General features: G+C 35.2%; 3 protein-coding genes across 3 annotated transcripts; all 3 read left to right on the top strand.

Annotated features, from left to right (window-relative positions):
• The first annotated feature begins 49,308 nt into the window (after window positions 1-49,308).
• LOC127092617 (actin-depolymerizing factor) lies at window positions 49,309-52,329 on the top strand. Its single transcript, XM_051031503.1, has 3 exons — window positions 49,309-49,474; window positions 50,078-50,343; window positions 51,466-52,329. Exons 1-3 carry the CDS (start codon window positions 49,448-49,450, stop codon window positions 51,614-51,616), a joined length of 444 nt encoding a protein of 147 aa, XP_050887460.1. The 5' UTR covers window positions 49,309-49,447; the 3' UTR covers window positions 51,617-52,329.
• A 7,291-nt stretch (window positions 52,330-59,620) lies between these two features.
• Window positions 59,621-63,233, top strand: LOC127097469 (cryptochrome-1). The gene is made up of 5 exons (XM_051035970.1): window positions 59,621-60,592; window positions 60,670-60,891; window positions 61,295-62,001; window positions 62,260-62,899; window positions 63,011-63,233. The coding sequence occupies exons 1-5, from the start codon at window positions 60,283-60,285 to the stop codon at window positions 63,019-63,021; spliced, it is 1,890 nt and encodes a 629-aa protein (XP_050891927.1). The 5' UTR covers window positions 59,621-60,282; the 3' UTR covers window positions 63,022-63,233.
• A 548-nt stretch (window positions 63,234-63,781) lies between these two features.
• Window positions 63,782-65,328, top strand: LOC127097470 (probable aspartic proteinase GIP2). Its single transcript, XM_051035971.1, has one exon. The coding sequence runs from the start codon at window positions 63,877-63,879 to the stop codon at window positions 65,209-65,211; it is 1,335 nt and encodes a 444-aa protein (XP_050891928.1). The 5' UTR covers window positions 63,782-63,876; the 3' UTR covers window positions 65,212-65,328.
• The last annotated feature ends 6,761 nt before the right edge of the window (window positions 65,329-72,089 follow it).

Here is a 72,089-nt window from a genome sequence, read left to right as displayed (position 1 = left end):
TGTGTGACACCCTTAATTGCATATTTACTCTGATTGATATATGTTGTTATTTAAATTAAATATTTGGGGTATTTTAGAAGGGTGTTACATCTCCAACTTTTATTCTTTTATAAATGTCAAATTCAAGTTGCAATGGCATGTTCCAAGAGGAAACATTATAGGTCATTTTGGGCCATTACCATTGAACAAGCAATTTTCCTCAACTCCTAAAATGCATAACTCCCTCATGCCAAATCCAAATGATATCCAATTTTTTACCAAATTTAAGAGGGGTGAAAGAGCTACAACTTTGATAGAGGAACTTTTTCCATTTGAAGCTCATAGCAAAAGTTATTCGAGGTGGAAGAAGTGGTCATTTGACTTAGTACTTAGAAAAGTTTCAAATATGTTTGATTTCTCAAACTTCCACCTCAAAATTCATCCTGATCCAAGCTCCAAATAGAAAAGTGTTAAACATGAAAGTTGTTCCCCTTGACTCCACCTTTCCAAAAAGTCTAATATCACCTTATTTGGACCAAGATTAGGGGACTTGCACATGGTTCCTTTAATATGTTTATTTTGGCAAGATTTGAATTCAATTGTCCATTTCCTTTTGCATGTTTACATGTTATTGTTTCAGGACCCATTCACACAAATTGGAGTGAGATTACATCATTATTTAGGCCCAAATCATTTCCCATGCATCCATACACCATTGTTACTAATTTTGGAAAATTTTCAAAGGGTGAAAAAATGAATTCAATTGCCTATATAAAAAAGTCCTTTGCTTCATAAATAACACACACTTCTTGCCCAAGCTTTGCCAAGAGATCTCAAGAACCTCACACCATATAATACCTTGAAGATTTCTTAGAAATTGAGTTTGAATTTTACCTTCTGTTTTGAAGTTCAAACTCCAAGGATTCATTGCCTTTTCCATCTCAATTGGTCACTGCAAGCAAGAGGAGGAAGAACCAAGCAAATTCAAAGTAAGATCAAGCTGAATCGAAGCTACCCAAAGGTGAAATTTCATAAACTTCTCTTCTTCGATTCTCCCTCATTTCTCAACTATTTTTATTGATTTTTGGTTTGTTGAAGTCCTACCAATGTAAGAAATAAGATTGAGTTGCTTTGAGGTCAAATAGAAGCAACTTAGATCATGTATCTTTCAATATACTTGGAATTGGAAGAAATGGAGGTCAGATTCATGCTCCTGAGCATTTTTCCTTTAAAACCATGTTCTCACTTTTCATTTTTATGGTGGACCAGTCCGGTGAGGTCCACCGTAGAAGAAGACCAGAGTTAGGGCTTCGGTGGTGCGTTGACGTCTTCCCAACCACTTGATCATGTTTAAATGTTATAATCAGCGCCTTTGATTTATTTGACTCTGTTTGCAGCGCCTTGACCTTGGTGTATCATGTTCCCCATACGCGTGGCCACCATATCTGCCACCTCAATTAATGAGGGAGATCTGATGGCCCTTGTTTTTTCATATTTTCATATTTTTCATTTAATTACCTTATTTTTTTTAATTCATAATGAATCCATTTTTAATCCGAAATATATGGGACTTTCACCAAAAATCTTAAAATATTTTTCTCTTCCATATTATGAATTAAAATTATTTTTTGGATTGATTTTGGTATTTTTCATGAATTAAATGTTTTTATGCATATTTTTAATTGTTTAAAACTACTCCTGACTTTTTAAAAATTGTGAAATTTTTTGTCTAAGGTCCTTTGATCTTGTTTGACCTAGGATAAATCCCTTGCCCATTTGTTTGGTGTTTTGAAAGGATTTGAGGTTTTATCCAAATTAAAATGCATTTTTAATTCATTTTTAATGTGATTTTTAATTGATTAAATGTTTAAAAATTGTGTTGAGCCATTTTTATGGTCTTGTGATGTTTGACTTTCTGTTTGGGCCTTGGTCATGGTTGATTTGACTTTTGTTGGATCAAAACCATTGGATTTAGGGGATTGATGAAATGTACATTTCATCTCTCAAAATGAATGGATGGTTTTGATCATATGAAATTCCTCTCATGATCAATTTGTGTGTTTATTTCCCCCTCCCTCTTCATCTTCATCCCTATTATTCCCCATTCCCTCATTTGACCGATTAAATCTCTAATGTATAAATGCTAATTGATTTATCAATAACCTTGTGTCAGATGAATCAATACAAGTATGACTGAGATAGATCCCTCCCGTTTTCTTTTAGTGTGTGGTATGTTTTAGGATTTTGATTCTTTGAATTAAATCTCTAACATGCATTAACACCTATATTTTTATTGCCCGACCTCAGATAGTTGTGACTTCTACATAAATCCAATTACGATTGCTTAACATAGAGCTAAATTTTACCCTTAAGGCATAACATTCTAGTAATTGAGATTGTAAGTCTTCCATTCTTCATAGCATTGTGTGGAGACTTGAACTTTTTTCCTTTCATGAGAGCTAGTGGCATACTTGTTCCAAGTTGGAGCCCTTCTCATGGAAGATGTTTTGGTTTAAGGATTCATACTTGTGAATGAATGGTTGAGTGTTCTCTAAGGAATGACTTAATCAATTAAAACTCAACACTAACCTTTGACTAACATTTGGCTAACCATTGAATAACTCTTATTCATTATTGCTTTACTTTCAAGTCATTTACTTTATGCAATTTAAATTTCAGTCATTTATCATCCATTGCCATTTATATTTCATGCAACTTGTTTAAGTTTCAAGTCATTTTCACTTTTCTCATTTGAGCCATATCTTGTGATTGTATATATTTGTTTTTTTTTGTTTTTTTTGTGGTCTTAGGACCTTAAAAAACATAATAAGAACAAAAACCCTAAAAAAAGCATTTGGTGGACTGTTGGGACGTGATTTGGGCATTTTGGACTTAGAATTAGGAAATATTCTTTGGGCTAAAGGACTTGGACAATACCAACATTTGAGACTGGGCTATCTTAAAGTGTGCCTTCATCTGATGCAAGACCTTTGGGTGCCATTGATTCATCTACTACCCTGTCCTTGTGCTTAATTGTTATTTTGTTTTGATCTATGTCTGATGATTAGCTCTAAGTTGATCAAGGAATATTTCATCTGATACATTGGAAGACTGCTAGTATTGGAATGCTTGCTTGTATGTGGCTATCTTTATTTGATGCCTTGATCTTTATGATGTCTGCTATTGCTTATTGCTTGGTCAAAGTCCAAAGGAAAATGGGTTTCTATATGACATTCTTGTCAGTTGGATTGCATCCCATTGGTCAGATCTTTTCAACTCTTAAACTTTTAAATTTGTGCTTAGGATAGCCTCTTCATCTCCTCCCACTTCTAAAATTTCAAAACTTCTCCCTCTTTTCAAAAATCTTCTTTGCTTGTTTTCTAACTTAGATATGTTTTAATGATTAGAAACTTTGGCCTTATGCCAATGAATTTTCAAAACTTTTCTTAATCAAACATGTAAATAAACTTAATCATATTGACTTAACTTTCAAAATGATAAAAAAACTAACAACCCCTTTTAAAACTTTGGCCTTTTGTGCCCTTTTACTTAAACTTTTTGTTAAAATCCATTCATAAACTCATTTGAAATTTTTACCACGAACTACGAGGTTTTGATCCTTCATTTTATGTTGGTATGTAGGCATAAAAGCAAAGGTCTTGTCAAACACAAAAATATAATCAATGAATTCTTTCTCATCCCCACACTCTATTTTATCAAACATCTTTTATACCAAAAACATATGCACACAAAAAAAGGGCTCCCTAGGAGTATCTAGGACACTTTGGGTGCTAACACCTTCCCTCTGTGTAACCAACCCCCTTACCTATAATCTCTGGAATTTTGTTAGTTTTGATTTGAAAACTTCTTATCTTTGGGTTTTTTTCGTACTTTTTTCTTTTCCTTTGGAAACAATAAAAGTGCAGTGGCGACTCTGGTTTTATTGACGTTAAGCTTACCCATAGCTTAATGGTCATGAATTTACCGCTACAGAAATTAAGTGGCGACTCTGTTGGGGAGTAGTCCTCAGTGGGTTTAGCCTACTTTTTTATGTGTATATATTTGTATATTTGATGTTTGTATATTGTTTATGTGATATAATCTGTTTGTTGTGCTTGGTGATCTCTGAGTGGTGAGACAAGTTCTAACCCAAACTTGAGTGCAATTAAGATAAGAGGATGATATAGTCATGTTCAACTTGTGTGGAGTAGTCCTTAACAAGTTAGATTGAAACCAATCTACTCAGTGGAGACCTCTTTGGAGTTACTGATATCACACAAGTTATTTGTGGGTAGGCATTACTTTCTCTAAATCCGGGGTCTGAGAAGCTGAGGACCGTAGAACATTTAACCCAACTTGGCCTATTTAGGACGTAATGCAGAGACTGTTCAAGTGTAGACTTGATAACAGTTGTTACACGATACTACACTCAGACGAGTTTCTCTTGAGAATATTATGGGTTTATGATTCAGTCATCCTAACCTATAATATCTGATAGATGGGATTAAGACTCTAGGCACTTTTATAGAACATGATCTATAGGTTTTACCCTTAGTACACTCCTTTGGGGTGGTTCTTAACCCGAATCCATGCTCGTGACTCACAATAAAACCTTTGATTCTTGGTTGATCCGATCAAGTCTTGTCAATATCAAAGGAACTTGGGTGTTGATAAGGTGAAAACTATAATCCACCAAAATGGATGATTGATCTTGATGATGACTTGATCCATCCCTTGAAATTTCTTTATAATTTCCTTGTGTGTGATCCCTTGTTTGTGATTGTTGCATTCATGCATACATGCACATCATGACATTCATCACAGAAAATAAATTTTAAGGAAACTAAGGTCTTATTTGCAAATATTTTCAGACCATGGATTGTGGACGAAGGAACACTAAGAAGTATAGTTTAAGATGTCATGATTTGAAAGAGCTAAGGAAGTTGTCATCTTTTATATTAGATCCCTTTGACTACAAGCAACTTCATGGGAAACTCTTGACTTGTTATCTTCGGATGTGGTTGAAGAACTTCTGAGTGTTTTGGTTCAGTTCTATGACCCTCTCTATCGGTGCTTCACTTTTCCAGACTATCAGTTGATGCCTACGTTGGAGGAGTTCCTATCTCTTGGGTATACCCGTATCTAACAAAGTACCTTTCAGTGGATTAGAGGAAACTCCCAGATATCATGTCATAGTTGAAGCTCTTCATCTGAAGAAATTTGAGATTGATGCTCATTTGGTAAAAAAAGGAGGAATTCTTGGGTTGACTTCTAAGTTTCTCATTGGTAGGTCTATTGTTTTTTCTCAAGCCGGTAGCATGGATGCTTATGAGGCTATCTTGGTATTGATAATCTATGGATTGGCTTTGTTCCCTAATATTGACGGTTTTGTTGATGTTAACGCCATTAGAATTTTCTTGATTGGAAATCCTATCCCGACTTTATTGGGTGACCTGTATTTATCCTTGCATTTGAGGAATTCTAGAGGTGGTGGGACTATTGTGTGATATGTTCCTCTTCTGTACAAGTGGTTTATTTTGCACTTGCCTCAGACGCCTGCTTTCATGGAGAACCGATAATGTCTACAGTGGTCTCAGAGGCTTATGTCTCTCACTGATGATGATATTGTTTGGTATGATTCTGCATTGGGTAGCTTGGACATTATTGACAGTTGTAGTGAGTTCTCTAATGTGCCTCTCATTGGTACACAAGGAGGAATCAACTACAACCCAATATTGGACTATCATCAACTTGGGCTCCCCTTGAGAGATAAACCTGATAACACTATGTTAGAAGGTCTATTTTATCAAAAGGGTAAGTATCCCCAACATTTGAAGAAAAGGATGATACATGCTTGGCATAATGCGCATAGGAAGGGAAGATCCGAGCTTGGTCCATGCAATTGTGTAGCTTAAGAAGCTTACACCATTTGGGTGAAGAAGAGAGCTTTGACGCTCAAGATGTTGTACGCTTGTGAAAGACCTATGTCTATTGTTGTGGATGAGCCATCAACTCTTCCTAACCAAGATGTAAAGGAGTTGGAAGACGCACTCGCCGAGATGAAGCAAGAGAGAGATATCTAGGAAGAGTGGTTCCATTCTTTGAGCCGAAAACACAAAGAACTGAAACTTGAGTCTAAGGACAAGGATGCATTTATTGAGATTCTTGAAAACCGTGTAGTGAAGAGCCAGAGAGAGCCAGAGGGTTTATCTTCCTCTAGATTGCCTCAACCTTCCGGTGCTTGGAATAAGATTGTTGATCAACTAGTTCTTGAGAAGGCTCAGATGAAGACATCCTTTGAGTCCGAGATTCGACGCATCTGAAGGAAGTATGCACCCATATCCAGATCATTTGATGCAGTTTCTAAGGATACTTAGGATGATAGTTTCCTTTTCTTTTGTATTTGTATTTTGGTTTCTGAAATTGTACTCAGTGTAATCCTTCTAATTTTTTTATGAATAAAAAGAGATTTTATGGTCAAATGAATTGTTATTATTAATTGTTATTATTTGAATATATATATTTACAAATGAGACTTCATATATTCCTTGAAATAAAAAACAATCAAAACATTGCATTACATGCATCATTTTCATGACAGGTTTCTTCCTCCAGATGTCTTATCAATTCTTCTTCTGTGCATCAGTCAAGCTGACTCACCGCTATAACACTCGTGCTAATCAACCAAAGAGAATGGAACATCTAGAGCATGAGAACAGAGAGCTGAAAGATGAGATCACCAGACTTACGGTGCTAATGGAATCCGTGATTGTTGCTCAGAATCAACCGTCACCATATCCTACAACTCCTCCTCCTCAGAGGACTGTCATTTCTGAGATTGTTTCATCAACTGTTCCTGTTGCTGCTGCCATCCAATCCGTTGCCTGCTCATGGTAACACTTATGTCAACATGCTGGACAGATGTCCAGGGAATTTTAGAGTTTTTTATGTGAGGCGTATCCGAAGGTATCTGGTGGAAATGCATAGAACTCTGTGTTTAATCAGTGACTGTGAACATGACCATGATGGTTGTGTCATTTGCAGTATGAACCCTCGTGGGTGTTGTTGGTGTAAGCCCTAGAGGCCAATACTTTTGGTACTTGTATCGAATTCTTTATTAATGCTAAAAAGATTTTTCTTTATTATGTTTGTTTAATGAAGTCCCTAGAATAGATAGTTTGTTTAATGTATCAAGTGTAACTTAATCATGAGATCCCATTAAACATAAGGACATTATTCTTAAAGTATCTGTAATCGAGCTTTGTTATGAAGTGGGATAACACTAAAGCATTAAGACTATTATGTATATAGACTGATGATCACATCTCATGGATCATGGATAAGGAGTTATCAAGTCTTAAACATAGGTATGAATATTAGGAGTAATATTTATACTGGATTGACCTGCTATGATAATACCATATAGAATGTTATGCAAAGTGTCATAAGTTATTCTCATGGTGATAGTGGTGTATACCACCCTTCAACCTGAAACCACTATGGACCCTAGATGTAGAGTCGGGTGCTTTATTGCTGATCAAACATTATCCGTAAATGGATGACCATAAAGACATTGGATGGGTACTCAACGAAACATGTTGAGGGACATGAGTGACCTAGATGGAATTTGCCCATCCTGCGTAACAGGATAAATGTCTACCGGCCCAATATTGAAATAGACAAGGATGATATAGTCTATGCCTTGTCTTCAATATAGACATATGGGCAAAAGGGTAATTGTACACATAAGTATTATCACAAAAGGATTTGTCAGATCACATGACATTTTTGTGTCTTGGGTAGCAGTGATGTGTTGCTAGATACCGCTCACTATTTATTATGTTAAATATGTGATTTAATATAATTGCTAATGTCACAAAAACCTACAGGCTCACACACAAAAGGATGGATTGATGAGAGATAAAGTAAATAAGGAACACCGTAAGGTACGATGCACTTAAGTGAATTATAGAACATCATAAGGTATGATGTACTTAAGTAGAATACGAAATATGGTAAGGTACCACAGCTTAAGTGATTTTGGCATATCATAAGATATGGGCCACACACACGCACAAAAAAAGCCTTCATTCATAGCAGCTAGCACTGAGATTGAAGGAATTCGTTCGTGTGGACTGAGTAAAGGCGTTGTCACCATTCAAAGTTCGTGATTACTTAGATCTGCTTCAAAGGTTTCAATCACCACAAGAGGTAACGATTCTATCAATGATCATGCCCATTTGTAAGGATCACTAAAGGAGAAATTTTTTAATTTCCGATGCATTTTGGATCGCTATTCTCCTTCAGTGGTATCAGAGCCACTTACGAAACCATGCATCTGATAGCTGTTTATTTTCTTGTATTTTCTGTATTAATATGATTAAAAGATAGAATGAATTTAATAATAAACGAGTAATTAAATTTGGCATCATGTGTGTACGATTTGGATGATTGATGTTGACTATGCTTCGGAATCCGACCTTAGTATGGTGAAGTAGCGATACATCGACCGTCTATAGGTTACACAATTGAGATCGATTAGGTTATATATATATATATATATATATGATATAAGTAATTCTGATGCAAAATATAGTATATATGATATATTGTTTCTGTTTCGTTTATTCAAACACTTAATGGTTGATTTCCTTTGAGCGATCAGTGGTCATTTGCTTCTTGATCCGACATTAGTATGGTGAAACAATGACGTGTTGATCAATCATACTGAATTAATAATCGAGGTGTGTTTGATAGTATGAAATTGTTGCATTAGTGTTCATGACGGTACAAGGGTTGTATTGTCAAAGAGTTATGCGATTAGGGTTGTGACTGCGCAAGAGTTGTGCTTTAAAGTATTAAGTGTTGATGCGAAAAACGACGTAGATTTCAAAGGAATTGTTCATTAAAATTTTGCGTCGGCGCGCTGCCCATACAACCCACAGGGGGCGATGCCCCCTTGACCCCGTCTGCTGACCGGGCATGGGAACCCCCAGCTAACTCTGCATAGTGTGATCAATCACCGAAATTTAATTTGGTTTATTTAATTAACAAAATTTAAATTAATAATAATAATGTGTTTATTATTATTGTCTTGTGGTGATCGGTTATGGCCTTAGTTTTCCTTTATTTTATTTTGGGATTTTAAAATACGACTTGCGTGTCGTGCCTCTCTTTTAATCTCTTAATGTAACTTCTTTTCTCATCTCACTCCCTCGTATGTAAAAAGAGTTTCTTTTATGTAATGTAATATTATGACGAAAGACAAGAATACAATATCAAAGGAGGACAACCTTGAAGATCTTGCTTAGAGAAGCTTATATCGTTATTAGGTTAGCTCAGGTTCTCTCATTGGCTTGGGAGAACAATTGCGCTAGGGGCCATAACTGTTTCATTTTGTATGTATGTTGATACATGTGAATGTATGTTGATGCATGTGAGAGACGATTTATATGATAAATAAGCCAGTGAGATCAGAATAATTGCAAATTCCCTCAAATTAAATATTAAGTTTATGATTTCCAAGTTTTAGCACTCATCAAGACTAATATCGAATAATGTAGGTTTCACCTACGCGAGGTGCATATTCTATATTAGTAAGATACGATGGGATAATTTTAATATCCAATTGCTAAAATAATGGGTCAAACTTAACTAAACAAATTATAATAAGATTATATACGTTTAGAATCAAGAGTTGGAAATGGTCCATGTGATGGATTGGAATAAGGAGTTATTCACCCAACTAAAATATTTGAGAGTTGTATTAGATACAGTTGGAAGGAGTTCCTACCTAAATAACCTAGTTTTGTGTAATCCGCCTACGCAGACTTAAAACAAAGTGAAATGTGGATCTCGACCCACTAGAAAATCTTCCAACGGGATTTTCTGAATCAAATGGTGAGGGTCATTTATTTTGAGTAAAATAGTGGGAGCATATTTAATTAAGGGCCTAATTATATTGATACTTATATTTTCATTATTTTTCATGTAGATTACCATGACAACAAACACCTCTAACAACATTTTGCGATCAATCCTTGATAAGGAAAAATTGTCTGGGACAAATTTTCTAAATTGGCACCGAAATCTGAGGATTATCCTCAAACATTATAGAAAGCTATATGTCTTGGAGAAACCTGTTACTGAAGAGGAACCTCCTAGTTCTGCACCTAAGGTAGAAAAATATGCTTATAAGAAGCACGTCGATGATGCCAATGAAACTGCTCGCCTTATGCTAGCTACCATGAAGTCAAAGTTACAAAAGCAACATGAGAACATGGCAGCGTTTGATATGGTCGAACACCTGAAGATGCTCTATCAAGAGCAGGCAAGGCATGAAAGGTTTGAAGTTTCAAAAGCCCATTTTCAAAGAAAGTTAGCTGAGGGAGCCCCTGTAGGTCCCCATGTGCTCAAGATGATTGGGTATGTGGAGAACCTTGAGAGGTTGGGTTTTCCCTTGGAAAGGAACTTGCGACTGATTTGATCTTGCAATCGTTTCCAGATAGATTCGGTCAATTTGTCCTTAATTTCAATATGAATGATATGGACAAATCTCTTCTTGAACTGCTAGCCATGTTAAGAACTGTTGAGCAGACTCTGAAGTCAAAAGGGAAGTCCATTCTGATGATCGGAAATGGAAAGAGACAGAACAAAAGACCCACTGTAAGACCCTAATTTTGACCCTAAGATCCCTCATGGCATCATATCATTGCACATTGCATTTGCCTCAAGGATCATAGCATCTTGGCTCCTTAACCCTAGGGTGGGACTTGTGTGAGTTAGTTTGAGACCACCAAGAATGTTTGAATTGTATATTATTTCTTTTATTATTTTGTTTACTAACCAAAAGCACAAAAATATGTCACTAACATCTTTTGTTTTGCAGCTTGAGCAATCATAAGATCCAAGCCTCCTAGGAGGCCCCATACCTATTGAAGTGGCCAGATGAAGTTGAAAGCAAGCATGACAATGGTTCATAAAGCTCTCAATCATCACATATGTCTCCCAAGCATCTCATTTTTTTCAATTTGATCAAGATAAACCAAAGGGTTTGAGGATTGTTTCCCAAGGAAACCCTAATTCAACTGTGCATCAACTATGTCTTGCTCATGAAGCAACCTCAACCCATGATCAAATAAAATAAATGGAAGTTCTTCCATTAATCATTTAATTCATATATGAGCCTATGTGAGTGTCCTCAATCATCAATTCATCAAGATTTGAAGTTTGGACTTGAGAAGTTGATCAGTCAATTCATCTGACTATTTTGAAATACACTGAGACCTAACTTTTCATGTGTTTGTCAAATGGATATAACCCCAAGAGAAAAACTGTTCTTAAGAACCATACAAACAACTTTCATGTTCATCAAAAATTTATTTGAAGCTTAGAAGGTCATCATCCATTTCAAAACATTATAGGTCATTTTGACTAAAACCCTAATTTTGGGTCAACTTCCCAAGGACCTAACTCCTTCATTTTTCATGATTTTGAGGTGGGATCAAATTCATTGTAAAGCTTAAGATGTCTAACTAATTTGTTATGTTGAACAAAATTTCATAATCCTAAAAGAAACACATGTGATAATGCAAAACATTATAGGTCACTTTGGACCAAAGTCATTGAAATGTGAAAAAGTCTAACTTCAAGTGCCCATAACTTTCTCATAAAAAATCCAAATGATGCAACATTTGAGTCCAAATTTATTGTATTGAAAATATCATCAACTTTTATGCTTAAGCTTTTGTCATTTGGAGCTTTCATAATTGAAACAGAAGGGCTTGAAGTTGGTCCATTTTGGCAAAATTCTCATGCACATGTTTTGCACCCTGAACTTTATGACTAGTTTTCATCAATTTCCCAACTCCAAATGGATTTTTGTTCAACGTAACAATTGTTCCTCATGTCAAGACCTTTCCAACCATTACCCACAAGGTCATGTTTCATTTTGGTAAGAGGTATTTTCGAAGAAGGGAAGATTTATGTGCATTTTTGGAAACTTTGTTGAAACTTCATACACAAGCCAATTCATTCCATTTTGCACGTCCAAATTCACTTGGCTGATGATTAGATTGCATTCCCAATTGCACTTGGGCCTCCCATGCGCCTGTACAGACCCATGCATGGAGGCCCTCACTTCATGCACACACGAATTTCACCTTGCTTCCATCATGTTTTGCTATAAATAGAGATGCTCATCTTCATTCTAAACCAACCTTAAGGCGTCTTACATGCTGCAAAACTGAATCCTCACCTCACTCAAAAGGAATTTTTGCATTTCACTTCAATTTTTCAGATTCAACTTTCAACTTCCTTGGTTGATTATTGGACTCTAATTCCTTAGCCTCACTTTCTTTCCATCTCAAGAACACACTGCTATCAAGAACTGGGAGAGATCGTGCTTCATAGAGTTGCACTTCAAAGGTTATTGTTCAACCTTTTTTCATTTGAATCTCACTGGATCTTGATCATTTCTTGTGTTTGTTGGCTCCTCTGAAGTCCTCTCATAAGAGGCAATTGAATTGTGTATTTAATTTCACGAATCCATCAAGTTCAGATTGAACACCATAAACTTCCATCTCAGATTTCTCTCAATGTAGGGATCTTGAGTGGAAGCCAATGGCACAGGGGTGATGTACATCACCCCAACTTTCCAATGATATGAGGATCGTCCATTTTGGTTAAGACTTCATGACCTGCAACTTCCACCAGAGCTAGCATGCTTGCCGGAGAAGACGGTGGTGTACACCACCGTCCCCTTTGCCAGATTTAATTTGGGCCGTTGATGATGATTTCCAGATTGAATCATGGCCTTCCAAAGTTATGGCCATTTTAAATGATTTGTCTTTCTCAGTTGACTCTGATCCATGGTGCGCGCGCGTCTCTCCTACTTAGGATGTGCCACCTCATTTAATGAAATGAGATCCAACGCACCATGGTTTTCCTAATTTCTAATTTTCTATTTTATTTTCTTTTATTTCCTTTTATTTCAAAAATTCATATCTCTTTCATTTTAAATCCAAAAAATATGGGACAAATTGCATTATTTCCCTTTTAAATTCTGGTTTCTGAAAATGATTTTTAATATCTTTTATTTTGTCATTTGATATTTTTTGTGAATTTTCTCTTTTTTGGTTATTTTTAATTAATTTTAAATAGTTTCCAATATTCAAAAAATGCAAAAATATTTTCTTAACATTTTTGAATGATGATGAATCTATGAAAAATATTCTCATCAATTTCTTAATTGATTTGAGATTTATTTGAGATTTTAGTTCAATTATATTATTTTTATTCATTTTTTATTGTTTAAAAATAGTTTATGGTTTCCAAAAATGCTGAAAATTTTTGTCAAACTTTGTTTGACCTTGTTGAACTTAGGATGATCCATTTGGACTTTTCCAAGTTGATTTTGTTGGTTTTAAGTGTTGGCAGCAATCTTGGTAAAACAAAGAGTGTTCACAAGATGTTATGTGTGATGTCTTAACATGAGATATCTTATGTACCTGCTGGAGCTTAAGGAACATAATCATGCAGGATTGTTTCAGAATGTCATACACAAGGTCATGGCATCGGATATGTTTGTACCTGCTGAAGTTTAAATGAAAGACATGTTCATGCAGGATTGTTTCAAGATGTCATACACAAGGTCATGGCATCTGATATGGTTGTACCTGCTGGATGTTATAAAAGGAGTTATGGAATTATGCAGGATTTTTCCAGGATGTCAGACTCGATGTCATGACATCCTGTACACAGAATATTCAGTATGAATGTCTGGTGTTTTGTGATTGCACAATTAATGGCAATCTATGTATGATTGAAGATCTGATTTGCAGGCGCATTCAATCATTAATTACAACCTGATTTACTTATTTTCCAAAGAGATCTAACCAGCTGTCATAAGAAGATTTGATTGGAAAATAGATTTAGGGTTTTCAAGATGTCCAAGCCCAGCTGAAAGCTTCTATAAAAAGGGACTTAGAAAACCTGTTTTACAACACAACCAATATTGAGCGAAATATAGATAGAGAGCTAGGGTTTGTGTCTGTTTAGTCGTAAGACTTGTAAGCCATTCAAGTCATCTTTTGATGATTGAATTGGACTGATTTGTGGTTGTAATTTGTCACTCTAAAAGCTGTTAAGCAAGAGTGTGTGTCTACTTGATCAAAGCTGTGAAGCAAGATCAAGTGTGTGTCTTCTTGATCAAAGCTGTGAAGCAAGATCAAGAGTGTGTCTTCTTGATTGAAACTGTGAAGTAAAATCAAGAGTGTGTTATTGAAAAGTGTTTTCTTTTCTCAAGGGATTGTTGTTTAAGATCACATGTGTGATTGTAGGGAAGTGAGTGGGTTCTCATATCTAAGAGTGCTTAGGTAGAAATTGCACGGGTAGAGATTAGGTGAGAAAGACTGTAACTTGTTGAAGTGTACGGAGAGTCTTTAAACTGATTCTATTTTAGTGAATTTCCTTCTTGGCTTGGTAGCCCCCAGATGTAGGTGAGTTGGACCGAACTGGGTTAACAATTGCTTGTGTATCTTGCATTACTATTCTCTATCTTTATTCTATTTGGATTACTCAGATATTAGTGTCGTGACATTACCTTCGACATCTCATATCTGATACCAGAATTTCAATTGGTATCAGAGCAGGCATCCTGCTCTGGTTCTGGGTGAGATCTAGGGGCAATACTTTCTGGTACAATGGAGAGAGATAAAGGATCTGTTCACAGGCCACCAATTTTGGATGGATCTAACTATGACTATTGGAAACCTCGAATGGTAGCCTTCTTAAAATCTCTGGATAATAAGGCTTGGAAGGTTGTGTTAACAGGATGGGTTCATCCAATAATTACTAAGGAAGGAGCAGCCACAACTGACAAGAAGCCTGAAGAACAATGGTTCAAGGAGGAGGATGATCTAGCCCTTGGAAATTCTAAAGCATTGAATGCAATATTCAATGGGGTAGACAAGAATATTTTCAGGTTAGTAAACAACTGTGAAGTGGCCAAAGATGCTTAGGACATTCTCAAGACCACTCATGAAGGCACCTCTAGGGTAAAGATGTCTAGGCTTCAGCTGCTCACCTCCAAGTTTGAAAACTTAAGGATGAAAGAAGATGAAAACATTCATGAATTTCACATGAATATCCTTGAAATTGCTAATGCCTCATGAGCCCTGGGAGAGAAGATGACAGATGAAAAACTGGTAAGGAAAATACTCAGGTCACTCCCTAAGAGATTTGCAGTGAAGGTGACTGCCATAGAAGAGTCTCAAGACATTTCCAACATGAGAGTTGATGAGCTGGTTGGTTCTCTCCAAACCTTTGAAATGGGATTGAATGATGGTTCTGAAAAGAAAACCAAAAGCATTGCCTTCATATCAAACATAGAAGAGGAAAATAGTCAGGATGTTGATGAAGATTTGGCCAATGAAGTTGCAATGATGGGGAGACAGTTCAACAGATTGTTAAAAAAGATGGATGTAAGAGCCAAGGAAAATGTCAAGAACATCTCATCTGACATCAACAATGAAAGAAGAGCAAGGTCAGATGAAAAGCCCAAAGAAGGAAAAGAAGTAAAGTGCTATGAATGTGATGGGTATGGACACATTAGAACTGAATGTGGAACCTACCTCAAGAAGCAGAAGATGAGTCTTGCTGCCACCTGGTCTGATGAGAGTGATACAGAGGAGGCTGCAAATCTGGTGACTGCATTGACAAGAAAATGGGGTTCTGATGAAGACTCAAGTGATGAAGAAGTGACCTTTGAAGAGTTGGCCTCTACCTACAGAAACCTGTGTCACAAAAGTGTAGAGTTGTGTAAACAGGTTGAAAGCCAGAAGAAGGGGATAACTCAACTTGAGAATGAGAAGGTAGAACAATTGAAAACCATCTCCAAATTAAAAACAGAAGCAGTGGCTCTAAAGGTCAAGCTAGATGAAAGTCAACAAGTTGAAAGACAGAAGATAGTACAGATGGAGAATGAAAAGGCAGAACATGTGGAAACCATCTCCAAGTTAAAAACAGAAGCTATGTTCTTAAACTCAAAACTAGAAGAGATGACCAACTATGTAAGGATGTTAAATAATGGATCTGACTCCTTAGACAAGATTCTCCAAACTGGACAAATAACAGGAGACAAATCTGGCATTGGGTATAATGACTCAAAGCCTGAGAGCAGTTACCCTGGTGCCAAACCTCAAGCCAAACCTAAGTGCATCCATAATAAAAGTAAACCTGTGATGTCACATCATATGTCACAACACCAGAGGAGAAAACAGCAGAAGGGGAAACACCAAAGATGGAGATGCCATTACTGTGGGAAATTTGGTCATCTGAAGCCTTTCTGCTATAAACTGTATGGTTATCCTATGCCTGCTCATCATCAAAATCACTATCAACCCAGACCCAAACAGCACAGGCCTATCATCAAGAAGCAATGGGTTCCTAAGACTAATGTTACAAGTCTAATAACTCACATTCCCCTCAGAGTCTCGGCCAAAGAAGAGTGGTATTTTGATAGTGGATGTTCCAGACACATGACTGGAAACCAAGACCTGCTAACTAACCTACATCATCATACCATAAGCCATGTAACCTTTGGAGATGGAGCAAAAGGTGAAATCAAGGGAACAGGTAAGCTTGATTCTCTTGGAGTTCCTAAACTTGACAAGGTTCTACTTGTTAAGGGCTTGACTGCAAATCTAATAAGCATCAGTCAACTATGTGATCAAGGTCTGAATGTTAACTTCACCAAAACTGAATGTCTAATTTTTAGCAAAGATAGTGAAGTGATCATGAAAGGAATCAGGACCAAAGATAACTGCTACATGTGAAGCTCTCAAATAGATTATTCCTTAAAGTGTTCCTATGTCAAAGAGGAAGGGATGAAAATGAGTATAAATGCTAGAAGAACCCTCAAGAGTGATGAAAGACAAGTCTGTGGGAAATGTCAGATTAGGATGTCACACCAGAAGCTCAGACTTAACCTCACTTTCATAGGAGAAAAAGTTATGATGGCTCAAATAACTGAGAAGTTAGATCAAATAGGTGGACATGTGAGCAGATAGGCAGTCTGGAACTGGAGAGAGCATTGTTGGAACTAGGCTACAAGGGACTATGTGTTTATCTCAAAACAAAAATGCCAAGAACAATGTGGAGAAGATTGGGATGACACCTGCTCCTACACATGTGAAAAGTGAAAATGGTGTTCATAATGAATTTATAGAAGATGGAAGCAGTTGGTCTCAACAGGGTTGGATGAAACTACTGATTGTATACAATGTCACACATGATGTCATAACATTGTATGCTGCAACTAGGTCCAAAAATCATATTCAGCACAGGTGGACCAAGTACAGTTTTTGCTATCATCACTCCGTTAGAAAATTCGTGGAAAACAAATTCATAGGTCTAAAGCACGAAATGGAACTAGCTGACAAGGTTGCAAGAAATTTGGGTGATATTCAATTTGAATATGAAAGAGGGAAATCAGGGATTTGGACTCTTGTGAAATTATGGCAATTAAAGTGGAAAAGAAAAGGAAATAAAAATAGTGTCTACCCTCTTAAAAGAAAGAGCCACATTAATGATAAATCATTCCCTAGCATTGAAAATAGTATCTATGCCATTAGCACACACTACCTAAACACAGCAATTTCTATCTCCATTCAACTTCTCAGAAAAACTCAACTAGGGCAAATAAAATTCTCTCAAAAGTTCTACAACATATCTCAACATCCATCATCATCTGGTTCAAAACCCTCTCACCATGCAAAGACTCCCTCCATGGAGTTTCTAGATGAAGACGTGTTGGACGTTACTCCTATTTGTGTGATACCAGGTGACACCCCGGGTCCCTCTTTCATGGATGGAAACAAGCAAGGTAATATCCCTGATAAATCTCCTCTTCCAAATGACATGCATTATGCTGATCGTGCCATTAGGAACCTAGTTACTAGGATTCTAAGTGAAGGGCATGAAGTAAAGGGGGTTTCTACCCCTCTGTCCAGAAGGGACCCCTCTCCTGAGGAGGAACCCCAAGCTGAGAATGATGATGACTCATCTAGATCAGAAAAGGAAGTGGCTGCTAAGGGGCTATGTTCTCTAGGTAAAACCCTACCTAGCAAGAAACCATCAAGTATGTCTCAGGAGAATGTTATTGACCTAGAGGAAGAAAGCTCTGAAGAAGAGGATGACTCTTTGGTCCATCTTGTAAAACCTAATGTAGCTGAGAAACTGAGAACCAGAAAAGGGAAAAGTGTGGCTAAAATGAGAATAGCAAGAAGAGTGAAAAAGGCTGCTGGTGTAGGACCCTCAAAATCCTAGAGTAAAGTTGAGGTTAGGAAAAGGAAAGAAAGAGACAATTCTGACTCTGATGAGGATGTCAAAGACGATATCCCAGACATCTCCGCTGCGAAAAGGCAGGCTGTTAAGAAGTCTCCTGGTAAAGCTGCTACTGTGCACCTAGATAATATCTCCTTTCATTTAGAAGATGGTGCTGCAAAATGGAAATTTGTCATTCAGAGAAGGATAGCTGTTGAAAGAGAGCTTGGAAAAGAGGCTGTAGAAGTAAAGGAAGTAATTGATTTGATCAAAAATGATGGACTAATGAAGACTGTGGTTGCTCTACCCCAATGTTATGAGGGGTTGGTAAAAGAGTTTATTGTGAATATCCCAGAGGATATATATGAAAAGAGCAGCAGGGAGTTCTGCAAGGTGTTTGTAAGGGGGAAATGTGTGAAATTCTCACCAAGCATTATCAACAAGTTCCTAGGAAGAGGAACTGATGGAGGAGTGGATCTAGAGACTACAGACAATGAGGTCTGTAGGATTATTACAGCTGGCCAAGTTAAGGAATGGCCTAGTAGGAATCACCTATCAGCTGGCAAGTTCACTGTCAAATATGCCATCTTACACAAGATTGGTTCAGCCAACTGGGTGCCTACTAATCATATCTCTACCATCTCCATTGGTCTTGGAAGAATCATTCATGCAATTGGAACCAAGATAAACTATGACTTTGGAAAGTTTATATTTGATCAAACTACCAGACATGCCTCCACAAATGCTGTGAAGTTGCCCATTGCCTTCCCATCCATTATTTGTGGTTTATCTTGAGTCAACAACCAGGAATACTCAATACAATGACATTCCAAGCAGAAGAAAGCCCCCACTACCCATTCATTATAAGCTGTTTGAGGGAAGTCATGTAAATGATGTTGTCATGACATCTGCCAGAAGGGAGCCTGCATCTCAAGGGAGCTTAATTGATCAACTAAACGATACCTGCAAGGAATTGGATAATGGTATAAGGGTGGCCGAGGCAAGAAAAGAAGCTTTGGAGGTTCTTATTTGTAGCCTGGAAAAGGAAGAAATGGAGAAGACTGGTAAGGATTCAGATGCAAATACCTCAAGAGAGAGGTCAAAATCCCAATCCAGTGGCAGCTCTGAAAGCTCTGAAGGCTCTGAAGGTGAAGGTAATAATTCTTCCTCTGATTGATGGTCCCCCCCTTCTGTGTTGAAGACTGGAGTTGAAGACTATGTGAGGTGTGAAGACTGAAGTGTTGTTTTGGAAGCTGTTTTGGTGCTGCTGTTTGGATGCTGAAGTTTTTTTTGTTTTTTTAAAATGTGTAATTTGTGGCAGTCCTCATTGATGCCTGTTTATAATATTTTGGGTTCTTGATGAGTTCCATGGATTTGTTCATTATCTCAGCTATCACAGGTGTGTTGATGATGGTTTATACTGCCTAACTATTACGTTTTAACATTTTTAATGTTATAACATCTGTGCTGACATTCTCTGCTAGGCTAATTGACATTTATTTTGTCTAATTGGTCACCTTTGGTCAATTTTGACTAAAAAGGGGGAGAAGTGTTTATGTGGAGTTGGAGCTGTGAGGAGATGTATGTGGCTGGACAGATGGATAGCTATTGTTAAACAGAATATTGTTCTGTTTACAGATGTCAAAAGGGATGTCTGATGTGGTGGTGCACAGGTGGTGATGTTGAAATAGATGTCAGAATGACATTCTGATTGTTACAACTATTGTTATTTTCATGGAGATGAATGCACAGATTTAGGGGGAGAAGTAGTACCCTTGTGTGTTTGTGTGTCTTACTAGTTGCATCCATAAACTAGTAATTCTGTTTGTGTTGCATAGATTTAGGGGGAGGAGAAGTACCCTTGTGCATGTGTGTATTACTAGTAGCTATAGCTAGTCATTGTGTTGCTTCTACTGCTGTTTAAACTGTTGTTTAACTGCTGATAGTTTTCTTGTGAACAAAAAGGACAGACATATGTTTTAGCCAAAATTTGCCAAAGGGGGAGTTTGTTGGTTATAAGTGTTGACAACAATCTTGGTAAAACAAAGAGTGTTCACAAGAGGTTATGTGTGATGTCTTAACATGAGATATCCTATGTACCTGCTGGAGCTTAAGGAACATAATCATGCAGGATTGTTTCAGAATGTCATACACAAGGTCACGGCATCTGATATGTTTGTACCTGCTGAAGTTTAAATAAAAGACATGTTCATGCAGGATTGTTTCAAGATGTCATACACAAGGTCATGGCGTCTGATATGGTTGTACCTGCTGGAAGTTATAAAAGGAGTTATGGAATTATGCAGGATTTTTCCAGGATGTCAGACCCGATGTCATGACATCCTGTACACATAACATTCAGTATGAATGTCTGGTGTTTTGTGATTGCACAATTAATGGTAATCTATGTATGATTGAATATCTGATTTGTAGGCGCATTCAATCATTAATTATAACCTGATTTACTTATTTTCCAAAGAGATCTAACCAGCTGTCATAAGAATATTTGATTGGAAAATAGATTTAGGGTTTTCAAGATGTCCAAGCCCAGCTGAAAGCTTCTATAAAAAGGGACTTAGAAAACCCGTTTTACAACACAACCAATACTGAGCGAAATATAGAGAGAGAGCTAGGGTTTGTGTTTGTTTAGTCGTAAGACTTGTAAGCCATTCAAGTCATCTTTTGATGATTGAATTGGACTGATTTGTGGTTGTAATTTGTCACTCTAAAAGTTGTTAAGCAAGAGTGTGTGTCTACTTGATCAAAGTTGTGAAGCAAGATCAAGTGTGTGTCTTCTTGATCAAAGTTGTGAAGCAAGATCAAGAGTGTGTCTTCTTTATTGAAACTGTGAAGTAAAATCAAGAGTGTGTTATTGAAAAGTGTTTTCTTTTCTCAAGGGATTGTTGTTTAAGATCACAGGTGTGATTGTAGGGAAGTGAGTGGGTTCTAATATCTAAGAGTGCTTAGGTAGAAATTGCACGGGTAGAGATTAGGTGAGAAAGACTGTAGCTTGTTGAAGTGTACGGAGAGTCTTTAAACTGATTCTATTTTAGTGAATTTCCTTCCTGGCTTGGTAGCCCCCAAATGTAGGTGAGTTGGACTGAACTGGGTTAACAATTGCTTGTGTATCTTGCATTACTATTCTCTATCTTTATTCTTTTTGGATTACTCAGATATTAGTGCCGTGACATTACCTTCGACATCTCATATCTGATACCAGAATTTCAGATTTGAAATGGATTTGAAGTTTGACCTTTGTTTGATTATTTTGATTCAAGTATTATTTTAATTTTCAAAAAAATATCAAAAATATTTTATTTGTCTCTTGGCTTCTAAACTTAATCTTGCTTCTGTTTACCATTGATTGACCTTGATTCCATTCATCTTTGGTCAATGTACTTTGCTTATTTCATTTGAATTTCAATTCATGTACATTCTTATTCTTCTTCTTCTTCATCTTATTTCTTTTTGATCAATGAGTTAGAGATTGGTGGTTAGCCTGGACATATGAGGGGCTTAACCTTCTTTGATTCAAATCTACTTCATCTTGGTCAAAGATCAAGTGAATGGCTTTGCATTAGAGATAGGTTGCTTCTTGGTCAAGCAAAAAACCTAAATCAATACAAGATCATTCTTCTTTTCTTTTGGCATGCAAGTTGTAGGAGCTTGGCTTACTAGTCATGGTCTCTAACTTGTGTTTGTTGCCTATAGTTTTATTGACCGGCCTCAGATAGGTGTGACTACTACATTAGTCCACTTACGATTGCTTAACATAGCGCTAAATTGCCTTATGGCACACTAACACTAACTACTAATCATTAAATTTTAATTCAAGTCATTTAATTCTTGCAATTTACTCAAATGCAATTTAATATTGTTGTACATTATTTGATTTGCTTTTGCTCTTTGCTCACTTGAGCTCATGTTTATGTTAATGCAATTTGCCTTTTGATCACTTGAGCATATTATTGTGTATATACTATTGTGCTTGTTTTGTTTTGATTGTGTGAACCCAATGCAAATGGACAAAGGACTTAGATTTTAGGACCTTACCTATGCTAAATGGAGTCAAAGAGCAACTAGGCCTCATGCCTTTAGAATGCTATAAAAGAAGAAAAATGTCAAAAAGCAACTAGGCCTCATGCCTTTAGAATGCTTAATCTTGAAGAAGGCTTGGAAAGGACCTAATTCTAAACTCACTCTTGTCCATTCTTTCTATTGCATTGTGGAACTTTTTGATGTATGTGTTCTTATGTGTTAGGGATCCCAAACTTTCCAAGAATAAGAACCATTGTCATGAGCATCCAAAGTGAGAGATACAAAAGCCATTGGAAGATTCTTAGGAGCTTGATTGTTATATGCTTGATTGCTTGAGTTATTTGCTATTTGCTTGCTAATTCCAAAGGATGGGAGCAACTTGGATAATTACTATGATCTCAAGAAGGGATCTCCAATGTGGTTTTATTTCTCTTCCTTCATCTTTGTATGTTTAGGACTTAGCCATTCTTCTTCTTCCCTCCACTCTAACCCAAGCCAAACTTTTGTGCAAACATTAACATTGTTTTCAAAAATTAGAAACCTAAGCACTATGCTTTTGATATTCCAAACTCCTTTTCATAAAACTTATTTTGAATTGAATCCTTAAGTCAACTTTGACCATACTTTGTGAATACTTTTCATTTGTAAATACAACTCACTCAATTGTTTTCGTGGTTTCAATGACCACTTTTGCCAAAGCTTTTCATAACATTAGCTATTAGGTTTGAGTTATCCTAGAGGTTGATATGATACTCACCTACATCCTTAGTGATGGACTATAAGACTTCCATGCTTATTATAGGGTTAACCCCTCACTAGCATGTTGAAGCTCTCCTCACATGGTGGATTTTTGGTTTTAGGTTGAGTTTTCTCCCTTTGATAACAAAAGACCTTAAGGCTTTTGACCAATCAATTCACCAACTTCTTTTGAGATTTTTACCCCGAACTACGAGGTTTTGATCCTAATCTTTTTTAAGATGGTACGTAGGCAATGGGTTTATCCATTCAAACACAAAATTGTAAATAATTTGTATATTCTTTTCTCATCTACCCAATCATGTTTGCACAAATATTTTTCACAAATACCAACCTACCTTACAACATTAGTGAAAAGGGCTCCCTTAGAGTACTAAGGATGTTTTGGGTGCTTAAAACCTTCCCATTGCATAACCAACCCCCTTACCCAGATCTCTGACATTTTATTAGTTTTTTATTTGATAAAACTTCTCGGTTTTTGTTCGCTTTCTAACCTTTCCTTTGGATAAATAGAAGTGCGGTGGCGACTCGAATTCTATGATTTACTTTTGATTTAGTCAATAAATCTAAAGGTAACGAATACCCCGCTACAGAAAAGTGGCGACTCTGCAGGGAACATTAGCCTAGTGGGTTTTGCCTACTTTTCACTTTTGTTGTATTGTATTGTATATTATCTTGTGATATATTTTTGTGCAAATTTGGGATTACTGTATTGTTTGTAATGTATGAATTGCTTGATATATCAATTGCTTGTGTGCTTGGTGGTCTCTTGTGAGATGAGTTCTATACTCGAGCTCGAGTGCACTTATGATAGGAGAATGGCATAGTCTTGTTGACTTGTGTGGAGTTATTCCTTAGCAAGTTAACTTGCAAGCCCATTCACTTGGTGGAGGTTATATTGGGATCAATAATGTCACACGAGTAGTCGTGTTTAGGCATTACTCTTTCCAATATATGCCTTAGAAGCCAAGGACCTTAGATTACCTAGCCCATCTTGGCCTATTTTAGGATGTAGTGCGAAGGTCGTTCAAGTGTAAGATTTGATACGATTGTTATGCAATACTACACTCATAAGAGTCTCTCTTGAGAATATTTTTGGAATACGAGTAGTAGTTTATCCGATAATATTCGAAGGATGGTATGATGACTATGGGAACCTCTTGTAGAACATGATTGTCAGGTTTAACCATAGTACACTCCCTTTGGGTGGTTCTTAACCGATACTCCATGCTCGTGACTTGCAACAAACCCTTGATTCATGGTTGATCCGTTCTTGTATACCCTTAATATCAATGGAGCTTGGGTGTTGATAAGGTGTAAACCGTAATCCACCAAAATGGATGATTGATATTAAGGATGACTTGATCCATCCCATGACCTTTGTGTGGTATGATTTGCTTGATCCTTGAGTGTGATTGTTGCATCCATGCATTCATGCATTCATGCATTCATGCATTCATACACATCCATATCATCAACAATGAGAAATTTTTCAAGGAACTTAAGAGATCTATTTGCAAATTTTCAGACATGGATAAGCAAAGAAGGAATACGAAGAAGTACAGTTTCAGACAACCCGACTTGAAAGAGTTAAGGAGTTTGACATCCTATGTATTAGATCCCTTGGAGTTCAAAGCTCGCCATGGGAAGCTTCTGTCTATTCTTGCTACTCAGGTGGATGAAGGTCTGATGCGTGTGCAGGTGCAGTTCTATGATCCCTTGTACCGTTGCATCACTTTCCTGGATTTCTAACTTTTGCTTACGCTTGAGGAGTATGCCTATCTTGTGGGTATACCTATTCTAGATCAGTTGTCGTTTAGTGGCTTGGAGAGAGTTCCTTCTTCCCAAGAGACTGCTGATATGTTGCATATAGATGAATCTACTATGGGTGCTCATATGACTACCAAAGGTGGAATTCAAGGTCTTCCGTCCGATTTCCTCAATACTCAAGCTACTTTGTATGGGAAGGCCATGAGTGAGGACGCCTTTCAGGCCATATTTATACTTCTCATCTATGGGTTAATGTTATTCCCCAACATCGACAAGTTTGTGGATGTGAACGCTATTAGGATTTTCTCTACTCTTAATCCCGTTCCTACTCTGTTGGGTGACACTTATTTCTCTTTGTATATGAGGAATGCAAAGGGTGGTGGTACCATTGTGTGTTGTTTGCCTCTGTTGTATAAGTGGTTTATTTCGCACTTGCCACAGACGATCGCCTTCAAGGAGAACAAAGGATGCCTACGGTGGTCTACGAGACTTATGTCTCTCACTAATGATGATATCTTTTGGTATAATCGTGTGTATGATGGTGTGCAGATTATTGACTCTTGTGGTGAATTCTCCAATGTGCCTCTTCTTGGTACATGTGGTGGGATTAACTACAACCATGTTTTGGCACGTCGTCAGCTTGGGTTCCCCTTAAAGGATAAACCTAATAAAATTTTGTTAGAAGGTGTGTTCTTTCAAGAGGGTAAAGATCCCCAAAACTTGAAGGGCAGGATGGTCCGCGCTTGGCGTAAGATTCATAGGAAGGGAAGGAAAGAGCTTGGTCCAAAGAATTGTATTGCTTTGGAACCCTATAGCTCGTGGGTGAGGAGGAGAGCTTCTGAGTACCTTATGCCTTATGACTATCCGAGACCTACACCTATGGTTATGGTTGGGCCTTTAACCCTCCCTGACCAAGGAGTAGAGGAGTTGAGAGATGAAGACCGTTCGCGTGCTTGGGTCCGTGAGCGAGAGGAGCTACTTCAGCAGCTTAGAGATAAGGATGCATTGATAGAGTTTCTTGAGCATCATGTTATCGATGAGCCTGATGATGTGGTGACTTCTCTTCTTCCTCAGTCTTCCAGGTTTTGAAAGAGGAAGTACGATCGACTCGCCAAGGAGAAGGCAGATATGGAAGCAGCCTATGAGAGAGAGGTGAAGAGGCTTCGTGTAGCTTATCTTCCGGTCTCGAGAGCTTTTGGACGATTGTTTCTAGGGTTCCATAGGATGTTCATTTTCCTTCTCTCTTGTATTGTATTTGGTTACCAAGACTGTACTTCTTTGGTGTAAAATTTTTCTAGATATTATTGATATGATATTTCCATATATGTCTAAATGATTAATATTTTCAAAATATTTGCAAATAGAGCTCTAAAGTTCCTCTGATTAAAATAAATAAATCATATGCACAAGCATTGCATGCATCATGTGCATAAGCAGGTTTTATTCCAGGGCTTCTTGTTCAGTGGTCTAACTCTGTGTTTTTCCTTTATTTTGAAGACAAGCTGACGCACCGGTACTACACCAGAGCCAACTCATCAAAGCTAATGGATCACCTAGAACAAGAGAACGGAGAATTGAAGGAGGAAGTGGCAAGATTGACTGCCCTGATGGAGTCATTCTTGGCCGCCCAGAGCCAGTCTTCTCCAACGCCTTCAACTCCTCCCCAGAGGATAGTCATTTCTGAGATTGCCTCTTCAGCCGTGCTTGCTGCTAGTGCCCACCTCGCGTCTACTGCTATGCCAGTCGGGTTTCCCTGGGGGATGCTCACGAACTTTGTTCCTGAGGGTCTCTTTTATAAAACATCTTTCAAAGAAAAACTGTTGTTTCTACTTCTAGACCGTTAGAACTTATGCACATTGAATTGTTTGGACCAGTGAAAACTGCTTCTATCAATGGAAAGAAGTATAGATTGGTCATAGTTGATGACTACATTCATTGGACATGGGTAAAGTTCTTAAAGCAAAAGGATGAGTCACATTATGTGTTTTCTACCTTCTGCTCACTAGTGTAAACAAAAATGAATTGCAAAATAGTCAAAGCCATAAGTGATCATGGTGGCGAATTTGAAAACAAACATTTTGAAAATCTTTTTGATTCAAATGGTATTTCCCATGACTTCTCATGTCCTATAAATCCACATCAAAATGGAGTTGTAGAAAGGAAGAATATGACTTGTAAGAAATGGCTCGAACCATGATCCAAGAAAATGATATGGCTATGCACTTTTGGGCAGAAGCAGTCAACATAGCGTGTTATATTCAAAACAAGATTTCTACCCGACCTATTATGGGTAAGAATCCTTATGAATTATGGAAGAACAAAAAGCCCAACATTTTTTACTTTCATCCTTTTGGATGTGAATGTTTTGTTTTAAACACTAAAGAGAATCTTGGCAAGTTTGACTCTAAGGCACATAAGTGTTTACTATAGGATATTCTAAATGCTCTAAAGGCTACGAAACCTTTAACATAGAAACACGAATTATTGAGGAATCAATTCATGTTAGATTCAATGATAAGTTTGATCCTAAAAAGTCAAAGCTAGTTGAAATATTTGCAGATCTGAAGATCAATCTTTCAGAATCCAAAGACTTTGTGTCTGGAGAAAAAGACTCAAAAGGCAAAGCCAAAGAATCTGAAGAAACGACTCAACCATAAGCAATAACTGATCCAGCTCATCAGAAGAAGAGCAGATCAAGAACTTCTCATTCTGAAGAATTGATTCTGGGAGACAAGAATGTTCCAATCAGAACCAGATCTTCATTTAGACCGTCTGAAGAAACTCTTCTAGTTTTGGTGTCTCTGATAGAACCCACATCTATTGATGAAGCTCTTCTGGATAATGAATGGATTCTGACTATGGAAGAAGAACTGAATCAATTCACCAGAAAAGATGTTTGGGATCTTGTTCAGAAACCAAAAGGTTTCCATGTCATTGGAACCAGACGGGTTTTCCGAAATAAGCTGAATGAGAATGAAGAAATTGTCATAAACAAAGCTCGACTGGTAGCACAAGGTTATAGTCAGAAAAAAGGTATAAACTATACAGAAACCTTTGCTCCAGTTTCCAAGTTAGAGTCTATATGTCTCTTAATTTCTATTGCGATCAATCATAACATCATCCTTTAGCAGATGGATGTTAAGAGTGCATTCTTGAATGGATATATTTATGAAGAAGTATATGTGCATCAAACTCCTGGTTTTGAAAGTTCTCAAAATCCTGATTTTGTTTTTAAACTGAAAAAATATATGTATGGTCTAAAGCAAGCTCCAAGATCTTGGTATGATAGACTATGCAACTTTTTGTTGAAAATGATTTTACCACAGGGAAAATGGACACAACTCTCTTTTGCAAAACCTTCAAGAATGACATTTTGGTTGTGCAAATATACGTTGATGATATTATTGGTTCTGCTAATGCGTCATTGTGCAAGGAATTTGCTAAGTATATGCAGGCAAAATTTGAAATGAGTCTGATGGGAGAACTTAAGTTCTTTTTGGGAATCCAGATTGATCAAAGATCAGAAGGCACTTATATTCATCAAAGCAAATACAATGTAACCTCTGAAGAAATTCAACTTATTAGAATGCAAGCTAGAAAAGACTCCAATGCACCCTACATGTATTCTGGAGAAAGAAAAGGTAAGTAGTAAGGTAAATCAGAAACTATTCAGAGGTATGATAGGTTCTCTTTTATATCTAACTTCTTCTAGACCTGATATCTTATTTAGTGTCTGCTTATGTGCTCGCTTCCAATCAGATCCTAGGGAAACTCACTTAACTGTTGTTAAGAGAATCTTTAGGTATCTGAAAGGTACTACTAACCTTGGTTTATTTTATAGAAAATCAAGTGAGTATAAATTAGTAGGCTATTGTGACGCTGACTATGCTGGAGATAGAATTGAAAGAAAAAGTACTTCTGGAAGTTACCAATTTTTGGGAGATAACTTGATCTCATGGTCTAGCAAGAGACAGTTAACAATTGCACTCTCAACAGCTGAAGCCGAATACATTGTTACTTCTAGATGCATCACTCAGATACTCTGGATGAAAAGTCAGTTGGACGATTATCAGATATCTAAGAGTAACATTATTATTCTCTATGATAATACTTCTGATATATGTTTATATAAGAATCCTATCTTGCATTCTAGGGATAACAATATTGAAATAAAATATCACTTTTTACGTGACTATGTTCAGAAGGGAATTTTTCACTTAAAAATTGTTGATACAGACTATCAATGGGCTGATATCTTTACAAAACCCCTTTCTGAAGATAGATTCGTGTTCATTCTGAAAAATCTATTTATAAAATGATGTTTGAAATGAAAAGATGTTTTTCAGTATGTAAAAGTCTTCGGAACTATGGATTAGATTCTGAGATTGTTTTCATTCTGACTTTGAAACACGAGCTTTCTGAAGTAAGGAAGTTTTCATGAATTGGAAAGGTTCGGATCATAAGCAATCTTATCGATTTGTCTTCCTGATTCTGAACAGTTGCTTCATTTAATGGTTGTCTTGTCATTTGATTTCATGTGGTTCTTAGTGGCGTTAGCTGTCCCACTTTCTGAGCATGCGTGATAAAAGTGTGACATATTGGGTTTAACAATTCTTGGAATTAGGTCTAAATCTTCACACTTCCCCCTATGACTGTGCACTCCTTTTTGTCATCATTGCAAAATTTTCTATTTAAACCCACTTCACTCACATTTTCACACTACACACATAATTCTCCCATACTTTCAAGTTTTCAAACTTTAAACAACCTCATTTCTCTCTCTCTCTCTCTCTCTCTCTCTCTCTCTCCCCTTTCTCTCTCTATCTCTCTCTCTCTCTCTGTCTCTCTCTCTCTACAACTATTCTTCATCTTCATCTTCTTCAAATCAAATGGCCGAACAACAACAATCTTCAAAGGCAACCGAAAGTAACAACATGTTGAAAGGAATTCCTGAGTTAATCCTTCACACTCCAGTCAATTAGTTAACAGTGTTGTGTGAAACCATCGTTGATTTCAAAAATCTAAAGGATAACAGTTTTAATTTCACTGAAATGTTGAATGTTAAAGGATGGAACACCTTCTTTGGGAGACTCACGGGCCCAGTGTACCCTATGTTAGTAAAGCAGTTTTGGGTCATGCAACTGCTGAGAAGGAAACCATCACTTCCTATGTCATGAATAGGAAGATAGTCATCACTGAGAAGTCCATAGCGGATCTTATTGGTCATGATGGTAAAGGAAAGAGGGTTAATGGTGCAACCATCACTGTTAAGAGAGATGCTAATATTTCTCTTGTCGTCTTCAAGGAAGAAACCAATTTCGCTTATGAAAAGGGTCCTAGTGCTAAGGACATAACAAGGAACCTAAGGGTTTGGTTCAAGATCATTTTGGGTTGCATCAACTACATTTGAAACAGTTCTGACTACATCAACACTCGTCAGAAAATCATGTTATTTCTTCTGGAAAAGGGTGTAAAGTTGGGACTTCCATCACTTATGTTTAAGTTCATAAAGGATTTTATCAGAGAATCCAGAACTGGTGGATCATCCAAGAAGGCTAGGAGAAAATTCATTCCCAATGGCAGATTGATTTCAGATATTCTGGTGGAAAACGGTCTGGTGGATGACCTTCTGGTTAATGGTTTGACAAAAGAGCTGGTGAAGGATGTTGGTAAAGTCTTCTGGGGGAAGAATCTGAAGGGTATGGGTCTTATCTCCAAATTTCAAAGACCAGATGTCATGTTGACTAAGGATGATATTTGTGGTACAAGAAATCCCCTTGATAACTACCCTATATTCAATAAAATTGATCCTCCACAGGTTCTGATAACTTACTTGGATAAATGTATGAAGAACGAAATTGAACCTATGGTGGATTCATTTAACCTTCTGGAAACTTACCATGATGTCCATGGAAAGAGAAAGAATGAGTTCAGAGGAGAAGGATCTTCTAGGGCTCAGAAGAAGAAGAAGATTTCTATCTTTCAGGACGAAGATGAGGTGCCTCTAAGTGAGCGCCAGAAGGAGATGATTCTGAAGGATACTTCTGGGGTTTTCCAGTCTTCAAGAGTTTTTGGTAAGCTTCCTTCTGATAACACTTCTTTAAATTCTAATTCAATTTCCTCTATAATCTTACAAATTCCTCCTTCATCTAAATCCATTATCTCTAAACCAATTCCAATTCCACCATCAGAATCAAACCCACAAATATCAACCCCGATCACAAAAATTCTACCACCAATATCAAATCCCATAATAGAAACTCCAATTACAGAAAGTCCAATCACAAAATTTCACCCAACTCACCACCACCAATTGTTAATGCTCCCCAACCAACTAATCCAAACTTTACAACACCTAGAACATCTCCTGCAAGAAGTGTTTCTGACGGAAATGTTTCTGATGGCACTCCTAAAGGAATGTTTGACTTTGAACCAGAAATCACCTCACCAGAATCACCTTCCAATATTCAACCAACACATCTTTCTGTTTTTGGTCCTGACTTTGATGAGTCCAAAATCAACCTCACCATAAAATACCCTAAAATACCAACAAAATCCTCCCCTGACCTTGGTAAGGTTCCGACGGATTTTGACTCTGAATCTAAAAGACGTTTGGAGAAAGCAATGATTGTCAGTCATTCTTCTGTAAACCTTGTTGTAAGTGATTCAGCATGTGAAGCTTATAAAAGTTGGATGAAGTCTGAGATTTCCAAGATGAAGGATCTTGGGTAGACTCTTGTTGAAAGCAAATTCCGTTCTGGGTTCGTACCCTTAATGGAATTATGGAAGCTGAGAAATTCCTAATTTATGCCTTCTTGCACCACAAATCAAGGAAGCCTCTCCAGAAGCTATGGAAGAAGAAAAAGCTACTTCAGAAATAGAGTTTGCTCAACACATTGAATTTTCTCCAGAACCTGATGTTCCTGAATCTCAAGACTTTGCTATGGAAGAACCTTCTAATCAGATCATTGTCTTAGAAGTTTCTGCTTCTCAGCCTATTTCATTTTCTCTTCTGAGAATAATTGAGCAGATTAAGGCTGATAATGCAAAGGTCAACGAGCGTCTCAATAAGCAAGATCTTATGTTTCAGCTGATTTTGTTAAGACTTCATTCTCCTCCTCCACCTCCTCCCCAGAACCCCTAGATTTTATTTACTTTAACTTTTTCTAAAGCTTTTCTTTTGCTTCTTTTCATTGTACTCTACACCGCCTGTTGTCACTCTATTAATGAAAAATGTTTTGTTTCTCTTTAATTTATTTTTGTCTTTTATTTTTTTAATTGATGATAAAGTGGGAGAAAACATAACATTCTAAAAGGGGAGAGTTCAGTGTTTATTTTGATATCTAAATTCCTAGGTAAAAACCCAAACATTGCTTAAATGCTTCTGTTAACAAATACTTCGAGAAAAGTTTGTTAAGTGTTTTTTGCAGGGTTATTTCTCAAGAATCAGAATGGTTCTGAATGTGCGACTTCTGATAATCATGCTTCTGAAAATCATGCTTCTGAAAAATCAAGGTTCTTAAAACCTTACCCTTCAAGGAAGAAAAGGTTCTAAAAGCCTATCAGAATGATGATGTTATCAACCAGTGTTATGGATAACATCAACTAACTTCTGAAGATAAGCCAGATTCTGACTGAATGTTCACTCTGGTACTTCAAAAGGTAAATCATGAAAGTGTTCTTTCATTCTGATTTTATCTTTATAGGATTATACATCTCAGAGGGAGCTTTGTACTTTTGTAAGATATATTATTCTATGATTACCCTATACAAAATTGTTCATCAAAATACATGGTTTGTCATCATAAAAAAGGGGGAGATTATTAAAACAAAATTTGGTTATGCATCTATACCTTGAGTTTTGATGATAACAATAGTGTATTTGTGTGAGAATAATATTGGTACCCTAATGGTTTGTTATTATGTAGCTTTAACAACCAGTTTTTGTTTTGATGATATGATGTGCAACATCATCAATTTCTGAACTTTGCGTTCCAAATCCGCTTATGCACCTACCATTAGAAGTTCTGAAAGACATTAATATTGGTGTTGCAATGGTCTTTCTACTTCTGTGTTATTTCACCCATTAGAAGATTCTAAGGAGACATTGTATTGTTGTTGCAATATTCTCTCAGTTCTTGCTTCTGGATGTGACTCTAATCACCAAACTTTTGAAGAAGGGCAAGCTTATGAAATTGTGTTATGTAGCTGAAGATTCTGAAGATCTCAAGACAGACGATTGAAGTTATCAAGGTTATGACTGAGTATTCTGAGGATTTTGAAGATTCTGAAGATACCTAAGACCTCAAGCCAGACACCCAAGGTTCTGAAGTTTCTGAATCCAACTTTCTACTTCTTCACTTCATGCTTCAATCATATTTCATCATAAGCCAATGAATTTGAAGAGAAGATCAAAATGGGAACGTGATCAAATAGTACATGGTACAAATCGAACAACATTTCCACTACCCGATTTTGTGGGCAAGGACAGTACTATACATCACACCTGTCACTGAATTTGTGGGCGAAAGGACAGTACATGGTATCATTAATTTCCCATCCAATAGTGGACAGCCGCTCAAAGGAGCTTTCCCCATTTTCCATCCAACGGTCACATGCTTACATTATATAATGATGCATTGGAGACTTGAAGAAAATGTTGATTTGCACAAGTATTTTGACAAGCTATTTTTCTTTATGAAAATCTATCATTCTTTGTATACAGTTTTCTTTAAGTGTTTATTATTCATATGTGTAAAATCTACTTATGTAGAAGCATCTTGGAACACACTAAATATTCTTCAAACTATTTGTTTGAGTCCTTAAGGAGGTTATCCTTGAGAAGACAAAGAAAGTTGTTCTTTATGAGTCCTTAAGGAGACTAAGGTTTTGTTGTATCCTTGAGAAGACAAATAAGATTATTCTTTGTGTTTATTGTAATTTGTTGATTATAATGGTTTAAATCATTGTGTATAAGTCAAAATCACCTTGGTGGGTGGTCTAGATTAGCTTTGAGTTCAAGCGAACCAGGATAAAAATAATTGTATTTTTATCTCTTTGTTATTAACTTGTTAATGGTATTTTTGTTTTGGAAAAATATTTTTCTTTTAAAACCCTATTCAAACCCTCATTTCTTGTGTTTTTCACACCTTCAGGTTTTTGGGCTAAGGATTGGTTAGGGTTCATCTTATGAATCCTAGGGTTCATCCGGGGAACCCAGGTATGAAGGTGAGGAAGGGATTTGGAAAATTCGGATGAACGTATGAAGATTCTGGTTGATGTTCAACCAGAATCTAGGCAACATGGTGGTTTTAGGGGTGGTAGAAGGAGGGTCGGGAGGTGTTGATCGGAGTGGGTTAGAGAGAGAAGAGAGACGAAAGAGCAGAGGGAGTAAAAGAGAGAAATCAGAGTGGGAAATGAAATGGATTTTGAAGGAAATCTATTTATATACCCTCTAGAGATACTTCAGATTTGAGACACGTGGGGACCCTCTGGTCCTTCGGATGGTCATACTTTGACTCCATCTGGTAGGTAACATTCACCTTTAGAACCGTGCACCCTTGATCATCACCTCCTGATCAGTTGACCCCCTTATGGTCAACTGATCAAATGGTTCAGACCAAATTTGTGTTCCCCCTAGTCAACGCATCCAACGGTCCCAATTGAGAGTCAACTGTTGACTCTTCTAGGTGGACCCGTGTGCATCATGGGCCTCCTTCCATTGCTAATTACACCCCCCATTTTCAAAGCCCATTACTAATTCAACCTAAAATGCACCCCCTTGTTTTTTTAATTATTTTAGTTAATTAATTACTTAATTAACTATTAATTTGGGGATTTATTTATTTAAGTTTAGGATTAATTCAATTAAATAAATGATTAGGGTTTTCTAAATTTCAATTATTCCTAATTTAATTTATGTCATAATTCAATTTATTTATTTGTGGTTTAGTTATTTAAATTGGGATTATTACATTAATTAATTATAATATTCATATTTAATTAATTAAGAATTTATATTGTTAAAGTTAGGGTTAATTAAATCAAGAAACAACTGATAAAATTAGAGATAATTTTTAAGGTTTTAAAGGATGAAAATTAGGGATAAAATTGGGTTAATGGATATATCATATTGCATCTTATTTAATTTATTTTCTTAACCAAATAAATCATTATTTTGCAATTAAATAAGGGATAAAAATAAGGGATACAAATATTGGATAAAATATGGGATAAAAGTCTAGGGCTTTCAGGGGATAAAATCGGGGATAAAATAAGGGATAAGAGTTATATCTAATAATCCAATATAATCACTAATTTATTTTCTTAAATAAGTTAAATATTATATTTTTACAAAACAACTAAGGGATAAAATCAATTCAACACACTTCAAATTGTGAGTTATCTGCCCTAGTGTATTGAGGCATTTTCTTAAAATCAATAATTTCGCCGCCCCCGATGCGTGAGAATTTTCAAGAGATAAAAAATAAAAATAAAAAACAATTATTTTCTACAAGAACTAGGATACTCTGATCCCTCGCCTAGTGGGAAGATACGTAGGCATAACCTTGCAAACTCTAGTGAGTACGATAATAAAAAAATCTATTTTGGTCTCCTGTCTGTGTTAATTTAAATATTTCTCTATATAAATATGATAAATAATTAACAATTAATCGATAATCAAGAAAACATATGTAATTCCACATTAACCCTAGAATTTAAGGAGGATCTCATTAAGTACAGTGGAGGTAATTGGTGCATAGTATCTTCCCATTACTTAAATGACTCCCAAACCAAGCATCTCACCCTTAGTTTATAGATTTTTCATTATTTTCACGTTCCTTAGGAACGAATAAAGGATGGTGGCGACTCTGTCATTTTTCTAGCCGTGACACAGATCAATCGATTAGTCTTGAGCTTCTTACAAGGCCAACTGATTGATTTTCCAAATGTCAATCGATTGAAATTGGACTAAAATCGATTGTTCCTTTTGTTTTTTTAAGAATATGGACGTCCAACCAATCAATTGATCCTCCCATTCAATCATATTAGTTAGTGAATTTTGTGAAAAAAATTCCCATTCAATCGATTGTTTCTTTTTGTCAATAAATTGACATGAATTACTTCCTTGAAAAATGAAAATGTGCCACCAGTGGGGGTTAAACCCGGGACCTCCTTGTCTTGGTGTAAGTCTTACCACTAGACCAAGGCTATTGTTATTGAAAACTTGTGTAATTGTATTCTCCTTGTCTTCTAATTTCTACCAGGAATTATATGTTTTACATTAAATATTGTTTGAATGGTTGTAACTAAATCATGAATTGTTTATGCATGATGTTACTTATTGTTCTATCATGTGTGTTCTCTTGCATGTATTATGCCATTATATGTTTTCCATATGTGACATATGATATGAGATTATGTATACCATGATTTGATTGAATATGTTGATTATGGATTAACATGATAAAATCCTATGATAATAAGTGAGAAAACCTAGGGATAAGCTAATTGAATAAATTAGGAAGATAATTAGGGTATGACAGATAACTTTGGGCGGTGATGTTTATTCAATATGATACTGAGGTGAGTATCATGGATGGACGATTGCCATAGTTAATAGTGAGATGCATTGTATGGAACATGTTATGTTGTTGTGTGATTAAGGTGAATGTGATCACCTTCTGATTGTCGAATGCAATTACGTTGTGTTTCTAACTTATCACATAGTCGAAAACAACCCCTTGATTGTGTCGTCCTAAGTTGTGATGCTCATATAGAGTAAGAATTGGGAAGTATGCACCCATACTTGAATGACCTGGGTTTAAATCCCAAAAGAGGTGGATCTCATGGTGAGTGAGAATCTCATATGGGTAAAAGGCTTGAAATGGGTTTAGAGTCCCATAGGAAGCAACGATTCTTAAGGTGGATGTTATCCCTTAGAATCTGAAATCCATGCATATGTCAAAGTATGAGATAGGATTTGTGACCCGAGTCAATAACCCTAGAAATGGGGATTATTGGGGAAAGATTCCTATGATATAAGGAATCCGTGACCTGAGTCGATAACCCTAGATGCAGGGCTTTTCGGAGAAAGATACCTATGATACAAGGATTTGTGACCCGTGTCGATAACCCTATACATAAGGCTTACCGGGGAAAGATGCCTTGATTTAGTTTCCGATTAGTGATTGTTTAAGATGATGAACTCAAGAGACATGTTTCCATACATTGTGAGTTTTGTGTACTTAAGTCTTTCCCCTTTGGACTTGAATTAGGATTTGATTAGAACGTTGCAGAGATGGGTGGACCCATAGGATAGGGAACTCAATGAGATTATTATCTCACCCCAATATTGTTGTTGCTTTTCAGGTATTGTTTATAGGTTATAGTATACAAGAGGATTTGTGTACTGATGTTTCAAGGGAAGCTTTTAGTCTGATCTTCCGCTGAGGATTTTGTATAATTATAAATATTGTACATAGTTCTTAGATTTTTATTTAGGAACTATTGTATGACATGTGTCATATGTTATATTTTATATTATAGAGATGTATATAAAGATTTCGTTTTGGCATTTATGTTATGACAGTACCAATAATTAATACTTTTATGATATTATTCTAAAGATATATTATACGGGTTGTTACAGTTGATATTAGAGCAGTTTGATTCTCTACCTAGGTTTGAAAATCATAAGTAAATATATTCCTTCCTCATATGTGTGTTTAGCCAACGTGATTCTTAATGTCATGTTATATAGTATTTGGCCTGATCAACCTAATTCTATGTACATGGTAGGTAGGATCATAATTTAGCGACCACAATGACTCTGAAGTGTTGGTGCAACTTGTGCTTTTAGGGTAGGCTCAAGCCAAGAGTTAGAAAGTAAGGAGAACCGGATAGCCCAGTTGAACTTTCAATAGGAGTTTAGATTCGGGTAATATGGAATTGAAGAGTAGTGTATCGTCCAAGCATTCTTGTAGTGCTGATGGAGTCGAGAAGTTGAGGATTTATATCAGATGAATTGTTAGAGTTTTAAGAAATATGTGAACCTTCTAGTAGAACAAGATTGACTCACTGGTATGCAATACATGTTGTAATTAATACCATACATCAAAGAAGGGAGGATGGTTTTGTTTCTCATATGCTATAAGGTCTAGAAGTGAGCTCGTGCATCAGTGTTTCAATTTCTAAAGTCATTAGGGAATACTGGAAGAACGGGAGGATTACAGGGAGTATGATCATAATGGTACCTTGCAAGTGGTTAAGAGCTTGAGAGATGAAGATTTTCAACGTCTTTGTAAGAGTCTAAGGTAGTGGTGAAGTGTAAGAGGATACTTTATGAAACGACTGCCTATTCCAAGTGCAAAAAGTGTACGCCAAATGAAGAGGAGGAGATAAACCAAGTATATTCAATATGAGAAGGGAAATTGAGTTCAGGATAGTTTGTCAGAAGTTCAGTGTTAGTAAAAGACCATTATGGAATGTTCAGTTACCTAAGGATCTATTATAAAAGATTGTATCGAAGAGATAACAAGCATTATATAGCAACAGAAGTTCTAGTGGTATGGGTTGAAGGAGGTTTGTGTTGAGAGATAGGGCAAGTAATTTGGATTCAAAGAAATTTTAGTAGAACGGTTCTATTATTGGAGTTAAAGGGATTACCATAGAAAAGAAGCAGATATAGAGTTTGGGAGCAGTGTGAACCTTGCATTACAATCATTGTAATGGAATGCACTTCAGATAAGGAGCCTATGGAGTCATAACGATTTTATTGACACTAAGATAGGGGTGCATGGTTGATGATCGTTAGTATGCTGAGATTTATAAAGGATGGAGTGTAGTGGAGAAAGTTAAACCTTGGTATTAAGAGAAGTATGTGATAGTAGCATTATGGTCACAAGTGTGTGTAATTGATTCCTAGTCATGAGATGGATGTGAAGTAACACATTCTTTATTGAGTAGTGAGTCTTGTGTTCTGAGAAGTTGAGTCTATGGTAAAGAACGAAAGACAAACCAAGCTTGAATATGGGAACTAAGTGTAGGATGTGAAACAAACTATGTCGTAAGAGCTTATGAGGAGACAATGAGGATTTTCTATAGCAAGTCATACAGATAAGTAACCCCAATATGATGAAGTGTGTAGCGGGTTTTGGTTTGGAAGAAAATTCCAATCATAAGTGTGTGGTAAAGTTAAGGTTCGTCTTGGGTGCATATTATATGGTTAACAAGAGTAGGAATGACTTGTTGGAATATCGGGTTATTATTTATCTTCTTAAGTGGTGTTTGGATTTACTAATCACCGGATATGAAGTTCACACCTTATTGGAAATAAGTGTACCCCGAATGTCATTTAGTGTATCATTTTGGATATGAGAGGTTGAGAATGGAGTTACAAGTTAATGCAAGCAAGATTGATAGTTCTAAAATTGGAATTTCTGAGGGTGTATTGCATAGTTTACCATCTGTATAGATGTCAAAGGAGTTTGACATTTGGGGAAACAACCTAGTGAACCATACTCAATGTGAGTAAGAATTGGGTGTATCACTATTATGACTAATGAGAACCATAAGGAGTGAAGCTGGAAGAAACTTACTAAGTGGTGATCTTGTGGAGATCGGTTTAGTAATTTTGCATATGTGTTAGTAAAGTGGAAATAGTTAATCGTTGTATGACATTGGATGATTTCTCAGATTCATGGCTTCAGATGTGGACCCCCATGAGAGTAGTACTTGTTGTACACTATAATATTATACCCTATTGAAAGGATTCATGAGTTATACTTCTAGGAAGGAACGAGCATCATATATCCCTGAAGTTAACCATGCCACTCAAACTGTATATTAGTAAGAACATGAGCTAATATTATGGAAGATGGAACATGATGATTGAAATGAATGATTTTGGATAGGAAGTGCAATGTTATCTCCATATGTGTGTGAAGTGTTGTGTGTGACTCTGTGAGTAGTATGGACACTAACAGTTACATCTATATTGCTTAAGTTCTTTGGAAGTGGTGTCTCGTTGATGATTTGAAGTTCCTTGATGGTGTTATTTTGTTATTGGTAGAGGTCTTGTGTCGTCAGAAACCTTGAATGAATTAGAACCCTATCAAAGGATTTGATATGGAGTATAATAACCATAACCATATATTGTCAAACTAAGTTGGATTAGCTACTTCGATCTCATAAAGAATCTGAATGGCGTACACTTTTATGGATGTGGTCGTATGACTTCTGCATTTCTATCTTATGGAGGGTGTTGGTACTATTCTAAACCCTTGCGTGCCAGCAAGAAAGATATTCTACTGATGGGTATCGGTAAGGTTCTAGTATCATTTTAGATTATGGGCACTCTAGAGAGGAAGTGTGTTTCTATGCAGATTGTTAACTAACTAGTAGTGCCTAGGAATCCCAGATATTCCACTGTTTAAATCAGAGTAGCATGGTGGAAGGTGATGAATGAAAGAGATCAATCAAGTCTATGGGGATTAGAGAGATAGTTACTCATAAGGATAGAGGTGAGACAACCTCGTGCTAAGTGTATTATCTTATTGGAGTAGTATGAGAGAAGTGAAGCATCAAGTGTATACGCTTGTGGTATATAATATCAGGTAAAGTGAAGTTGATAAGGATACCAATAGAGGGACTATAAAGGTTATCATAATTGTTGAAGGAGTTATAAGAGAAGAGTCACCAATATTGCATATAGTCAAGGAATCAACAAACTATCTCATGAAGATTTGAAGAGGGTTAATTGTCCAAATCAAGATAAGATATCGTGGTTATGTTTTGTGTAACCCAATACAAAAAGAGAGTGTAGATTCCATAAGGAAAGTGACCAAGTGATTCAAAGCGGTATATCCGATAAATTAAGATGGCACAAGGTTAGAAGTTAATCCAATATCGGAATGAGACTATGGTTAAGAGCATGAAGTATCGAGAGTTCACACAAGAAGGAAGTTATCCAAGGAAGATAAGTTGGAAGAACGAATATGTTTGAGGTTTGAAATCAAAGTGAAGTTAAGTGTTGACCTAAGATGTTGATGCAAGAAGTGTTTGCCTGTTGAATGGAGGAAATTCGGGGGCGAATTTCAATTTAGGGGGGAATGTAATATCCCATATAACCTTAAGTGTTATAAGTGTTATCAGTTGGGACCAATATTGTAACTATGGGAAAGAAGTCTTAAATCTCTCATATTGAAGCTTTGTTGCACTCAGTCGGCGGTCAGCCTGAGAAATTAGTGAAGTAAAACCAGCAATCTCAGTGTAAAGAGTGGTTACAGTTTCTGGGTGTTGGATCCCAACTTGGGTTTCTTCATCTATCTCCAGTTGACTCACCCTCTGGATGGCTTTCTTTTCACCTTTGGCCTCTTGCACCTTTTTCTGCAAGGCTTCAATCTCCTTTTTCCAGCCAAAGATCTTAGCATCCAGAGCAGTGGCAGCTTCATTCTCCCAGTAAAGTTTTTCTTCCAATTACTCAGTGCGCTAGTCTGATTCGCTGGCCAGGTTCCAGCCTTCGACCTTTCATGCAAAATTGTTAACATGGGAATGTTAGAATATGCGGAGTCAAGCGTAATGAAAAATTAGATGAATTATTGACGTGAAAGGGGTTAAAAAGGATTACAATTAGGTTGGGTAATAAGAAAGTAATCAAAAAGAAATAATGATGGATCACTTTCAGATATAGAATTGACATTTTTATCAGAAAATAATAAATATGGACTACTGCCAGGTTGGGTACTGACGCGATAATCAAAAATTGATAAAAATGGATCATTGTCAGACCAGGTACTGATGTATTGATCGATGAAAGCTCGACGCTAAGTAGGGTACTTACGTGTTAATTGAAAGCAATAAAGATGAATTACCTCCAAGTCAGGTACTAACACAGTAATCAAAAAGTGATAAAAATGGATCACTGCCAGGTAGGGTACGCAGTAATAAAAAAGCAATAAAGATGGATCACTACCAAGTTGGGTACTAACACAATGATCAATGAAAGTTTGACGCCATGTACATTACTAACATTTGGATTGAAAATGATAAATAAGGATCAATGTCATGTCTAGATTGACATGTTGATCGAAAAAGCAATAGAGATGGATTACCGCCAGGCCAGGAGATGACTTAGTAATCAGAAAATTTGATGCCATGTAGGGTACTGACCAATCTACTAAAATCAATAAAGAATGATCAATGTCATGTCTAGAATTGACATGTTGATCAAAAACCAATAAAGATGGATTACCATCGGGTTGAGTATCAACGTAATAATCATAAAGTAATAATTATGGATCACTGTCAGGTCAGGTAATGACATAATGATCAATGAAAGAAATAAAAGGGGATCATCGTTAGGTAGGGTACTGTCATACCCCCAAATTCATCCTACCTTCATATCATCTTCATAACCCTAATGCATTAGCATACATTCACCATATCATCATCTCATGTGCACCAATAACAAGAAAGCATAAGCTCAAGGCATGGTGTTCATATCTGAGAACCATCAAGATCTCTTGATCATGTTGGGGTGTACCCAATCCACCCTAAGCTCAAATTGCTATCTTCAAGCATTATTTGACCTTTGGGGACTACACAAGTCACTTCACTCACCCTAAACCTTAATTTCATCTTCAAGCACTCATTGACCTTGTGAGACTACACAAGTCATTCCATTCATCTCTAAAACCCTAATTGGGGTGGTGAGCCTTGATTAAAATCCTTGCTTATTCATATGGTCATCCATGAACCTCAACCCCAGTCCTTTGATCCTTGGTGGCTTGTATAAGTAATCATGTGACCTTGTGCTTTGACACTAATATCCAAATATTGGATATGCATCGACCTTGTGAAACTATTCCAAGACCCCTCCCTCATACACCTAAACCCTAGTTTTATTGGACTTTGGCTTTTGAGGATCCTTTTGGTCTAAGAAACCATAATTGTGACCATTTGCTTCTATACCTTTCCTTTTCACTTGACCACCTCATCATCCTTTGGTCCATTCACATCCAATTCAAGCCAATTTCAATCCTCATTCATCAAACATCTATCCACTTCATCCATACTTGGCAATACAAGTGAGGGTTTTGTTTTGAACTTTTGAACCATTGTTTTCAACCATAAGCATGACCCATGATCATTCCATAAAGTCTCAAGGTTTAGTTTCTATAAAGGTTTACTCATTTGAGCTCAAACAATCATCTTTCATTGGGTCGTGTTGGTTGGTCGAGTTTTGGCAAGTTTAGCCTATCACGTGGTCCAAACCCCATAACATTTTCATCTATTAACCTTTTAAGGATATACTTAGAGCAAAATGTCCTAAATGAACTACTCTCCAACTTTTTTTCAAGCCCAAGACCTAATTCAATGCATAAGTACCTCAAAATATGGATTGGCCAAGCTAGTCAAGTTGCCTAGTCAGGCCCAAAATCATGTTCATGACCACCACTTTGAATCATTGGCATTTCCACATCACAACTCCTTTTGGCATGGTTCTTTTTGCAATCTATTAAGGGCATGACAAGGTTCATTTGGCCCAATTTTTATCCAAAACGTACGAGCCAATTTTAATTGGCCCAAGTGAAAAGTTTAGGTTCCACCATTGGTGCATGTAGCAGACCAGTTCAGCCAAACACATGCCAATTCATGCACCAAGCCTTTAATCCATATTGTTTCACTCCCAATTGAACACTGAACATGTTGCAAACACTTCAAGACACCAAACGCAAGCCAAATAAGGGTGGAAAGATAGCATATGTCGAGCCAAAACCGAAATGTACAAAAAGTAAAACATTGTCCAAAATGAATACAAGTCAAAACCACCTCAGCGCTATTGGGACCACCTTTGCCTCACCTGAAATGTCAGGACTGCAGAACCAAGTGCATGAAAAGGATGTTAGAACAAGATTTGATTATGCATCTATACCTTGAGTTTTGATGATAACAATGTTGTATTTGTGTGAGAAAATTTTTGGTACCTAATGATTTGTTATTGTGTAGCTTTAAAATCCAGTTTTGATTATGAGTATATGACGTGAAATGTCATCAGTTTCTGAATGATGAGTTCCAATTCCACTTTTGCACCAGTCAGAAGAAGTTCTGAAAGATGTTCAAAGTTATTGTTGCAATGATGTTTCTACTTCTGTGTTGATTCACTCCTCAGAAGCTTCTGAGGAGACGATATGTTATTGTTGCAACATTCTCCCAGTTTGTGCTTCCGCACGTGACTCTGATCACTAAGCTTCTAAAGAATGGCAAGCTTTTGAAGTTATGTTACTTAGCTGAAGATTCTGAAGATCTCAAGTCAGGCGTTGAGGTTAACAAGGTTATGATCGTAGATTCTAAAGATACTGAAGATCTCAAACCAGACTACTGACTCTGTCAAGGTGCTGACCGAAGATTCTGAAGTTTCTGAATCCAACTTTATGTTTCTTCATTTCATGCTTCATCAACTTTCATTATAAGCCAATAAACTTGAAGATAATATCAAATGGGTACGTGATAAAATAGTACATAGTACATATCAAATATTCTTTCCACTACTGATATCGTGGACAGGGATAATACTATACATCACACCTGTCATTGAATCTGTGGGTGAAGGATAATACGCAGTATCACTCCTTTCACCATCCAAATAGTGGACAGCTACTCTATTTGGCTTTCCCATTTTTCCCTCCAACGGTCTTCTTCTTGTGCTATATAAGTGAGACTTGGAGACTTGAAGAAAAACAACTTACAAGAATGTTGAAGTGATGCTAAACTTGAAAAAGCTATCATTATTTATACACGGTTTCTTTCTTTAAGTAATTTTTTATCATTTGTGTAAAATCTGCTTGTATAGAAGAAACTAGTAACACACAAAATAATATTCAAACTGTTTTTTTTATTCCTTAAGGAGATTAGGGTATAGTCGGATCCTTGATAAGACAAAGAAGGATATTCTTTATGATTACTTAAGGAGACTAGGGTATAGTCGGATCCTTGAGAAGACAAAGAAATTTATTCTTTGTGACTATTGTAATCAGTTGATGATAATGGATTAAGTCCTTATGTATAAAGAGAAATCACCTTGGCGGGTAGACCAGAGTAGCTTTGAGTTTCAAGCGAACCAGGATAAAAAAAACGTGTGTTTTTATCTCTCTGTTATTAACATTTAAGTGGTGTTCTTGAGTTGATAAAAAGCTTTTGTTTTGTAAAACCCAATTCAGACCCCCCTCTCTTGTGTTTTTCACACCTTCAATTGGCATTAGAGCTTCAGTTCTGTTTGTGATAAAAGATTTATCAACACTTCACCGTGTTCAGTATTGATCCAGTTTTGTGTGAGAAATAATCGTCGTTGTTATGCTGCTAATGTTGTTAACAACAATGAAAGATATCACTACAGTGCAAATTTGATTATTGGAAAGATAGAATAAAAAGTTTCTTTCTTGGTTACGATGTTGATCTCTGGGATATTGTAGTCGATGTTACGCTCACCCAGTTAACGTTGAAGGAAATAATATAGCAAGAAGTGCTATGACCGATCAATAGAAGAAAGACTTCAAAATCATCATAAGGCCATAACTATATTGCTAAATGTCATCTCTTATACTGATTACGAGAAGATAACAAACAAAGATTCTTCCAAATATATCTTAAACATGTGATTCTCCATCTTGTCAAACAACTTCTAAGGCGCCATCTGACTGATAACCTTGTAGACGCCAAGAAAATCTTTATGGAAGGGGAGGCGAGCAATAATGAGCTTTACTAAATCGAACATTGTATCTTAACAAGTGCATAGTAATAAAGGGGAAGAAATTAAATGTACAAAAAAATGGGAAAAAATCAAAGAGCAAAGTGGAGACAAAGCACAAATAAAGAAAAAAAATCCAAAGATTTGAAAGAAAGCGTAAACTTAAAAATGGTAAAAAAAATGGAAACAAAGAAGTGTTAAACAAGTGAGAGAAACACTACATCAATTTTTGCAAAAAAGTTTCATATTCACTAGTTACGATTAAATGAGAAAATGAAAATTAATAGATCCAACGATTCTGATTACGTCCCAAAAAATTAATGGTCACATCAGTATGTCATATGTGTCATAACATAAATCATGCAAAAAAAAAATTGAAATTTAACAAGACTATTAAACTTCCACCTTAAGACTGAGCTACAAGTATATATGGGGGCATATGTACCACATTGATACTTCACCTCGACTTAGGAAAACTCCATCTCATAAAATTTTCAATCTTTTCAAATTTCAAAGCTTTCTAAAACTAGTATTGATTAAGAGATCTAATAGTCTAAAGAGCTTGTTTAATGATATGCAACTATATCGCCAACCGATATGTATTATGGTTCATCTACCAAAGAATTCCACATCTCAGATAACATAACACACTTAGTAGCGAGACAAAAAACCACATGAATCAATTAGATCACCTCGACATTAAGTGTTATACACTTCTATAATTAACTCTGAGGTCATTCTAGAAAAATAATGTGCTTACTAATGAGGCATCAAAAGGCATTGTCGTGACTCGTGCTCTCACAGTTCTAAACTATATGAATCATATTCAAATCAGATAAGTGTTACCACCTTTGTTAAAGTCAGTTATAGTGACAAATTCATATTTTTTTATGGAAATAAAAATTGTATGGAGCACATGTTCATTAATGATCTCAATAATATGTTTTATGGAAATAGAAATTGCATGGAGCATATATGATTTCAATCCGTCTATATATAAGGGGTTCACTCCTAAGCATAATGACTTAATCAATTCGTCTACTTTTTATTTGTATACACTTCTGAAGGAGAATTGCGATCCAAAACGCAGCGGAAATTAAAATTTTCTCCTTTAGAGATCCTTACGAATGGTCATGATCAGTGATAGAATATTTACCTCTTGTGACGGTTGAATCCTTTGGTGCAGATCTCTTGTGACGATCAAACCCTTTGATGCAGATCCACTAAACGATCACGAACGTTGAACGATGACAACGTCTCTACTCAGTCCACACGAACGGATTCCTTCAATCTCAGTGCTAGCTGGTACGAATGAAGGCTTTGAGTGAGAGAGAGAATGAGAGAAAACGAAAATAATGCAACCGCAAATTTTTGCTTCTGCACAAGGGTTCTATTTATAGAACCACTTGTGTGGGCTTCAAGCTAAAAGCCCACTTAAGTGTATTTTGGCCCATATCTTATAATATGCCCAAAATCACTTAAGCTCATGGTACCTTACCATATTTCGTATTCTATTCAAGTACATCGTACCTTACGATGCTCTATAACTCACTTAAGGGCACCGTACCTTACGGTATTCCTTAGTTACTCTATCTCTCATCAATCCGTCCTTTGTGTGTGACCCTGTAGGTTTTCGTGACGTTGGCAATTATATTAAATCACGCATTTAACATAATAAACAGTGAGCGGTATCTAGCAACACATCACTACTACCCAAGACACGAAAATGTCAAGTGATCTGACAAAACCTTCTGTGATAATAATCATGTGTATAATTACCCTTTTGCCCTTATGTCTATATTGAACACAAGGCATAGACCGTGTCATCCTTGTCCAGTTCAATATTGGGCCCATAGACATTTATCCTGTTATGCAGGATGGGCAAATTCCATCTAGGTCACTCATGTCCCTCAGCATGCTTTGTGGAGTACCCATCAACTGCCTTTATGGTTATCCAGTTACGGATAATGTTGGATCAGCAATAAAGCACTCGACTCTACATCTAGGATCCATAGTGGTTTCAGGTCGAAGAGTGGAATACACTATTATCACCATGAGAATAACTTATGACACCTTGCATAACTTTCTATATAGTATTCTCATAGCGGGTCAATCCGGTATAAATATTACTCCTAATATTCATACCTATGTTTAAGACTTGATAACTCTTTATCCATGATCCATGAGATGTGATCATCAGTCTACAAACATAATAGTCTTAATGCTTTAATGTTATCCCACTTCACACTAAGGCTCGACTACGGATACTTTAGGAATAATGTCCTTATGTTTAATGTGTTCTCATGATTAAGTCACACTTAATACATTAAACGGACTATCTATTCCAGGGACTTTATTAATCAACCATAATAAAGAGAATGCCTTTTATTATTCGATACAAGTACCAAAATGTATTGGCCTCTAGGGCTTACACCAACAACTTCATCTTACTTTGACATTATAATGTATTTGCAAATAAATCTTTTCACTTGAAAAAATAGAAAAAATAAAGTAATAGATCATAATCACTAATGTAAATGTTACATCAACTACTCTACTATGATGATTCATCTAGTAAATTTACACAACTAACATGTATAATATTGGTACAATTTTTAACACTCTTTTTAATTAGTTGATATTTAAATAGTCCTCTAAGTTTTTGTGGAGCTTACCTAATCTAGTGATATCTATGTGAATTCTAAATTAGAGAGAGAGTATATTTAGGGGTGTTAAAAACACAAGTCCAATAGAAAACCGCAAACTAAACTAAACCAAACTGAAAGCCGCAAAAAACCATATTTGATTTTGATGTGTTTGAGCCATATTCTAATAAAATCGTGGTTCAATTCGGTTTGCGGTTTGTATTTTTAAAACGAGTCAAACCGAATCAAAACACATTATGTTACAACCCAAATTTCACTTAAGTCACATCCAACACAAACTTAAACCTATTATGCCTTAACCTTACGATTACGAACGAGTTTTTCTTCCTTATACTTAAGGTTTCGGTTTCAACCTTCTCAAATATCTCACAGCAGTATCACGTCTTCTTCGCCAGATACATATTGCATTTTCTTCTCTAATGTCTACTATCTTATATTCTTTCTTTTTCACCTTCTCATTTTTATACTACTATTATCTCTTTCAATTTCGTTTTTATCGCACATCTTCTTCTCTAATCTCTCATATTTTCAGTTCTTTCTTTTTCATCTTTACTAATCTCTCACCTCCTCTATTTTTTTCTTTATTTTAATGTTTTTGATATTGTATTATACTATTGTTTTATATTTTTATTTCACTTTTGTCCAATCTGATTTTTACATATTGAATGAGAGGTTGTTGTCGAAATAAGATAGTTTTGTTGTTATTTGATAATGAATGAATGACTAAATACAAAGTTATGTTGTCATCTATTTGTGTATGTATGACTCAATAATTTTTTTGTAAAAAATCGAATCAATCGAATTGAACCAAACCGTATTTGTTTGATTTGGTTTAGCTCAGTTTTATTTCTAAAAATCAACCGAAGCAAATCAAATCGCATACTTTTTTCTCTTACAATTCAGATGTTTTAACATCGAAACTACTCAAATCACACCACAAACACTCATAATTATATTTATCTCACTTCTCAAATTTCAATGGAAATAATATAGTGTATTAAAGGATAGCATTATTCTTTCACTCTATTTTTTTATATAAAAAAATATATTTAACTTATGTGACTGGTTGCATTTATTCATATTTTGTCTCCACATAATTCTCTCTCCTCTCATTTTCTCTACAAATCCATCAAAATTCTTGACTCCTCACTGTAACAGAATAGCTATGGCTTTCAGAATGGGAGTCGGAGGGGTAAGCTTTCTTTTCCTCTTCCATCTTTTTTCTATCATCCATTCATCTATGCCTATTTTTCTTCACCTCTCCTGTTTAGTATTGTTACAAAAATTTCCCTTTAATACCGTGCTGTTGTTGGTTTGATTTCATCAAATGTTGTTTTTTATGTCCTATTTTTGTCGGGTTTCTTTGATTCCACTTCTGATTTTGATGTTCTTTCCCACCACAAATTTTGGGTCTCAGTTTTATTTATTTATTTTACTTTCTCAAAAAAATAAAACCCCAAAGAAATATGATTATATTTGAATAAAATTTGTCATGTTTTCAGTATCATGTTGGTTTGGTCATAACTATGCTTAGAAATGACAAAAATGATGCATTTTTTGGTTTAAATTCCAATAGAATCAATGAATTTTAGACTAGAACATACGCTGTCAAATGTAATCTTATAGGGTGTTTCATTTTTCCTCTTGCATGAAGTTGTTTTGAATCAAAAACAGATTTATTATGGATGCCTATTTTTGCAATTTGGCACCGACACATATCAGACACCACACCACATATCAAACACCAGATACATCTTCAACGTGTAACTAATAGTTATATGTATCTTTGTTGTAGGGAAATGCATCTTCTGGCATGGGTGTTGCTGAGCATAGTGTAAGTACATTCAAGGAATTGCAGAGGAAGAAAGTACACCGCTACGTGATTTTTAAAATTGATGAGAAAACGAAAGAGGTTGTGGTCGAAAAAACTGGCAGCCCTGCTGAGAGCTATGATGATTTCACTGCATCTTTGCCTGAAAACGATTGCAGATATGCTGTCTTTGACTTTGATTTCGTGACCTCTGAGAACTGCCAAAAGAGCAAAATCTTTTTTATTGCATGGTCAGTTACTTTCTTTCTCGTATAATCATGGAAGTTACATGATAACTTGTTCAAATTTGTTACTTTGGTTTTGGTATTCAGTGTGTTACATATGTGTATATTGCATTTTGCTGTTGCATGCTTGCATTTACATATCTTACGTTCGAATTTTAAAACACTGATTTGTTTTATAAGCCAAGACAACAAACTGAGTGAGGGCATTGTATTCACTATGCTCATCTGAATGACGTGAATTCTATGCAATGATACAATTCTCTACTATTCTATCTAGGTTCCGTTCCTCTTATTCTCTAGTTTTCTATCTAGCATAATTAATGTATTCATATTCCTCTGGTTAAGGTCCACCTTAGAATCCTAAGTACACCAGATTCAAGCAAGTGCTCTGATGAATCCTAAATCTGAATTGTCACATCTATTTCAGAACCTGACTTGTTTGTATAATCTATTAATATGTATGCTAATTTACTAGGGTATATATGTCAAGCTATATTTTAAAATGGAGACGGAATTGGGGTAAGGTGTACTTATATTGTTATATTTGATTAGGCAAAATTGAACTTCAATTACTTTAGTACCTTGTTGAACTGAGAACTGCTTTTTTTTAAAGGTGGGGTGTGAAGGTGAAGTTCAATAGGCTTCCAAAAATCACTTCAAATTCCAGACTCTTGATGAAAAATACTTTAAAATAATTGATGATAGTTTTAGATTTTTGACAAGAGGTATTACCAAGAGCTTGAACCATTCATATAAAGTCATAGCCTTTACGAGGATTTTTTTTTAATTTGATGCAACCATGCAATAATCCAGATGCCTTCTTTTGGTAGTTGGTTGTATTTCAGTACTTGATTCTGTTTGTCTCTGTCACGAAATTCATGTGGTAGTATCTCTAGCATTTCAATTCATGTGATTGTGAACTATAGTGTCACGGTGACCGCATACGGTATCTTAAACCATCTCAACCATTTCTTCATTCTTTTGTTAATTATTCTTTTCGGGTGTTGTAATAATTAATACGTCGCCAGATAGACAGTCTTGAAAAATCTCGGATTGCTGTTGCGTTAAACAGAAGGAAGATATAATTTAACACATTTTCTTTCCCTTTATGAATGAGTTATTTTACAGGTCTCCTTCCGTGGCTCGCATTCGCCCTAAGATGCTTTATGCAACATCAAAGGACAGGTTCAGAAGGGAGCTGCAGGGAATCCATTACGAGATTCAAGCAACAGACCCAACAGAGATGGAACTCGAAGTCCTCCAAGAGCGTGCGAACTAAGCACCTAAGCAAACGGAAACGGTTCTTGTGTCTAAGTAATTTAGTTAGAATATCGTAGGCCCCAAGAAATGTTCTTGACTATTAGTATGGTCTTGTCTGTTCTGACATATTTGATTATATAAATAGCTTAGTTTAAGTAAATAACATACACCTGTGAAGGCTGATATGGGTTCCTGCCTAAGAAATCCCTCTGCCATGATGCTTCTCAGGTGGAGTCAATTAATATGCTTATTTACGGATGTTGAAATTTAAGGTATGTTAACGAAGGAATTTGGTGTCTAATTTGTTTCCTGTTGTTAGTTTGGGTGTGAAAAGTTAAGTAGTTTCGGATTTTTCTTTTAGCTAAGGTGAAATAGTGTTCAAATTCTAGAAAAGATGGTAAATAGAGTCCCACATCGTTAGTATCAAGTATTATATTAATGTTTATAATACCCGAGATTGCATCAAATATCACATGGATTGACACGATGTGGATGGGTCCATGCTTTGATGCTGGGCTCAGGAAAGTCCCCGGGCCCAATCTGCAGAAATGCAGGCCTGGAAACGGGTAATCTTTGAGCTGGACTGGTTTCACGCTTTCGGGTGTGAGGGCTGAGACACGTGTGGAGCCTTTGCCAGTCATGCCAAGGAATTTGGCCGATTGATACAGTCATTCACATACATGGTCCTAGTGACTAACAGAACGGGGCTTACGTCGAGATCCAAAATATTTTTGGACTTTATATTCAAAATATCCTAAATTTGTTCTAATCTTAAGTGAATATTTTTTGGTTTCTTAGTTTAATTTAAACACTTTTTTTTGTCTCTTAACTAATAAAGATTCATTCTTAATTTTTTAAGAATCGTTTGTTACTCAAATTTAACATGTTTTTTTGGTTTATTTTGAATATTCAAAATATCCTGAAAAATTGTTCTAATAAGATTATCTTAAGTGAATATTTTTTGGTTTTTTAGTTTAATTTAAACACTTTTTTGTCTCTTAACTAATAAAGATTTATTCTTAATTTTTTAAAAATCGTTTTGTTACTCAAATTTAACATGTTTTTTTGGTTTATTTTGAAGTTATTATTATTTTTAATCAATCAAGTATTTGAACCACCATGAACCCTACCTAGTATCCTTTATTTCATTTTATTTGGTAATAAAACCCTTGAATTTGTTCTCTCAAATCTAAGAATTTCAAAATCTGATTTGTCTCTCACATCTCAGGTAAATAATTTGTTCACTCTTTTCTCTTCTATCCCATTTGGATAAGAGTCTACGAAACTTCTCAAATTCATCGTAGGTCATCACAATTTTTTTATTTATATTTAAAGATTGCATGTGGTTTCAAAGATATTTAATAAGGTATGTTTTAATCACATTTTTCTATTTTTTATTCCTCTAAATATGTTTCATTTTAGGATTTGAGTGTTTTTTTTCATCTATCATATAAGAAAGTAAGATGTTTTGGATATTCCGATTCTACCCTTCTTTCTTTTGCCGACAACTCAGCTTCTGGGGGCAAATAATGTCCAAATGAACTAATATTCGACTTTGTTTCAACTGTCTTCCACTTGCATTTTACTAATTCAATTCAGAAACCAATTTTTTCCAAAAAAAATTCATTTTACAAAAAAACAATTTGTCTAATCAGTCTACAAAAGTCTTTTCCTAATGCATATTTCTGTGTCTTTCCTATGTCTATCATCTTTATCTTGCTTCTCCCATCATGTCCTTCATCTTTCTCTTATCTCAAACCCATCTCACAAATCTTCATTCTTCAAAACCGATTTTATCTTCCTCCCATTTTCTGTAACTTAATCTTTTCTCGTAAATTGATATTTCCTTCAATCCCTGATTTGTAGATTTTCAATGTTTCTTGTCCAAAACACGTTTTTTATTTTTCGACTTCACGCGAAGAAGAAAATGGAGAACTGTATGTGGGTTGTGGTTTTGGTTTCAAGTGAAGAAGAAGAAAAAACATATACGAGGTAAGCTCTTCTCTACTCTCATATATTCTACAATTTCACTTTTTTGTTCTCTCAAATCTAGGAATGTTTCAATCACATTTTTCTATTCTCATATAAGGTATGTTTTAATCACATTTTTCTATTTTTTATTCCTCTAAATATGTTTCATTTTGGATTTGGGTGTTTTTTTTCATCTATCATATAAGAAAGTAAGATGTTATGGATATTCCAATTCTACCCTCCTTTTTTTTGCCGACAACTCACGCTTTTGGATGTTCCAAGCAAATAATGTCTAAATGAACTAATATTCAACTTTGTTTCACTTTTGGTTCCAAGCGGGCTGTCTTCCGCTTGCATTTTACTAACTCAGTTCAGAAACCAACTTTTTCCAAAAAAAATCGTTATACAAAAAAATAATTTGTCTAATGAGTCTATAAAAGTCTTTTCCTAATGCTTATTTACGCCTCTTTCCTATGTCTCTCATCTTTGTCTTACTTCTCTCATCACATCCCTCATCTTTCTCTTATATCAAACACATCACACAAATCTTCATTCCTCAAAACCGATTTATCTTCCTCCCATTTTTTGTAACTTAATCTCTTCTCTTAAGCTGATATTTCCTTTAATCATTGATTTGCATATTTTCAATGTTTCTTGTCCAAAACACGTTTTTGATTTTTCGATTCCACGCAAAGAAGAAAATGGAGAACTGTTTGTGGGTTGTGGTTTCGGTTTCAAGTGAAGAAGAAAAAAAGCATATACGAGGTAGGCTCTTCTCTACTCTCATATATTCTACAATTTCACTTTTTTATTCTCTCAAATCTAAGAATTTCAAAATCTGATTTGTCTCTCACATCTCATGTAAATAATCGGTTTACTCTTTTCTCTTCTATCCCATTTGGATATGTGTCTATGAAACTTCTCAAATTTATCATAGGTCTTCATAATTTTTTTATTCATATTTAAAGATTACACGTGATTTCAAAGATATTTAGTAAGGTATGTTTTAATCTCATTTTTCTATTTTTTATTCCTCTAAATTTGTTTCATTTTGAATTTGGGTGTTTTTTTTTCATCTATCATATAAGAAAGTAAGATGTTCTGGATATTCCTATTCTACCCTCCTTTCTTTTGTCGACAACTCACGCTTCTGGGGTCAAATAATGTCTAAATTAACTAATATTCAATTTTGTTTCACTTTTGGTTCCAAGCGAACTGTCTTCCGCTTGCATTTTACTAACTCAGTTCATAAACCAACTTTTTCAAAAAAAAAATCATTTTATAAAAAAATAATCTGTCTAATGAGTCTATAAAAGTCATTTCCTAATGCATATTTCCGCCTCATTCCTATGTCTCTCATCTTTGTCTTACTTCTCTCATCATGTCCTTCATCTTTCTCTTATATCAAACCCATCTCAAAAATCTTCATTCCTCAAAACCGATTTTATCTTCTTCCCATTTTTTGTAACTTAATCTCTTCTCTTGAGCTGGTACTTTCTTCAATCCCTGATTTGCATATTTTCTACGTTTCTTGTCCAAAACACGTTTTTGATTTTTCGATTTCACGCAAAGAAGAAAATGGAGAACTGTTTGTGGGTTGTGGTTTGGGTTTCAAGTGAAGAAGAAGAAAAACATATACGAGGTAAACTTTTCTCTACTCTCATATATTCTACAATTTTGATTTTTTGTTCTCTTAAATCTAAGAATTCCAAAATCTGATTTATCTCTCACATCTCATTCAAATCATTTTGTTCACTCTTTTCTCTTCTATCCCATTTGGATAGGAGTCTATGAAACTTCTCAAATTCATCATAGGTCATCACAATTTTTTTATTTATATTTAAAGATTGCATGTGGTTTCAAAGATATTTAGTAAGGTATGTTTTAATCACATTTTTCTATTTTTTATTCCTCTAAATATGTTTCATTTTAGGATTTGGGTGTTTTTTTTCATCTATCATATAAGAAAGTAAGATGTTCTGGATATTCCTATTCTACCATCCTTTCTTTTATTGACAACTCACGCTTCTGGGGCCAAATTATGTCTAAATGAACTAATATTCAACTTTGTTTCACTTTTGGTTCCAAGCGGACTGTTTTCCGCTTGCATTTTACTAACTTAGTTCAAAAACCAACTTTTTCCAAAAAAAAAACGTTTTATAAAAAAATAATATGTCTAATGAGTCTACAAAAGTCATTTCCTAATGCATATTTCCGCCTCTTTCCTATGTCTCTCATCTTTGTCTTACTTCTCTCATCATGTCCTTCATCTTTCTCTTATATCAAACCCATCTCAAAAATCTTCATTCCTCAAAACCGATTTTATCTTCTTCCCATTTTTTGTAACTTAATCTCTTCGCTTGAGCTGGTATTTTCTTCAATCCCTGATTTGCATATTTTCAACGTTTCTTGTCCAAAACACGTTTTTGATTTTTCGATTTCACGCAAAGAAGAAAATGGAGAACTGTTTGTGGGTTGTGGTTTGGGTTTCAAGTGAAGAAGAAGAAAAACATATACGGGGTAAGCTCTTCTATACTCTCATATATTCTACAATTTTGATTTTTTGTTCTCTCAAATCTAAGAATTCCAAAATCTGATTTGTCTCTCACATCTCATTCAAATCATTTGTTCACTCTTTTCTCTTCTATCCCATTTGGATAGGAGTCTATGAAACTTCTCAAATTCATCATAGGTCATCACAATTTTTTGATTTAGATTTAAAGATTGCATGTGGTTTCAAAGATATTTAGTAAGGTATGTTTTAATCATATTTTTCTATTTTTTATTCCTCTAAATATGTTTCATTTTGGATTTGGGTGTTTTTTTTCCATCTATCATATAAGAAAGTAAGATGTTCTGGATATTCCTATTCTATCCTCCTTTCTTTTGCCGACAACTCACGCTTCTGGGGGGCAAATAATGTCTAAATGAACTAATATTCAACTTTGTTTCACTTTTGGTTCCAAGTGGATTGTCTTCCACTTGCATTTTACTAACTCAGTTCAGAAACCAACTTTTTCCAAAAAAATAATTTGTCTGCTGAGTCTACAAAAGTCTTTTCCTAATGCATATTTCCGCCTCTTTCCTATGTCTCTCATCTTCGTCTTACTTCTCTCATCACGTCCTTCATCTTTCTCTTATCTCAAACACATCTCACAAATCTTCATTCCTCAAAATTGATTTTATCTTCTTCCTATTTTTTGTAACTTAATATCTTCTCTTAAGTTGGTATTTCCTTCAATCCCTGATTTTCATATTTTCAATGTTTCTTGTCCAAAACACGTTTTTGATTTTTCGATTTCACGCAAAGAAGAAAATGGAGAACTGTTCATGGGTTGTGGTTTCGGTTTCATGTGAAGAAGAAGAAAAAATATATACGAGGTAAGCTCTTCTCTACTCTCATATATTCTACAATTTTGATTTTTTCGACCTTTCATAATCAATGATTCAAATCACATGTTTCATTTCTCAAATTGTTGTTTTAATTAAGCACTTTTGGTTATTTCTTATGGTTTATTAAGGTTTCTTTTCAATCTGGTATTTGAGATTTAGGACTTTTGAATTAAAGTTATGAGATTTATGGTTTATTAGGGTTTCATTTCAATCTCATAGGTTAGTTATGAGTTTGTATATTCTATTCGATTTCAGCATGATGACTTAAAGTGTGTATCTTTTTTTTTTCATTCTTCTTGTGTTTTTTGTTTTAACCGTGTTTTAGGACCTTTGGCTAAAGGACTTTGTTCAACGACTTTCTCTACTATGAAGGAAGCCTGCATACGAAGTTGCAGTTACCGGTTATCATGTGATTGTTCCATATTCCCTTAATGGTGAACTCTACAAACCCGAGAACCCTAATAAGTCATTGCCCATTTGGATAAAAGATCATCAAACGATTACTTCTTCTTTAACAATTGTTGGTTTTTAATGATTTTTTCCCTTGATATAAAAAAATTCTAATAAATTGAAATCCAATTTTTGTATTCTTAGTGGATTTTGATATTGGAAGTTGCATGACAAAATTCAAATAACTTGTCTCAAATTAAATGTACAAATTATCATTCCATGATGCATACCTATTTTTATTATATTAACATGACAAAGGTATCGAAGATGCAAAACTCATCATTGAAGTCATAAAAAGTAAAAGTGTTTCAACTGTCGCGACGGTTGGATTTTGTTGGGGTGGTGAGTGCTACTCATTGTACTTATTAATATTTTATTTAATGGGTTTACTTATGGGTCGGGTTTAATGTTCAAAATGCAACTATGTTAAAATTGAACTCACACAATGTAATACATATACTTCCTTTTCTCAGCTAAGGTTGTCATTGAACTCGCGAAATCCAAATTTATTGAAGATTTTTTGCTTTTGCATGTATCATTTATCTTTGTGGATGAAATAAAGGATATGTTTTTTCAATTTTTGCATTTTCTTTATTTAGAGAATATCTTTAAATCTACCGCCAAAAGGAATTGCTAAATATATCTATGTTGTGGCTTCTTTTAAAAAATAAGCCTATCAGTCGTGATCACTATCAATTTAAGCATGCTCGTAAATTTTTAAGTAATATACCTAGTGTAATTTTCTTAATGACCATATTTATCTTCATATTGTGTTTGAAATACCACCTTAATAATGGTGGCCTCGTGATTTGTTACATTTTTGTATTTGTCAAATTAATATACAGATGATTATATTTTACTGCGAAAATTAGGAATTTCTTTGTTGTCTATTATATAAAAAATGCAGTTTTATGGACTTGACATTTAACTTTTGTTTCTAGAGGCTAATTACATGCTACACATGTAGTTTACGTCGACTTCTCCTTTCTCTTCTCATTGTCTTTGCTTCTTTTGTTATATACATTTAATTGAACTTATGTTTGTATTAATTGGTTATTTAAAAATTCTATTTTCTTTGGAGCTTCTTCCCTGCAAAATCAAGTCACTTTTCATGTTGTAATAATTGAGTTGTAGAAACATATTTCTTAACTACCGAGATGTTCATATTAAATTAAGGTGTTGGAATTCATTAGTTAGAGGCAAATAATGTTTTGCGTTGGATTTAGAGGACTACCGATCAAAATAGTAAAATGTTTACATATCAAGTGGAGTTTTCTCATAGACATTTGAGTAATTTGGTGAATATATCTTTGTCCAATACACCCAACATATAAGTAACAACACCCTTGATTCTGTCACATTAAATCTAGGTTAGATATGAAGGAAAATTTGTGTGCACTTAAGTCTTCTTAGACTTACTAATTGAAGTATATTATATGAATATCAACTTAAATTATAGGAACTTAGGTCTTAGACTTACTAAAATATATTACTGAAATATATTATAATACATTTCAGTAATATATTATAATATTAAATATATTAATAAATTAAATAAATGAATTAAATAACAAATATTTTATTTATTTAAAATATTAATATTTTAACTATCAAGTATTAATAAAAATATATATTAAATATTAATAATTGAAATATTAAAAATATCATTAAATATTAATAGTTGAAATATAAAATAGTTAAAGTATTTAATAAATTATTTTGAAAATGCTGAAATAGGTATCTAATATTAGTGTTGTATTACTCTAAACAATTTGGATAGTTAGCCTAGTATATAAAGAGAAACTTTTTAATCCAACAACAAGGACCAAAATCTTCCATATGGCCGTAATTTGTCAAACTTTGATGAGGCGGATTTAATTTTTAATAATCTCCGAATCGATGAACCGAATCAATAACTATAAATACATATTTAATCTTTTATTTATCTTATTATTAAGTTTGAATTTTATATCGGTCAAACACTTCCCATCTTTTTTTTATATTTCTTTTCTTTGAACAAAATATGTAATCAAAACCAAATTTCAAATATAAAATATTTTTATTCTAATAAATATAATATAATATTTTTGATGAAAATAATTTAATCCACAATCATGAAAATATGGAAGCTGCTAGTAGCGCCTACTAGTGTGACATGTTCCATGTTCTTCTTATCCTTTTGTCCTTGTTGACAAAAATATCATCATGATCATATGTATCTGTCTCCCACTATACACCCTTTCTCTTTCCCATGTGATCTCCTCCACGTGATCATCATACACTAATCACACACTGCCACCTCTCCTCCATCCCTACATACACTGCATCTTATTGCTTCCTCCACCTTTTCCTTGATAAGATTTTGGTGCTTTCTTGTCTCATACTAGTATTTTCATTGCCAATAACTCAATACAATCATTTCATATATCTTTCTTATCATATTTCTCAAGTTTGAAGCTTGAGAGTTTTCTAGAACTAAGGGTTTATTTTTGTTATATACTTTGATGCCTTCAAATTTGTGAAAAGGACATGTGTGCTGAGTTGGTTTTTGGTTTTGGTTTTGGTTTGGATACCTTCCAGATAGCAAAGTGGTATGCAAGTTGGATATCAAGATAAGCTAACTGTTTTGCTAGGTCTATTTTTAGCATTGATTTGAGATTCTTATTCCGTGCTGATATACATATCTTTTTACTTTTTGACAAATTTTCAGATCCAATTTCTAGGGTATCAATTATTATTCTTGAGATATTTTTATGTTTGAGAGAGAGAAACCATTTTCAACTTTTGTTTAGAGGTAAGTTTAGAGTTATTGTAGTATATTAAGTTTAGAGGTTTGGTTAAGGCATGAAAGTTTGAAGCTTTAGATAGAACATGGGTAGTAATAGAACCATTGTTTGGTTTAGGAGGGATCTTAGAATTGAGGATAATCCAGCACTAGCTGCTGCTGCTAGGGATGGTTCTGTGTTTCCTGTGTTTATATGGTGTCCTAAAGAGGAAGGACAGTTTTATCCGGGCCGAGTTTCGAGGTGGTGGTTGAAGCAATCTCTTGCTCATTTGGATCAGTCATTGAAATCTCTTGGAGCTAAACTTGTGTTGATCAAAACTGATAGTACTCTTAATGCTCTTTTGGAGTGTGTAAATGCTATTCAAGCTACAAAAGTAGTGTTTAACCATCTCTATGGTAAGTAGTTTGTTGTATAACATTAGAGTTATGTATTGAATGTTTTTGTTAATTTTGTACTATGATTGTTTTATTAGATCCTGTTTCACTTGTTCGCGACCACAACATCAAAGAGAAATTAGTTGAACTTGGCATATCTGTGAAAAGTTACAATGGGGATCTGTTGTATGAGCCTTGGGAGTTATATGATGAGAAGGGACATGCTTTTACAACCTTTGATCCTTTTTGGGAGAGATGTTTGCACAAGCAAATGGAACCTGTTTCACTTATTCCTCCGTGGCAGTTAATTCCAGCTAAAGGTATGCGCATTACCATGATTTTATTGTTTCCAAATTATAATATGAATGTTAGTATCAGGTTTTTGCTAGAGTATCATTGATAGTTCTGATTGTTCGGAGTCCGAGTTGATGAGATAAGACCTAAAAATGTGTTTCTAAGTGATGGGTAGTCCTCACCTTATACCTGCTATCGGGCCACTCTGGTCACGCTCCAGATGTCTAGTCTGAGGCGTGATGGTGATGTTCTTAGAGTTTCGATAGCAGATAATCCAATGGATCTTGGATAGTCTCTGATACCACTTATACTTACATTTTTAGTTGGGCCTTATCTCATCAAATGTGAGACTCTTTAACACTGATACAATATATAATTATGGAAACTAGCACTAATGTGATCAAATTCTTTTTCTCCTGTGGATGACAGGAAAAGTAGAGAGATGTTCAATAGAGGACCTAGGTCTTGAAAACGAATTAGAAAAACCAAGCAACGCGTTACTAGGACGAGCATGGTCTCCAGGTTGGGGCAATGCTAACAAGGCTTTAACAGAGTTTATGGACAAGCAACTACTTAACTATTCCAAGAATCGGCAAAAGGTTGGTGGAGACTCCACCTCACTCTTGTCCCCGTATCTTCACTTTGGAGAGCTGAGCGTGAGGAAAGTTTTTCAAATGGCGCGTGTGAAGCAGATATCGTGGGGAAATGAAGGCAACAGTGTTGGCAAAGAAAGCGTAACTCTTTTCCTCAGGGCAATTGGTCTTAGAGAGTATTCGCGCTATCTTTGTTTCAATTTTCCGTTCACTCATGAGAGAGCACTTCTTGGTCACTTGAGTTTTTTCCCTTGGAATGCCGATCCTTCTAACTTTAAGACTTGGAGACAAGGTAGGACCGGCTATCCTTTAGTTGATGCAGGAATGAGAGAACTTTGGGCTACAGGATGGATGCATAACCGAATAAGAGTAATAGTTTCCAGTTTTGCTGTGAAAATGTTGCTTCTGCCTTGGAAATGGGGAATGAAGTATTTTTGGGACACACTTTTGGATGCAGACCTTGAATGTGATATATTAGGGTGGCAGTATATCTCAGGATGCTTACCAGATGGTCATGAGCTCGAGCGCTTGGATGATCCCGAGGTTTGTCCTGTTTTCTTTCATTGAAAGGTTTTCAATAGTTTGTTTGTGCATGAATCTCATATTCAATAATTTAATCAACATAACATGTATCACATCATAATCTGCTATACCTATAAACTGTTTTCATAACCTATCTTCGAGAGTTTTATGGAAATAAGCCGAAGACACATATCATAGGCTGTTTCCAAAAGCGCTCTCATACAGTCAGTCACGGAAGCGTTTATGTCAGTAGATAAACTCGTCTTGTTGTTGGGACAGATTTTAGGAGCAAAATTTGATCCAGAAGGAGAATATGTAAGGCAATGGCTACCCGAGTTAGCAAGAATGCCGACCGAGTGGATCCATCATCCTTGGAATGCACCACTCAGTGTGCTTAGAGCATCAGGAGTTGAGTTAGGTCAAAACTATCCAAATCCAATAATTGATATAGATTTAGCCAGAGAAAAACTCACTCAAGCCATATTCAAGATGTGGGAAATTCAAGCAGCATCGAAAGCTTCTGGCTCCGAAGCAAGGGATGAAGTTGTCGTCGACAACGAAAATCAAGACATTCCAAAAGTTATCCTAAAGGACAAGGGTCCATGTGTTACTATCTCAGCTAATGATCAGAAAGTGCCAGCACTTCCGGATCCTAAGAATGAACTACCGGTTAGAAAGAGAAAGAAAGGTATGGAAGAGAAGGGAAAGGAGCAGGAAAGTTCGGTAAATAATGAGAAAGATAGTAAGGTTTCAAGCCCTGACCAAGAGACTTGCTCTACAGCTGATTCTTCTGCATGCAAGAAGCAGTGTAGTACAAGCACGTATACGTTTTCTGTTCCACAACAGTGTTCTTCATCTTCGAATCTAAAATGGTCATGGCAAGAACAGATTGACATGGAGCAAAGTTCAGGGAAAGATGGTAAGCATGCTTTATTTTCTACTTCATTTTGATTCATAATGAGGTTTTTCTTTTTTACACTTAGTTGGATTTGTATGCAACTAATGACAAGAATTACCATTTTCCATGCAGGGCCAACATGAGGTTAGTGATGTTAATCCAGCATAAATGAAGTGTAATCTGTTTTCTGTGGCTATATTCTGAATAAAATGGTTCTGAAATCGAATTGAAAGAATAGCCAACAATGTATATTATCTACTTGTTCGAATCAGAAGTCCTTAAATATTCTGACAATCTTGTATACAAACTTCATTAACTAATCTACTACACAATAAATTATTCTCACTAGGCATAATTCATGGTGCATTTACCTTGTTTTTTCTTCAAAACTTGAGGCCTATAAAACATAATACTGACATGTAGACACTCTTCCGAATATGATGTGTCTGGATTACTTGATATTGAATATTCATATGATTCATTCACTATATACAGAAAATCATAGTTGAAGTCACAAGTTAACCATGATAAAATGAAAGGCTAAATTTAATACCATGATAAAATTGTTCATATGCTGAAGCCAATTCTTTAAGGTAAGAAGAATCAAGACCTACCTAATGCTTCTGAGAGTAGCTCAAAGATTGTAAAGCCTAAATCCCTTAAATTTGTTTGAATATCAATCACAATATCTCTGTCAGTCAATACATAATCATCATGATGAAGGAATTGTAACTTTTAGAATTTATGAGATTTATGAGGTTAGTGATTTTCTTTTTTACTAATCTAACTTTCCATTTTCACTGCCACCGACTCAGTTGCTATTCTTGACTAACACTTGTTAATCATCTATGTGCTGAAGGCCATAGTATTATCCTACAACACTAAGAAAAGTCTCACATAACAAACCTATATAACTGCATTTTCTTCATTCTTCTTTATCATCATTAATACTAATAGTATCTCACACGTTTCTCTTTCTTCATCTCTTGTTTGTTCCAATGTCTCTCTCACCTAAACTCTTCATCTTTTTATCTTTCCTCTCTTTCATCATCTCCATCTCCATAGCTCAAGCCTCTTTCAAACCAAAAGCACTCGTTCTCCCCATCACCAAAGACACTTCATCCTCAACACCTCAATACACAACCCAAATCAAACAAAGAACACCACTTGTCCCAACCAAACTAACTCTTGATCTTGGTGGTGGCTACTTTTGGGTCAACTGTGAAAAAACTAACCATGTCTCATCCACCTCAAAACCAGCCCTTTGCACCTCATCTCAGTGCTCCCTCTTCGGTTCACACGGTTGCAGTAGTGAAAAAATCTGCGGCCGTTCACCAACCAACACAGTAACAGGCGTGTCAACATACGGTGACATTCATTCAGATATCGTTTCAATCCATTCCACAAATGGAAACTATTCCACTAGAACTGTTTCTGTTCCTAACTTTCTCTTCATATGTGGCTCAGAAGTTGTACAAAACGGTCTTGCTAAAGGTGTCACAGGTATGGCTGGTCTTGGAAGGACAAAAGCTTCATTCCCTTCACAGCTTTCATCAGCTTTCAGTTTCAAAAACAAGTTTGCAATCTGTTTAGGATCTACAACCGGTTCATATCCAAATTCAAATGGTGTTCTTTTCTTTGGTGATGGACCTTATAAGCTAAACAATGATGTATCAAAAGTTCTCATTTTTACACCTCTTATTACAAACCCAGTTAGCACTGCTCCAAGTTTTTTCTTAGGTGAAAAATCATCCGAGTATTTCATCGGTGTGAAATCTATTAGAGTTTCTGATAAAATTGTAAAATTGAACACAACCCTTTTATCTATAGACAGAAAAGGCTTCGGCGGAACCAAAATCAGCACTGTTAATCCCTACACTATAATGGAAACTTCAATCTATAAAGCTGTTGTTGAGGCCTTTGTGAAAGAACTAGGAGTTCCAACTGTTACACCAGTAGCACCATTTGGAACATGTTTTGCTAGCAAGGACATTAGTTTTTCAAGAATGGGACCTGGTGTGCCTGGTATTGATCTTGTGTTGCAGAATGAGAATGTTAAGTGGAGTATTATTGGGGCTAATTCAATGGTTTCTATTGAGAATAATGATGTGATTTGTTTGGGTTTTGTGGATGCCGGATCATATGGTGCAAAAGCAGATCAAGTTGGTTTTGTGGTTGGTGGTTCTCGACCAATGACTTCAATTACTATCGGTGCACATCAATTGGAGAATAACTTGTTGCAATTTGATTTGGATAATTCAAGACTTGGTTTTAGATCATTGTTCTTGGAGCATGATAACTGTGAAAACTTTAATTTTACTTCTTCTGCTTAGAACTTTATTGTTCTGGTTTATATGTGTAAACTAGGAAGTGTTATTGATGTTTGGAAAATAAAGTATGAGCGATCAAATTCGCTTATTTCCTAATAAACTGATGATAGTTTAAATTAATAGAGACATAAACTTATTATTATTATTATTATGGATTCAAATTCTGATGCATCAGTAATTGAACTGTGGATAGCATCAAATGTGGTTTTGGAATCGGTTTCTAAAATGACATGTTTTTTCAATCTCTATGACGGGTCCACTGCATTGTTGTAAGAAGGGTAACTGAGGGTCCAAGAGGTTTATGCCGCAACAAACCGAGCTTGAAAGTGTTACATACATCTTTTGAAACCAGTATGCGCATTTGACCAAAAGAGCATATATCTTCCGAGTGAAGGTTAACAAGGTGAATTGAATTTTTTTTATCTATCATAGTAAACTATTAATATATATATATATATATATATATTATTATCATAATGAACTATTAAAATACATAATAGATTAATATGTTTTCCTTATTAAAAAAAGGTTTTTCTTCTTTAAAAAAAACAAATTTTAAATTTATTTTACATTGTCTCCCAATGACGACCATGCATCCCGCCAAATCAGAATGAGAATTTTAAAATACTTGTATGACATGACAAAATGATATATTCTTATTGAATGACACCGTAAAATTATTACTTTGTGCATCACAATTAAACTCTTTATACAAATAATCAATAGATTATTTAATTATATTTGTATTTTAATTATTTATATAAAAAAAATTATAAAATTATTCAATAGACAAAATAAAATTTTTAATATAAATTATTTTTTAAGATAAATACAAAATTATTAAAATATAAAAGTAAAAATGTTAGAAATCATTATCATTTCTCACAAGAAAAAAATATTTTCATTGTGAAACCATATTAATCTGTCGGTACAATAGAAACGCGTTGTGGACCAATGGAACAATAACTCCAATAAAAATCTTGGTTCATCTGCAATAAATTATTACATAAAATTGTTGTTTATTTTAAAAAAACTAATAAATTATATGTATCAAATATATTTTAGTCTCTTAACTTAATTAATTATTTTATATTTGTTTTTTAACTCAAAGAATATTATAAAATAGTTTCTTGAAAACCATTTCATTATTTGAAAGATCTATGCTATTAATTTTTCTGAAAAACATTATTTTTTATTTCGCTAGACATACAAAATCCGATGTCTTTTGCTTTTTCGTTGTTTTTTAATTGTTTATTTAAATTTTGAAATTTAACAAAAGAAGAAGAAAAAAAACTCTAACTTAACCGCCACTATCTTTCTCTTTTCTCCTTCTTCATCCTTAATAATTCTTCATCTTCTTTGTTCTTTTTTATTCTCCTTCGATCGATACCAGATCTTCAAAGATTTGATAGAGTTCTGCATTCTAATAGTTCACTATTATTTATGTAAATGTTTCTCTTTTCATATAGATATGAATCAAAGCCCCGAGTATTCTCGCTTTAGTGCTACACTGATGTTTGAAATTCGTCAATTTTCTCTCAAAAATCACCACAACTTTGATAAATTCTAAATCAAATCTTGATGAACAAAAATCAATATTTTTGATTGATTACTCCTCTTGTTCTTCACTTTTCGCTCAAGTGAATCAACCAACTTTGATTGGAAGATTTTGCTGCAAAATCGATAATTGAAGAAGAAAGAAAAAATAAAATTGAAGAAAGAAGAAATTAGGATAGAAAAAATAGGAGAAGAAGAAATGATTTTCTATAGAGCTTCTCTCTACTCTCAAACTGAGATTTATTCTATACAACTGCAAATTTTTTTCCAATTATTACAATGATAGAAATTACTTCGTATCTATAGGTTTGTGTTTACTTGCTCCTCAAATAAAGGTCAAAATCTATAATTCTCCTAATATTACAAAATTAAACTTAAATCAATGATCCATACATAATCAATGATCCTAAAATAAAGGCCAAAATCTATAATTCTTTTCTTAAATAATGTGTAAATAATTATTAAACCATACTAAATTAGTACAAATAAATTTTAATAAATCATAAACCAAATATTTTGTTGTTTAATTATTTTAAATTAGTTTAAATATGTCTAATGTTAATGATCAATTATTGTACCAAAAAAAATCATAATCAATTAATATAAATAATATTTAAAAATTATTAATCAGTGTTTCAATAGATAAATTATGGTTAATTAATATAAACAAGTTTAAGAAAAACATTACTTTTAATTTTTCAATTAGTCCTACACATTAATTAATGTTTACATATATATAATATAAATGTATTTTTTAATTTTTACTAATATTAAATTTATAATAAAATTATAGTTGTAATTTGTAATAAATATTAGAGTCAAGTTAAAAATATATATTGGGTATAAGTGTAAATATTTTTTTTTTATAAATCATATTATTAGGTCATTCACAATTAATTATAGACATATTTGTCTTGTTGGTTGTTTGTACAAGATTGTAGCTAAACTCCTTATTGTTAGGTTGAAGAATGTCTTAGATGGTTTGATTTTTCAATGCCAATCAACTTTTGTTTTTGGTATGCAACTTCTGGACGATGTTTTAGTTGCTAATGATATAGTGGATAAAGCAACTAGAGATAAGAAGGATTGCGTTCTTTTTAAAGTGGATTTTGAAAAGGCTTACGACTGTGTTGGTTGGGATTTTTTAAGATTCATGATTAATAGAATAAGGTTTGGTAGTATTTGGATGGGTTGGATGGAGGCTTGTATCTTCAACAATCATTTGTCTATTATGGTAAATGGGAGCCCGACAATGGATTTTAAGGTAGGTAGAGGATTAAGGTAGGGAGATTCACTATCTCCCTACCATTTTGTGATTATTGCTGAAGGTTTGTCTGGTTTGATCAGAAATGCTTCAGATATAGGAGAGTTTGAAGGATTTAGTGTGTAGAAGGAAATCTCGATTGACATTATTCAATTTGCAGACGATATACTTATAATTGGAGCAGGTTGTTGGAAGAACTTATGGATCATTAAAGTCACCTTAAAAGGTTTTTAACTTGTCTCAGGATTGGGAATTAATTACCATAAGAGTAGGTTGATTGGTATCAACGTTAGCAATCATTTTCTTTTAGCAACTTCTAATTTTCTGGCTTGCAAGTTACATGATTCAAATATTTGAATTTACTTGGGATTCTTATTGGTTCAAACCCTAGGGGGATAAAAATGCGGTCTTCTATCATTGAAAAGATTAAAACGAAGTTGGATTTATGGAAAGAAAGATTTCTATCTCCCGGAGGCAAAATTACTCTCATCAATTTTGTCCTGAATAGCCTTCTCATTTTCATATTTTTTTCTATAAAACCTCTGTGAAGGGGATTTCTTTGGGGTGGATTGAAGGATAAATCAAAGATTCACTAGGTTAGATGGGATCTAGTGTGCAAACCTAAAGAATCAAGAGGTCTTGGTATTAAGAGCATTGAAGAATTCAATTTGGCTCTTATGTCAATGGAAGTGGAGAATTTTAGTTGAAAGGGAAGCCGTTTGAAAGAAGATTATCAAGGTTAGATACGGAGATTGCGAACATCAAATTCTTACAGATCAAAGTTGTAGCAGAAAAATCTTGTCATCAACTTGGTGGAAGGATGTGGCAAAGATCAAAGTCTTATCTACTAAGTTGGAGAGGGATCTCATACTCCTTTCTGGTATGCTAAATGGTACGGAGTTACACCCTTGGAGGATTCCTACCCAGATTTGTGTGCCCCTATCAAGGCAAAAGGAGCTTTTATGATTAACATGGGTTGCTGGAAAAATGGTGTTTGGTGTTGGGGTGAGTTTAGAATTCAATTGCAACAACAATTCTTGGCTGGTATTAGGATGCAGCAAATGCAGGATTTACTGTTTGTTTTCATTCATGTCACAAGTGCAATGGGTGAAGTGTATTAGAGAAACATTGAGTTTTCTTCTTATTTATCAAAAGCTAGTTATGATTGCATCATGGAGGCTAAGGTGCAAGACAACTTAGAGGAGGATCATTGTTATGCATTCTACACTCTTTGGAATATGCTCGTCCTAGATATGATAAAAGCTTTTGGTTGGAGGGTATTCTTGAACAGATTGACCATGAAAGATCAATTGAAAAAAAAGGCGTATGCCTCTCGATTCATGAAGGGGTTTGTGTTTTATGTTTCTAATCGAATGAAGATTTAGTTCATCTTCTATTTGATTACTCTTTGTATTTAAAAGTATGTGAGCTTGTGGTGGTTTGAATTGGTTACTCGGTGCCTTCCGTATGACCGCCTTGGAAGCTTTTCTTATCTTGGTGTAGGTTTTTTAAAAGAAATTCTAAAAGAGGAAAACTCAGAATCGATTGGTTGGCGATTGTTTGGTGTCTATGGAAAACTAGATGATATCCTATTTAACGGAGAGGTTTGCAATCTATATAATATTGTTTGGTCTATCAAATTCTTAGCTTGGATATGGTAAGTCATAGGTGTCACGCCGCAAAAAATAACTGAGCACATTGCACGCTCGAAATACAACAGAGTCGCCACTAAACTTTATTTATTCCAAGGGAAAGGGAAAGTATCGATAGAGAAAAAGGGTAAGGAAGTCGGTTATGCAAGGGGAATGTATTAGCATTCCTCACATCCTTTGTAATCAATGAGAACCATTTTCATTGTTCTTTGCGCGGATGGGTGTTATTATCTAAAGACTACTTGCGATTTATTTTAATAAAGGAAAAAATAAGTTTTTTAATTAATGTGCTCGCCAAGGATTCAAACTCCCGTGCCTACATATTCTCATAGTGCAATGAGAAAATCAGAGCTCCGTAGTTCATGGTAGAAAACTATGTATTTGTAGAGTTTTTTAGGGAACAATGTTATAATCGTATTCTAGAAGTGTTTTGATGTTAGCTGATTTGGTCCTAGTTCAGATGCTCTAAGCTTTTAGTCTGACTACTAAGGAACAGATTATAACAGTTCTTTTATGAAAAGAAAGAAGTATGTTTTGTTTTGCAAAGAGTTTATGATTGAATTGAATTGAAAAAGTTTGTAAATGAATTGGAAAAGATCCGTGAAATGGTGAAGTTGTTGTTTAGTATGTGAAGCTAACGGAAATATACCCGAACATATCGCACATACAACAGAGTCGCCATCGAACTTTATTTATCCCCAAAGGGAAGGGAAAACATCGATAAAACCCGGGGAAAAGAGATATGCTGGGTAAGGAAGTCGGTTATGCAAGAGGGAAGGTATTAGCACCCCAAACATCCATGTTACTCCATGGGAACTATTTTGATTGTTCTCGCTCGAATATGTGTTAGATATAAAGATTACTCGCAAAAGAATAAGGGAAAAGGAAATGAAATAGATAAAGTGCTCGGTGAGGATTAGGGCCCTCATGCTTACGTATCCTCATAGTGCAATGAGGAATTCAGAGCTCCGTAGTTCTAAGAAATAGAGGCGAGAGGTGAAAAGAAGTGTGATCAAAGTATGATCTGAACCAAAGTATTGTATGATTCGAACTCCAACAAGGGGTGAAAACGTGAACTCAAGACTAAAACTGGTATGAACCGATAAGTGAGGGCCTATAACACTGTATTGGAACAACTGAAAAAAAGATTGAATTAAGTGTTTGGTTTCATAGCACAAATAACTTTTGGTTCATAAAGAGGTACAAGATGGAGCATAAAGGTATACTGTATTTGGCTTAAAGAATAGGTATATCACATGGAGTGAATGAAAGTAGAATATTGATGTATCATGGAAATGAATGGAGGAATGCCCTAAGGCAGGAATAATAAATAAGTATGCTCACGGAGGATTCAAACCCTTGTGCCTACATATTCTCATCGTGCAATAGAAAATCAGAGCAATCGTAGTTCAGCCTACTACAGCTGAAAGTAAGATATTCGATGAGGCAATAGGAGTATGGTAGATTGATTTTCTAGGGTTCAATACCCTTCGAGGCTGAAAAGAAGTGCCAAGGTTCATGACTTTCAAGGTGAGGTATTACTACCAAAGTTTATAACTGATGATGTTAAGGAATTGAATTTCCAAGGTTTAACAACTTACAGGGTGAAGAGAATCAAGTTCCAGAGTCTATGACTCTTAGGGTTGAGAATTGAATCAAATAACCATGATTTATCACCTCACAAGGTAAAAGAGATAGATATGCCAGAGTCCATGGCTCTCAAGGAGAAGATCGAAATCGAATAGCCAAGGTTTAACACCTCACGAGGCGAAGGATGTCAAGTGCCAAAGTCTGCGACTCTCACGGCGAAGATCAAAATCGAATAGCCAAGGTTTAACACCCCACGAGGCAAATAATGTTAGATGCCAGAGTCTATGACTCTCAGGGAAAATATCAAAATCGAAGGGCCAAGGTTTAACACCTCACAAGGAAAAGAGAGTTACATGCTAGAGTCTATGACTCTCAAGGCAAAGATTGACATCGAAGAGCCAAGGTTTAACACCTCACAAGGAAAAGAATTGATTGGAAGAGGGTGTACAACCATAAATTGTCGATAGCAAAAGATGATCCATTATTGGAGTGTTGAGAGATTGATAGATAAAATATGATAGATTGATAAATAAGACAGCTCACGAAGAATCTGGATTCTCCTGCCTCCGTATCCTTATGGTGCAATGAGGAAATCAGAGCTTTCGTAGTTCAACCCTCTAGGTCTGTAAACAAGATGATTAAGGAGGCAAAAGAAAAGATGATAGAATGATTGAATGAAAGAGTGGAATATACTTGATAGTTACTTGATAAGAATCACACTAAAGTTTATGAGTAAATGTGGATACGACAAGCAACGAGCCAAACGTCTCGCACCCGAAGATATTTAGAATAAGTGTAGGAAAGCTCCAGTCTCATTC

This window comes from Lathyrus oleraceus, chromosome 6 (assembly GCF_024323335.1).
Source record: "Lathyrus oleraceus cultivar Zhongwan6 chromosome 6, CAAS_Psat_ZW6_1.0, whole genome shotgun sequence".
NCBI lineage: Eukaryota > Viridiplantae > Streptophyta > Magnoliopsida > Fabales > Fabaceae > Lathyrus > Lathyrus oleraceus.
Note: the sequence above shows the minus strand (reverse complement) of the source record. Positions and strands in the feature narration are given on the sequence as shown.

Coding starts and splice junctions, on each gene's coding strand:
- LOC127092617 (XM_051031503.1), top strand. CDS start 49,448: ATGGCTTTCAGAATGGGAGTCGGAGGG. Junction 49,475..50,077: donor TCAGAATGGGAGTCGGAGGG/GTAAGCTTTCTT, acceptor TCTTTGTTGTAG/GGAAATGCATCTTCTGGCAT. Junction 50,344..51,465: donor AAAATCTTTTTTATTGCATG/GTCAGTTACTTT, acceptor GTTATTTTACAG/GTCTCCTTCCGTGGCTCGCA.
- LOC127097469 (XM_051035970.1), top strand. CDS start 60,283: ATGGGTAGTAATAGAACCATTGTTTGGTTTAGGAGGGATCTTAGAATT. Junction 60,593..60,669: donor AGTGTTTAACCATCTCTATG/GTAAGTAGTTTG, acceptor TTGTTTTATTAG/ATCCTGTTTCACTTGTTCGC. Junction 60,892..61,294: donor GCAGTTAATTCCAGCTAAAG/GTATGCGCATTA, acceptor TGTGGATGACAG/GAAAAGTAGAGAGATGTTCA.
- LOC127097470 (XM_051035971.1), top strand. CDS start 63,877: ATGTCTCTCTCACCTAAACTCTTCATCTTTTTATCTTTCCTCTCTTTC.